This window comes from Rhipicephalus sanguineus, chromosome 3, assembly GCF_013339695.2.
Source record: "Rhipicephalus sanguineus isolate Rsan-2018 chromosome 3, BIME_Rsan_1.4, whole genome shotgun sequence".
NCBI classification, from domain to species: domain Eukaryota; kingdom Metazoa; phylum Arthropoda; class Arachnida; order Ixodida; family Ixodidae; genus Rhipicephalus; species Rhipicephalus sanguineus.
The window spans coordinates 33,834,512-33,896,894 of record NC_051178.1 but is presented as its reverse complement, the minus strand read 5'-3'; the positions used below and the strand labels follow the sequence as shown (position 1 = coordinate 33,896,894).

The window sequence follows — 62,383 nt, the reverse complement described above, 5'->3', positions numbered from 1 at the left end:
AGGAGTAAGCGCACCGTGCGAGAGCAGAACAACCCGAGTGCGGCGTTTTCGAGCGTGTGCTGCTGCTTCTACGCAGTGGCCAGGCTTGGCCGGCTTAGCTGTGGCTACTTGAAGTATAAGACGTGTTGAAAGTGCTTTCAACGTTTTTTTGTTCAATTATTTAATGCACAGTATAATATTTAAAGAATGCAACTTTGCGTGAAACGTATTTTCGTTGAGAGTTTAACACGGCGTACTCGGAGAGTTCAGCTGTAGCGTGCCGCCGCAGCGACATCGTCTCAAGATCTCAACATGTTGCCGCCTCGCGATAAGCCACGCGAGCAACGCACGGTTCATGTTCCTGGGACGTTCAAACCACGAAAAAAGACGCGCTGACAAAGAACGAGTGCTGATAACACCCCAAGGTAATGCTCGATGAAAGCTTCAGCGCAAAAAATGCTGCGTATATCCACCGAGGATTGAATACTAGAAGCTACCGCCTACGTCACTGAAATGCTAGACTTCACCACGAACCGACGGTTAACGGTGCCTTCGTTTATTGCAAATATGTCGAGAGCACCGTCGAGCAGCATGACGCAAAATTGACGTCGGCGGAATTACCAGATGGCGCCCTAACTTTTCCGGTTTGCTCAATAGCCAATCAGCGCACACCAAAGGCGATACTTTTGCGATTGTTGCCTTTTGGGAATACGGGCCCAGTCCAGCTGTGTCCGCGTGCCGTACCTCGTATATGGCTGTGTGTAGTGATTCACTCTTTATTTCTGTTATAGCACGTGATGTATCACCTGCACAACATATATAGGCAATCAGAAAAACAAGAACATCGTGCAATTTCTTTGGTTCGGCCGTGCGTCTACCGGAGTTTGGTGCCGCTGGTAGATGCTACAAAAACAGGTAGGTCTGTTGGAAACAGAACTAGCAGTGAGCGCAAAAGCACAGCGTGATCAAATGTACGCTGCAGAATGAGTGAATGACAGTGCCATCACCTTGGGACGCTGGTGCTGAGGATTGCTTTCTAGGAGCACATGAGCCAGTACCTGCAGACTTGGGAAATGTAGTTGCGTGAAGTAGCTGCTACATGCAGTGACCCCACTGAAACAACCTGGTAAATGCACAATATTTTCATCATGAGAATTTTCGAATTTTTCACCAAGTCCAATATAGCCTTGAATCGCAAATGCTTTTGGTTCATGGCCAGTGAGGACAATACTCATTGTACAATTTTAAAAGTTGCGAACGTGTCAGCCTACGCTGAGCTGGTGGCTTTCTTGGTTGGAGTAGCCTCCTGTGGCTGAATATGGATGGTGTTGCATTAGTCTTCAACTTAATTCCGAATTTGTTTAGTGTAAGTGACTCAAACTGATTTCTTCAAGGTGATCCTAGACACAAAAAACAAGTTTGATGGAAATCCTATCACACCAGCAATATACCATAAGCGTGGGAGAACGTTTTAAACATAAATGAAAATTTATTGTTTTGACCTACTGCACGATCTGCTGCAACTACCGCGGCGTTTTGAAACTTATGCGCTAAATGTGTGAGGCGACAATTCACGGCGACACACCGGCCGATGAGCCGCGGTCCGCTGAACACTGAAGCTCGTCGAGCCGCTCATGTTCCTAATTTGCAGAAATTTCTGACTGTCACCCAGAAGTGAGAGAAAATCCTATGCATTGGTTCTAACATCGGAAACCCTGGGAAAACGCGAGACGGCAGAACTCATAAAGAAAAAAGTTAATCCCACTGAATTGGGGCGCCCAGAGGCCACAATGGAGGGAAGACACGGCATAATTCTAACAACGGCATCGAAAGAATCATCTGGAAAACTAGAGAACCACCTTCTGGTAAGGACAGAATTTCATCAAATCAGGGTCAATAAACCAAAGGAGAACAGGTTCAACGTTAAAGTAGTTGGTGTCGACGAAGAACTGGCGAATGACACACTCCCACAACGCTTAATAGAGCAAAACCACCTCACATGTAGCCCCGACGACATTCTGGTAAAAAAACAAAAAAAAAAACATGGAAGAGTAGGCAGGGATCAACAGTGGCTCTTGCTCTAAACAAGACAGGATACAACGCACTCAAGGGAAGGAACCAAATCAACATCGGCTGGACTAGATGCCAAATATTCGACCACATCATCCTTCCTCGTTGTTCCAGATGCGCACAAAACGGACACACCCGTTTTGACTGTCAGGAGCCCCTGCGCTGTACCAATTGTGGTCAAAGGGGACAGAGGCAGGACGAATGTAGTGATGACCCCTCTGCAGAGTGTGTGAGAGAGAGAGGGCCAGCCGGGCGACAGAACCCACTCAATGATGTTTTGGCAGTGTCCTGTCTACCAGGACAGCCTGAAAATCGAGAAGAGGAAAATCCTTAGCCCGACTGGTCTGAACGCACCCAGTACCAAGTTATTTTACTTTTATTCTCCCCAAAGCTAATCTACATCAGTTTTCTGTATAATAGAAACATGGCAAACAAGTCGAACGGAAAAGCCTCTCTAACCTCACTTCAAATAATTCAGGTGAATTTGGCACACTGTATGAAAGCGAACGAAGCATTAAACATACAACAGCATATAACACAACATGATATTTCAATATTACAAGAACCCTACCATTATAAACATAGAGTTATAGGATTCCCCATAAAACACGAAATAATTGCAAGTGCCTCACCAAAAAAAGCCATTATTATTCACAATCAAGACATTCAAGTTTTTCCCATGTACATATCTCACACAATTATAATGGCAAAAATGAAATGGAAAAATAACAGTTTCACGATAATAAACACATGCACCACCAAAAGAAGAAATAGAGATAACTCTTAACACCATTGAATCATTAATGAAAATCGATGATCCAACAATAGTAGCAGGTGATTTCAACTCATCTAACACAACATGGGGCGGGCCACAGAATAATGCCAGAGGAGAAGTATTACTCGAATTCATCACTACTAAGGATCTAAAGTTAATGAACTCACCCGACAGCCCCGAACTTTTGAAACAGTAAATGACAAAAGTTGGATTGATATTACCCTGACAACTTCTCAACTTTCCAATTTTTTAACTGATTGGAAAGTTCTGGATGAAATAAATCGTAGCGACCACAAATATTTATCGTATGACTTATTTGAACAAGAAAAAAAATAAAAAACTAACGAGGAATGGAGAGTTCAAAATATTGGAAATATTAAAATCAGACCCTTGGTTCATCGAAACTTCAAACGAAGATATCACTTCTGTATAACGGTTAAATCACGTTATAACGCACTTCTATCGGAAAATCGATAAACTGAAAGGAACATTTTCAAAATACGTAAACAACACTCATACTACCTCTAACAAATGGTGGACTCCACAGCTGGAAATAGAACGGAAAAAAGCAAGGGCACACAGAAGGCGATATGATAACGCTCGTGCAGAAATAAGAGAACACTACAGAGACATATACCTTAAAAATCTGGCAAAGTGTAAGGAAAATTAAAAAAAAAGCACGGAATTTCTCTTGGAAAGAATTTTGCGGAAGCATATCGAAAAACAATCCTTTTTCTTTACCATACAAAATTGCAGCAGATAAAATCAAAACAAAAAAATCACAGCATATCCACGGAGTGAATGATGATGAGTGGGCGAAGCTGCGGAGGTTCATCGGTAAACCGTGAATCTTCCTTGAATTCTGCCCAGTACATCATCACCGACGTGAGATCGGGCGCGTTTATACTAAAGGTTCGATGAGTTATGACGACTTGCAGCTCACTTTAATTTTACATGTACGCTGTGAATTTTCATTGTTTAGAAAACCATTGCTTTAGAAAACATCTGGCGTCTTTCGTTAAGCAGCTGGCGTATTTTCGTTTTGCTTTAGAAACATCTGGCGTTCTTTCGTTTTGCTTTTACAAAACATCTGGCATCTTTCGTTGGTTTATTTCATCAATCAACGGCGTTTTGAACAAAATTTTTATTGTTTAATCACGCACAGGAGAAATCTCACCAGGCACTACCTTGGAGGTAAACAATGGCTGCTAATGGGAATGAGAGACAGAAGAAGTCGGCTTTTAGCTAACACTTACACTTCTACTTCTACTAACGTTTCCTACTGGAACATGCCAATGGCTGCTAATGGGGAATGAGAGACAGAAGAATTCGGCTTTTAGTTAACGCGCACGCTGCGAATTTTTTATTGTTCAACAACGCACAGGAAAAATCTCCCACCGGCACCACCTTGGAGGTCAAAGCGTAAGACTGGTTACGCACTACGACTACTACGACTACGACTACGAGGGACGAACGTGTGCCGCATGGATCTATTCAAAAGGAACATGGAACTCAAACATTAACACTCAGTGAAACGATCGGACTAATCATAACCACCTTGTTTCCCACAGGCGAAAATAAACACAATCACCGAATCTCAATGAGCACAAAGAAGATTCAGTTAATGCAACTAACGATGATCTACCATTTACAGAACTCGAAGTGGATTCCGTAATACATAACCTTAAGAAAAATGTTACCCCCGGCCCAGATAACTTAACTACTTTTATTCAAGTACTATACACTTATCATAAACAATTCTTTATAAAAAAATTCGGCAGATCCCACGTACCGTGGGAGTCGATGTTATGCGAAGCATGCGGTGGGTAGGTGACTGTGGCGTAACTTTTTTTACTGAGTGACACGTTACAAAATGACGCTAAAGATTTGTATATATCTTATACGCACACATATACATGTTGAAGAGCTGCATATATGTTATATAAGCAGTTGTTTACGGTTGGGTAACGCTGCCAATGACAACGGGGGTATTACCAACACCAGAAGCGGTAAGCTGACATGTAGTGCTTATACGTGTCCCGAGAACGCACGCGCGTTTCACGAACCCGTGTGCTTTAGACCAATAGCTATAATTCTATTTTCGGAAAAATATTAGAAAAACTATTAAACGATCGTATATATCACCACTTATGTACAAACAATCATCTTCCACCTAACCAATTTGGTTTTACCCACAACACCTCAACTACTCAAGCATTATTAAACATAAAAGAATCAATCGCTCAGGCCAGCAGCGAAACTTTTACAATAATCTCACTGGACGTCAAAAATGCCTTTAATCAAATTAAGCAATCTAATATCAACGAATATCTTAACAAAACAGAATGCCCAAACAACCTCACAAATCTTGTGAATGACTTGCTTTCAAACAGAACAATAATTTACGATTTCGATCAATTGAAAATTACTATTCCATTATTGAAAGGGTCACCTCAAGGATCACCCTTAGCCCATTATTATGGAATCTAACAATAGCTAACCTATTGACAACTGCATTTCCATCAAAGTCTACAATACAAGCATTTGCCGACGACATAATCTTGATGATAAGAGCACCTGCTCTGAAGAAGATAGAGGAAGTTTCAAGAAGTTCTCTGGAAATAGTAAATGAATGATCGAAAAGAAACGAGGTGGGAGTTCAACTTATCGAAATCGCAATTCATGATTATAGGTAATCAATACCAAAAACGACCACCAACGATTGAATTTAACAATAAAAACATTAAATATTCAAAAGAACTTCATATACTCGGCATAATTTTTGATAAAAACTTATCATTTTTACCTCACTTAGAATATATCACAGGTAAAGTAAATAAGCTCACAATAAGCCTTAGTAAGCTCACGGGAAACGGGAAAAGACTGGGAAATGTCACCAAAACAGCGTGTATATATATATATATATATATATATATATATATATATATATATATATATATATATATATATATATATATATGCGAGCCACAGAGCGTATGATTACATATGCAGCCGCCGCTGCATGGTACAGATCACACACACACACATCGAAAGCTTCAAGCCAGTCAAAGGATCCCACATCCCACGTATACACATAACTAAAGCACTTAGAACTACCCCCAATAAACTCTTGCCGATGATAGCAAAAATTCCACCAGTGAAACTCACTACTGAAAAAGATAAAAATGTGTAACATCCTTTATGGCCGAGACAAATTTAATTGCGAAGGGAAAACATTTCCGAAGAATGAAATAGCAAATAAAATCGATATCAAACTAATCCATTCAGCGGAAAGAATAGTAATTCTCTAAACAAAAAACGTACATAAATCTATAAATAACCAAATATTCACTGATGGATCTAAATCGGAAAAAGATGTCGGAGCAGCTTTCGTCTATCTAAACCAACTAAATAAGATAATCAATCAAGAACTATTCTTACTTCCGCCCTATAGCTCAAACTTTGAAGCAGAAGCATTGGCAATAATCAAAGTCCTAGAGTACATTAATAAATTACCAGGAAATGAACAAATTCAAATTAACTCGGATAGCCAATCACATATAAAAGGCTTAAATAACCCAAACAGTGTTAACCCATTCGTTCAGAAAATAAAAACGTTAATCAAACTCACCTCCGAAAAACATGAGATGCACATAACTCACGTTAAAGGTCACACAGGACTTGCAGGAAATGAACTGGCAGACAACTAGCAAAACGGGCAGTGAAAATTGGACAACCGACGTCAATCCCTATAACGAAATCGTTCATTAAAGCCCAACTACAAAAAGAGGTTTATGATAAAAGGAATGAAATATGGTCCACAGACACGGACAAAATCGTACTTCACAACTGGATTAGAAGCATTTATCAAATACCTGAACATTTTCCTACAAACTACTACCTTTAGGAAGCACTTACAGAACATGGGAGATTTCCATTTTATTTTAAAAAATTCAACATAACCGAATATTCTAGATGCAAGTGCGGCACAGATTCCAACCCTTTTGACCATTATATGACAACATGCGCAAAAACATAATCTTACCGCAAATAAATTCAAAAAAACATACTCGAACCTTTTGAGATCAAAACCTGAAATTATTAGGAATCGTGAGACAACCAAGATTCTTGAAAAAATGGCAAAACATATAAACGAGAATATAACATATTAACTCAAATCTTGGTTTGTCGCCGACGGGGCTACATGGCCAAACGAGGTGGGGTAACTCCCCGCCCCTAGGCGGCGCCAAGCTCAAATTAAAACAATACATCCTTAGACATTATAATCCATACAGAATAATAATAATAATAATAACAATTAAAAAAAGAGAATAAGGAAGAGAAGGAAAAACCGTGATAAAAGGAAGAGACAAAGGGAGAAGGAGAAAGGCATACAAGAAAGGAAAAAAAAGGAAAAAGAGAACAACGAAAAAAGAAATAGGAGAAAAAGGAAAGGAGTAACCAGCAACATACCAAAACTGATCCCCAACCTAGACACACATTGTACTTACTTTTTCTTCTTTTTTTAGCTTCTTTTTCAGTTGAGTAGAACTCGGAAAGTCCATCCGAATCAACCAGAATCATCAACGTACCCCAGGCAAGGAACCATACCTCAAGACAAGGTCAAGAGAAGAAATTTGTTAATCAACAGGAAAGAAGCCTATTTACTGTTACTGTTACATTTTACAATATCCAGTTTTAAAATAAAAGCCGCTGATTTTGCCCCCGTTCCCCTGGCTCGGTTTTCGCAGGTGGTAGATTCCCCCCCCCCCCTTCCTCACCTTTCCTCCTCTTCCTCTTTTTCTTTTCCTCTCTTTTTATTAAACAAAATTTTCTTTTGGTGCTAAACCTACTCATTTTTCTTTTTAATTGGATCAAGCCCGTTATACCTAGTGGCACGGGCTGGGGCCTTTTTCTTTTCCGTTTTTCTTTTATTTCCGCACCATATTACATGTCACCAAGAAGTGGTTCGGCAAATTGGACAATGTGAAGGAGAAGCTGCACGTTAATACACGGCTTTCGAAATATTCTGTGCGCTAGGTTGTGTTTTGTTTGTTTGTTCTCTGCTATTGAAGTTTCATCCCGACGCTCGCTCCATCTTCGCCCATCCATCCGCACATTACAGCGCAAGCCTGGTAGAATGTGTGGAACACAACCTATAGTGTTGCGGTGCCCGGCACTAGTTCATTTAGATTTCATAATAATTGGTGTGCTTTTACGTGCCAACATCACGATATATACTGCCGCTTCCTAGCCACAAAATTTACTTGCTCGAGCAAGCGACTGTCTTGGTGCGTGACAAATGACACAAAATTTCGCGGGACATTGAGGAAGTAGTACACCACAATAGAGCGAACTTGGGCATGTTGGTGTAGCATAGTGAAACACACTAGCATAGTGTAGCATAGTGAAAAGGCGGTGTCATTGTTCCTAAAAGAAAACTTAAACAAGCTGCCATGTAATGATCCTTTTGCCCTTTAGAATTCCGAAGAGGTTGTATGTTTTTTAGAGAACCAGGCTTTAGGCAACATCAGTGCGTTCTCTATTGATGCGAAAGATTCATAATATTCACTTCCACAGGCTGGTTTACTGCGTAGCGTTGAGGCGGCAATTGACGAGTACGAATGCGTAGCTTTCCAAAATGAGCTGACACGCGCAATGCATACACTGGGCGTTGACGTTCGCGTCTGCCGAAATTTGGGACGCTACGTGCCGCGGTAAGAGGTGAAATTTCAAACTGAATGTCGCTTGTCCTTCTTCACGTGGGCGCGCGTCCCAAGATGGAGGGGATGACGTGCAACAATGAATGGCCTTACGTAGTTATCGATGCTCTGACGTCGCCCACAGTAGCACGTGACACTTCGAGACATATTCGAGGCGACATGTGAAATTTGTGTAACCTGTTGCTTGAATTAAAGTTGAGAGAAATAATCAAATACCAAAGGGAATGTGTGTGCGTTTTTTAGATGCGAAGTATCTTAAAGGGGCCCTCCAACACTATTCAACCCCCCATTTTTACTTGCGGGTTGCGTAGACTGATGGCTGGGATAATTTAGCATAAGTTTAAGCACCGATATCAAATTATTTAGTATTTTAATCACGCGTTGAAGTCGCTACATCGCTGCTGACCGCATCAGCGCGTAGTGGCGCTTGCCAGAACTATTGCGGGCGGAAATGACGAAGATGGGCGCTGGCCTATGATTGGATAAATGTAACGTTAGAAGTAATAACGGCGTTGCATCAAAGTTGAGATTACTATTGTGTTTCGTTTTTCTTTTCTGTGCTTTTTCAATGAACTCCAAATAGCCGCCGTCGCAACAAAAATATCACTACAACCACAAAGTACGACAGAGGCGCCGGTTGCCATTTTGCCTCTGGTTGCTCTGGCTTTCTTTTTCTTTTTTTTTTTTGCCTGCGCCGGTCGGATGTCCATATGAAACGCTTGCCCCTCTTCCTTCTTTTTGCGTCTGTACGTTTGCGAGCTGCCTCTTTCCGCATGTGCGGTAGGCTCATGATTGTTGTTGAAACGGTGCAAGTAATCCTCTTCGTTGAATTGTTGTCGCTGCACACTTGTAACTCGTCGGGCTGCTCACCGAACAACCCGCGTAGGGGCGACCGTGTTTAACCTAGAGTTACTGTATATGCTACCTAAAGGTAGCATATACAGTAACTCTAGTTTAACCGCCCATGCCGCTCCACAAATTCCCTTCTCAGAATGAGAAGAGGGAATGACACGGAATGTCGTTGTAAGGAACAGCAGACAAAGCCTCCCCAGCCTCGCTACGAAGCAGTAGCGCCCGCTCAAGTTCTGACAAGTCAGGAGGAACCACGTTTGTTACTATGGCAGCGACGTCAACAACGTTGGAAAGGAGAAGCAACAATGGTGTGCGAGCTTCCCCTACGTAAGAGCTTTCAGCCCATTTCATTGGAGCGCCATCCGACGTCACAGCAGAGAGTGAAATGTGGTCACGTGACCCCGCGAAATTCGAGTTGAGGGCAGGCATTTTTTTTCTTGTATTTTGAATTTTCTAAATTGAATAACTTCGTACTGCCTGCCGCTATCGCTGCCGTTCTTGCTGCACTAGTTCGTCCGTACTTCAGTCTACGCAATCCACGAGTAAAAAATGGGGGGTTGAAGAGTGTTAGCGGGCCCCTTTAAGGCCGAGCTCAATCCGGTGGTGGTGGTGTGCGGCGTGACCACCCTTATTGCGCATGCGCATACCCTCTCCACATACCCCCTCTCCACTCCCCCTCCCCTCTCCACTTTCCCTCTTTCCAATTTCTCTCTCCCCTCCCCCTTTCCAGTCTTCCTCCGAAACGCGGGCTAGACATGCCGAAATTCTCTCCTGCGCAACGCCGCTATGAGCTCGAGCGCATGCGCGTCCCCTCCCCCTCTCTCTCCTCTCCTACGCTGCCCCCCTCTCGCCCGCCTGTCGACCGCGTTCCCCGCTCGCCCTGTGAGAATTAACGACCAGGCTAGATGGAAGATACGACGCGCGTAGCGTCCCTCTTCGCGTTCCACGACGCGAGGTCGGTAGCATGCCCAACGAACGCCAACGGAACGCGATCGTGCAAGTGCTCCGGCTTCGCATCGCCTCATGGTCCCCTTTACCGGGAGGTGGTGTAATTTTTTTTCTTCGAGTCTGCTAAGTATCGAGGGGTAAACAAATATGTAGCTAGCGTGGTGGATGAAACAGGTAGGGAACTCGCTGCCGCTTCGACACATGCAAATGACGCAACTACCGCAGAAGAACTTGGCATTGCGTTAGCAATAAGTACAAGTTCTTCTTCAGTAACCATAGTGACGGATTCGCAAGAAGCATGTCGAAGATTTCAAAAAGGATCAATAAGTAAATCAACCCTTCAAATCCTCCTAAAGTGCGACTTCGAAGATGCAAGTATCCTCTGGACACCGGGGCACGAATCCCTAGCGGGGAACCGAGCGGCACATGCCGCAGCCCGAGAGCATGCACACCGGGCTACTCCGCAGCGATATTCGAACTCCGAAAACGAAGAGGAGCCAATACCAAGAAAGTACTCCGACATACTCGCGCACTACAGGAAGCAACGATGCCACTATCCAGCGGCTCATAAAAGGCTTACTAGAGAGGAAGCAGTGACTTGGAGAAGGCTACAGGCGGGTACCTACCCGCACGGTACACTACTCCACGCAATGTACCCAGGCAACTTTAACAGGCACTGTACATACTGCCCGGCCACTGCCAACACCCTGTACCACATGGTATGGGGATGTCGCAACAACCCAAGTATCCCGCCCATAGATGAACTGAACGTGGACGAAAATCCGGAAGACCAGTGGGAGGCGCTGCTGACGTCCGCGAAACCCTGAGGACCAGCTCCGGTTGGTGGACAGGGCTCGAGCGTCAGCTGCAAGCCATGGCTACCTGGAATGAGGAAGTCACCCACCTCTGGGCGAAGAGCACGCGCGCCTGGTCCCTCAATAAAGTTTAATTCTCTCTCTCGAGTCGCAACGAAATGCGTGAAGTGCTTCCGTTTCGCATGACTGTTCTCGCCGTTCCAGTGTCGTACACGCGTAAGCCCTGACAACGAAAAAGTAATTTTCTACCGCGTTCCAGCGCTCATTTGTCCCCTCGCGTCTACCTCAATGCTCATGCGGCACTGGCTTATGATGCCACCACACCTGGTAACAACATTCTGTGGCAGCAAAGCCAGAGTTACGTTTAAGTAACGTTTGCAGTAACGTTTAATTTTTTTGGAAAGTGACAGAATATTCTGTATTGCGAAGAAACGTAGGAGACAGTTTTATTGAAGGGGTCGGTTTTAATGAAAATCCTCTAAGTAAAGACAACAAACCATTTCCTAAATTTCGGTAGGTACAGGGTCGGTATTGTTGTTTGTTCACTTTGAGAAGCAATAACTTTCTGGAGACGCTCACGTTATTTTGTCAGGGGACACGACTTGGGCATGACCGGTCGGGAGCGGGCGTCTCACTTTTGTAATTCCGAGCGAAGGAAGCGCTCTCTATATCAGTGGTGGCCAAGAACGTTGCTTTTGCGCAGTGAAAAGCACGCTGTCAACCGCATAATAGACATGAACGCGTCTTTTGCGCAGGCGAAGCTTTTAGTAATTTTATCATCGCAAAGCGCTCTGTTCACAAAGCGTCAGAAACACCATCCGCGCCGTAGACGCTGACGGGCCCGAGGTTACAACACGCGATCTTCAACGTGATTGTACCACGCAGCAACAGTGGCAACCAAAATACTGACCATGTATCGAACGCAATTTATGAAATTGGTCATTTCTTTTAATCTCCCAATCGCAGTTTTGATTTCAAGCAGCTGGTCTTGCTGGCGACTGCCAGGAGTGTCAGGTGAGGTGCGTCGTCCCTGACAGCCAGTTCCAGCGGTGTGTCGCGGTAATGATTCGTGATGTGGGCCAGACTCTCCAAACGGCGCGCAATGATGGTTCTATACCGCAGAAGCAGGCAGTGCACCTCAGGGAACGGCTACACAACGCAATGCTCGCGCACGTCATGCACACGTGACACACGCGCATGAAGTGCTGATGAGTGTGCGTCATGTGATATCCTCCGGCTCCGATACGGAAAAGGATAGGGAAGGAATTTGGCTTGCGAAGGCTAGACGGGCCGAGTGGCGAGGGTTTCAAGGCTCGCCTCCTCGCATCATGGTTTCGCACCACTTCAAGCTACTGGTTAGCCGAGCTTATAATGAACCAACTTGAAAAATTCGTGATACAACGCTCTTTATTGGGCACGCAACTACTTCCAGTGTTTTCTTCGTTCAGCGAACTGGGAGCGCAGAAAAAAACACAAAGGACGAAGCGAGGAACCACATAAGACGAGCGCTCACTAACAACTGATTCATTTTCCACATCGGAAGGACACATTTACACACAAATTACGCATGTCAAAAAAGATTATGACGACGGCATGAACAGCATGCGAAGCGTGTGATCAAGGCACATGTCTAAGGGTTATCTAGGTAGCTAAATTCACAGTCATGCAGTGACAGGGAAGGATGACTTATACATTGATCCGTATTCCTGGAAATGTGATATGCTTCAGATATTTCGCGCGTAGTTTGATGAGGGTGCCGGAACAACACAATTGTATTCTCAAACAGAGGTTGGCACTTGCACGTAAAGCAATGTGACGCTGAATGGGAGTAAGGTGTATTCTTCAACGAGCTTTTGTGTTCTCTGAGACGCATGTTCACACATCGGCCGGTTTGGCCAATGTACATACGTCCACAAGAAAGGGGTATCTTATATACCACTCCGGTGTTGCACTTAACAGACTTGTTTACATGCTTCTGGAGGCATCTTCTACCTTAAGATGCATTCTGTGCCCTCCTGTGCACCATTGAACATATACTGCCCAATTTATTGGGTGCAGAGAAAACAACGCGCACGCCAAACCTGTTTCCCACATTTTTTAACCCATGGGCCATTTTATGAATGTAGGGGATTACCACCGCACGCTTCTTTTTTTCTTCCCTGTTGCCTGACGAAGTACATGTGCGTCTTTCATTATTTTTGACCGTACGCAAGAGCTTTTCACAGACTGAGGCTATTACGTAGGAAGGGTATCCAGCACCTATTAGCCGTTCTAACTGTGCTACGAAACCACTTTGCATGGTATGAAGGCAACATTTTTCGAGGGCTGAACGTAAGCACGACATTACGATTCCGCGTTAACGAGCTTGGAATGACCAGAAGAGTAGTCTAGAACGGGTTTTGCAGAACGAGGATTATATCTCTAGCAAACATGCTTATCACCGAAAAACAGGGAAAGGTCTAGGAAACTGCAATTTGTTATCTTTGGGAACCTCTGAGGGTAAACCGGAGGCCCATGCCTTCATTCTCGAAGCATGCCTTGACACTTTCAACGTCCACTGCTGAACACTTTTTGATGATGATTAGATAATCGTCAACATAACGGAATACTTTTGTGCTTGGCTGAAGTTTAGTGCCTAGGGCTGCATCCACCTTACCAAGAAAAATTTGGCTTAAAACAAGGGCCACACTTGAACCTATACAAACACCTGATTTTTGCATGTACAGGTTCCCAAGCCATACGACGAAGGTGGACTTCAAATAGAACGTCAAAATTTCTAAAAAGACTGAGTCGACACTCCTGTGCTATTCCTGAACGATATCTCATCATTGTCTTCCACAATGCACTGCTCTACGCTGTTTAACAGTTGATCATGCGGCAAAGAATAATATAAGTCGACTACATCAAGACTAAAAGCTGTAACACCGGAACATTCACATTTGTTGAGGTATTCAACCACGATACCAGAGTTTTTTTACGTGAAAAGGGTCATTTACGCGCAACGCAGAAAGATGTTTTTGCAGATACTGAGATACAGCCAAATGCCACGTATCCCTTTCTGAAAACAATCGCGCGCAGCGGCATTTCCGGTTTGTGTTTTAATGGAGTATAAAATTTCTAGCTCTACACCTTTCGACTTTTCTACTGAAGAACCAAGCTTTCCTAGGTTAAGCCTTTTTAGCAGCGATATCGTTCTAGTCTTTACTTCCTTGCTTTTCACAGAAAGTGGTTTGAAATTTCTTTCTATGGCTTCCTCGGCCTTCTTAAAAAAATGTTGTTCATTATTGATGACGAAGAACCCTTCCTTGTCAGAAATGAGTACCCTTAGCTGATTGTTCAAACAAACTTAACAACTGGTTGAACGCTCAATTTTCTACTCAAATGGCTAACACTGCTCGAAACTGCTTGAACACATTCTGTTACACACCTATAACGTTCTTCCTCCTTGGCCAGCTTGGAGACAGTCTTTGCTGTGGCAATCTTTTCTTCAGGTCGAAGGGTAGGTTCCACGGAGAACTTCGGGCCTTTTCGCAGAACTTGCTGAATTTCTTCTGGCACAGACACATCACTTAGGTTCAAGAAACGTCCCTCGAGTGAAGCTTGGTTTTTTCCTGACAGGTAGTTGTGGTCTGATGCAATTCCACAAGGTTTCCGTGACAGATATCGAAGTTTGCACCAGTCGCGATACGAACAGCATTCCGAACGAAGGACTCGGCACATCCTCTTGGTATGACCAAACGACGGACTAATCATCCAAAAAGCATTTGTACATCTGCCGGACATGTTCCTTGACGAAGGTGCCACGATGCTACTCTTGCCCGACATGTAGCGACAGCAATCCACGATGCCAAAATGGCAGGGTCTTGAAAAGAGGGACTAAAACAGTTGAAAGAGCCCTGTGTAATAGAAATACATTGCAGGAGGATCGAAAGGTGGGCCAGTTGGTAATTCATGTTCTTCGTTCAGCGAACTGGGAGCGCAGAAAAAAACACAAAGGACGAAGCGAGGAACCACATAAGACGAGCGCTCACTAACAACTGATTTATTTTCCACATCGGAAGGACACATTTACACACAAATTGCGCATGTCAAAAAGATTATGACGACGGCATGGACAGCATGCGAAGCGTGTGATCAAGGCACATGTCTAAGGGTTATCTAGGTAGCTAAATTCACAGTCGTGCAGTGACAGGGAAGGATGACTTATACATTGATCCGTATTCCTGGAAATGTGATATGCTTCAGATATTTCGCGCGTAGTTTGATGAGGGTGCCGGAACAACACAATTGTATTCTCAAACAGAGGTTGGCACTTGCACGTAAAGCAATGTGACGCTAAATGGGAGTAAGGTGTATTCTTCAACGAGCTTTTGTGTTCTCTGGGACGCACGTTCACACATCGGCCGGTTTGGCCGATGTGTGAACGTGCGTTAAAACTAATTAAGAAGTTTAAAATGAACGGCACCCAGTCACCCCGAAATCGCGCCATCGAGGGTGGGGGCTTTGCGGTTATCCCGTATCAGTATAAGGTAGCTCATAACTTGAAGAATGTAGCTCAACGCTACGGCGTGAACGTTGTGTTTTCGGCGCCTCAGAAAATGTCGCGATTGTGTGCCAGGGTAATGAATGCCATTGATAAAACACCTAATTACAGCCCACAAGAAAGGGGTATCTTATATACCACTCCGGTGTTGCACTTAACAAACTTGCTCACATGCTTCTGGATGCATCTTCTGTGCCCTCCTGTGCACCATTGAACATATACTGCCCAATTTATTGGGTGCAGAGAAAACAACGCGCACGCCAAACAGGTTTCCCATATTTTTAACCCATGGGCCAACTGCCCACCTTTCGATCCTCCTGTACTTCCAGTGTCTAACTGAAATTTGCTATGGAGCCTGGTGAGGGGCCCTTTAAAGACTTCACGTGTTTCTGACAGTGGCGTATACAGCCCGTGGCACACGGGCCCAGTGGCACGGGCCCGGTGGCACACCGATCTCGTGACCCCCCCCCCCTCTCTCCGCCCCGCCGAAATTTTTCCCCCTATGGTATACAGAGCACAAGTGACACTTGACCACACTTACCTGCCCGGACACCATGTCGGATCAAGTACGTGCCCTTCCCCTCGACCACACCGTGCCCCTGACACAAATTCCTGCCTACGCCACGTGGTTTCTGAGAGCTCCACTACTAGCCGCAGGGCGTTTTTAATATGACACAATTACGTTATATAGCGCGGAGAAATCCTAGTTCCTTGTTTTTAAAGACTTCACGTGTTCCTCACGGCAAAAGAGCGACACCGCATGGCTCCCGCCTTCAAGACACTTCTGAGAGCTCCATTTCTAGCCGCAGTGCACTTTTATACGGCACATTTAGGGTTATATGACACAGAAAGCCTTGGTTCCTTATTGTTTTTAAAGACTTACGTGTTTTAGAGCCCATTTCAAGCCGCAGGATTTGTATAACATAGAGAAATCGTAGTAGCTCGTTTTTCTACACTTGCCTAGCCGGAGCCGATTCGCGTGGTACCTCATGAGCCGTGCTACGCATGCGCGGGTATCAGTGATGTCACACAGCTGGCTCACCACTCTCCGCGCTCTCCGCCACCGCACTCTCTCCGCAACCACGATCTCACGCGCTTTCCGCCACCGCCGCGCGCGACTCGCCGCTGCTGGTCTGCGCATTCGGAGAGTAGTGACGTCGTAGCCATGGCAGACAGACTGGCGCCAGCGCGCGCGCAGCTATCGCTTGCGCTGTGCAGTCGCCGTCTGACACTGCACAGGAGCCGATTGAAAGCGCCTCTGACTGGCGTTTGCAGGTGGGTAACGCCATGAGAAGGAGAGCGCAAATGCCGCTCAACGGCGCGGAAGAGCCGAGAAGCTTATCTCATGGGATCCCGAAGTAGTTGCCTGGCAATTAGCAGTTCCGCGTACGAAGAATGAACAGAAGAAGGCTAATAATCCTAGACAACCTGGAAAGCTAAGAATAATCAGCTGAACCTTTGCTAACGCTAGGTATATGCTGGTATAGCCGAGCTAAGCCACTGCAAATTTTGCTTAGACTTCACGTGTTTCTGAGAGCTCCATTTCTAGCCGCAGGGCGTTTTTAATATGACACAGTTACGTTAGACACACTGCAAATCATTTTTATTGCAAGTCCCTACGTCAGAATAAAGTGCATCGTACGAAAGGAGCTAGTCGAAGAGGTTGAAAGGAAAATAGAAAAAATGACATCGTTCGCTATCGTGAATTAGAGCACCAAGTCGGGCTAGTTGGTTAAGATTCATTATGACGACTAAAACTGCGCTAAAAACACAAAGACAAAGACGAGGAAAACAGGACTCGCGCAGACTCACAACTGAACGTTTAATGTTTGAAGGATGACATATATACACAGTTAACACTTGATGAATAAGATCATTGGACACAGATATGTCTACGTCACAAAGTGGCACCTAAATATTTCTCATCTAGGCATTCAAGTTAGTTAAGAATGGAATTGCTCTATCTTGCATTGATGCTGCGGTGCGGAAGTCTTGCGCGCATGCAGTGACGGAAGTGTGCAAATGCAGTTGAGCAGGCTAACTAAATCTGGTTATCCATTATCTATGATTGCAGCAACCTGCGAAAACTAATTAAGAAGTTTAAAATGAACGGCACCCAGTCACCCGAAATCGCGCCATCGAGGGTGGGGGCTTTGCGGTTATCCCGTATCAGTATAAGGTAGCTCATAACTTGAAGAATGTAGCTCAACGCTACGGTGTGAACGTTGTGTTTTCGGCGCCTCAGAAAATGTCGCGATTGTGTGCCAGGGTAATGAATGCCATTGATAAAACACCTAATTACAGCCCATTTGTTTGCAGCATTGAACATAGGTCCAGGTTTGTCCCATGCGCCTGCGCAGTAGTTTATGAATTTCCTTTTTCTGTGGGCAGGTGTATGTGGGACAAACGGGGAGGTGTATAAATATTCGGCTGAAAGAGCATCTTAGGAATTGTTCTACAGATGGCTACTTGCACGTGTCCAAGCATTGTAGGGAGTGTAAAGTAGCCAGCAAGGAGTTGTGCCAACCGCTTGTGAATAAAACCAAGATTTTGTTTCGTCACAAGGACCGGTGCACACGCGAGTTGTTCGAGGCTTTCAAGATTAGCAATACACGGGGGTGTATAAGTGAACCTTCCGTATCTCTTGCCGATTGTGAGCTGAAATATTTAGGTGCCACTTTGTGACGTAGACATATCTGTGTCCAATAATCTTATTTTATCAAATGTTAACTGTGTATATATGTCATCCTTCAAACATAAAACATTCAGTTGTGAGTCTGCGCGAGTCCTGTTTTCCTGGTCTTTGTCTCTGCGTTTTAGCGCAGTTTTAGTCGTCATAATGAAGCTATCGAGAATGTTGTTATTCTTGCTAGGGCCTCGTTGACTGAATAGACGTGTCCTCGCGTTCGCGAAACTGTCGCAGTAGAATCTGCTCGAGGCTGTGGCCTTGAGTCTCCGGAAGGAAGTAGTTGACAAGCATTGCGCCGACGAAAGTGAGAGAGCTGAAGAACCAGCCCATGCCGGAGTAGTGGTACGTTTCGCGCAAGACGCCGAACAGCCAGGTGACGACAAGAGCGCAGATCCAGTTGAACGCAGTGGCAGCGCCCAGGTAGAAGCCGCGGTTCCGGCACGGCACCAGCTCGGCACTCAGAATCCACACCACGGGACCAAGGCCAATCGAGTAGCCTGCAACGTCACGCGCATGACGCACGAACATGGCATTGCGCAAACGACACGATGCATGGAGGGATGAAAACTGTTATGAGGAAACCGACTAAAATATATATGTCAACTTTTTGCTGGCATTCCACTAGGACAAAAGCGCGGAATAGTGAAGAATTTAACACATGAGCACCGATCATCATCAGCGTATTTCTTGGCCAGTCTAAGTGAACGTTTGCCAGATAACCAGATAATAGTGAAGAATTTAATACCTGAGCACCGATCATCATCAGCGTATTTCTTGGCCAGTCTAAGTGAACGTTTGCCAGATAACCAGATAATATAGTGGAAAAGTGTTCGGCGCTTATACCACGCACAGATGGCTGACCAGAGAACCTCGTAGGTATAACAGCACCTATAGATATTCCTCCGCCAGGAGCCTTTGTTGATGTACACCGAAAGTTTATCTCCAAGGCTTGGACGATGTTCCCTAAAGATCGTTGAATGACCGCATACCCATGGTACGGTTTTCAGATAGAAAACCTGAATGACAATGTGGATGTGAGTGCTGCGCGAACGAGTCATACGGAAGGCGCATACACACACGCAGCGATAGTAAACTACAGTGTTATTTTCAAAACCAGACCGATCATGCTTCACACGCACGTAGTGGAAGCAGCAAGACGAACACGAGCGAGGAAAAGATAGCAAAACCAGCTAGATTTATCCAACGACATTCGCGCTTCAACGTATTATTTGCACTTGCGAAGTAAACACAAATGTTCGGCAAGTGACGCTGCCGACGGCTTACTTATGTCCAATCATGGTACCCCAATTCACCAAGTCTGTGTGAATTAGCATGACCACCCGTCCCGCGACTCGCGGCTGCTGTCTTGCGCCTTGCAAGATATACGAAAATATTAAAAAGTCCCGCATTCCACACTTCATTATCACAATTCGACAGTGCCTTGAGTTCTGAACCCTGTTTGAGGATGTGTTAGCTGTAAGCGCTCCAAGCTTCCGTAAAAGTCAGCTAGCCGCGCTGTTCACGACGGCGACGAATGCTTCCGACGCCAGCCGTAGAAATACGACTTCAAGAAAGTTAGACAAGAAATGTGACTTCAAGAAATTAAAACAAGCGGGGTAGAGTGCAAACTATGTCACAGCAGTTCTTTGAGTGACTGTTTTTTTTATTTTGATATATTAGTAACTTTGTTTCATGTTGGAGCATATTAAGGTGATGTAAAATAGTTTTTTTTTACACAGATATGTATTTGAACGTTAAGTTGTGTCAGTTACTCTAGAGGTGACAAAGTATTGCACCGAAATTTAAGCAATAAATTATTGTAGATAAGTTCTCATCGTGTTGTGTCGACACAACACAACCCCCCCCCCCCCCCGTCCCCTGTGTACGAGAATCCCACATTTAGTAGGAAGATGGTCACCCTAGTCTGAATGCTCAGCTTCTACGGTGCGGGTGATCTGTTAATTACATCTGTCTAGAGCGAGAATGACGTGATAAATAAAACCACGCATCCGCGAATAGCGGCAAATAAACGGTGGAGGCAGCAACTTCACTCACTGTGCGCTCTTTAATAGCTCGTTTTATATGAGCTCGTATTGCCAGGTTAACGCTACCTGCAGCAGAGCGAACTGTGACAAACATTGGATATGCTTTGCATTTACGAACTTACTCCTATAGGCTACTTTTTAAAACTCGCCTTCAACTGCTATTCACTGGCCTGACTTTATAAAAGCGCCCAACCTGGCTGCTTGGGCGCTGAAAATACAGCCCTTATGTTATGGCGGTGTGCCACTTTTTTATGTGCCAGAATGAACGTAGAGCATGGGTTCTCAAACTAGGTTCCGTGAAGGACATCTTAGGGTGCCGCGAGCGGCCAGAACGAGTGCAACCCGCTCCCATTTTACCCCCATTAGTAACTAATTTATTTATTTGGGCAAGCAAACTTGTATTGCATTTTGCACTTAGCGAAGCCATCGCACGACGCATCCGCGCATCGGGTACCTGCTAAAGTCCCTGGATATTTTTGGGAAAGTACCGTCTTTCTTTTAACCGAGCCGCCACGTGACCACCCCTCTCCGCCTTCCACCTCCCGCTTCACGGGCCGTCGCCCAGGAATCGCGCGCGAGCCTTCTTTTTTTTTCTTATGTTTTGATTTTTCGCCGAACCCGGCCCTCGCCACTGTCCTATCAAGAATGCCATGTCACACTGATAACGAACGTGCTGTGCGTGACTTGGAATTATACCGGGCGAACAGCGATAGCGAAAGGAGGAGCACGCGGGATATAGATGTGTGGCAGAAATACTCCCCAAATACTCAGTTTTTCCCAGAACGATATTGCGACGTGTCGTGTATCAGTAGAATTTCGGCACCCGTGGGCTCTGACACTCGAAGGTGTGCTATTTATTCATGGGGCGTTCGTCATGCCAGGATGCTGCGCGTATCAGTGCTCCAGCCTGCGGGAAAATGGCTTCACGTTGTTCAACATCCCGCGAGGAAAAATGAATGTCGCACGCAGAAAAAAGTGGTTTCTCAACATCGACCGAAAGGACCTCGTCCCGACCGAGAATACCTCTGTGAGGTACTGTGTATTTATTTCTACTTCAACTACTGTGTATACTTGAAGCTTTTTGCAACTTCATGAAAGCGCGGAAAATCTCGCTTATTTCGCTTGCCATTTGATGGCGTCGCCCTGTGCATTGTAGTAAAGATTGCTGTTCAGCTTCGTAATCTTAGTGTGGATTTCTTGAGAGAACGTTTGCAACTCTGACGCTTGTTTTCTCGTTAACTAACAGGCTTTTGGCATGGAGGAGAATAACAAAGGTGATTTTTTATGTAACAAGAAGAAGAAGAGTCATGAAGGCGCAAACCCCCGATAGTTTGTGTCAAGCGTGGAGGCGTGGCAAATATATAAGTTGCACAATAGAGGATAATAATATATAATATTAGTAGGTGTTCTAGTGTAATTCTAGTAGTAGAATATTTAATATTAAAAATAAGTGTAAGTAAATTGACCATGTAATAATTACTGCAACTGAAGATGAGCGAGAGAAGTGACTCTGATTAGGAATGAATAAGTAAAGTTCGGAATAATTATCAATGACTTAGCCAGCAAGAATGAATAAGATTGCTTCCTCCAAAGAGAAAATTACTGAGAATGCCCAGGCGTAATTGAGAATGGCTAAAAAGGATTAGGCACAATTAGGAAAGTAAGTAAATGTGTCGACAAAACTGTGATTGTGACAGAGAATGACCTAGTTAAACTAGAGAATAAATCAGAATAGTAGGGACGGATGATTTACCGACAAAGGTGTTGGGTCTCTCCATAGTGTCGTCCCGGATCCCCGTGCGCCATCTAACCTCACCGACGGGCGGCGCCACCAACGCCAAGCCTACGTCACCTCCGTCGCGCGAACACAGCGCCAGCCTCTCGTCGGCGGCGAACCTGCTCGAGACCGCCATGCGGCGCAAGCGACCCTACAGGGTGATTGCACCCCCACAGTTGTAACTTTTTTAGAAAAACAGATATGAAACGATCTCCCTCTGCCTCGAAACATCGTGGGATATAAATGTCCTAACCTATTGATAGATATTGCGGGAAACATAGGCGCACCTGTCACTTTTTTCGCTTAAATTGTATCGCTGGCCACACGTGCGCCTAATGATATGTTTATTATCGCAGCTGCATTTTGCTACGGATCAGTTGGAGCCGCTGATACTGAAACGTTACGGGAAGAAGTTGAAGCCTAATGCGGTTCCGACCATTTTTCCTCACCGAAGAGCACCTATCATAGGAAGCCTCTGTGAAAAAGATGCCACTCCCAAACATAAGTGAGTAACCTGTCTTGAATTTTTTGTAGAATGAACACAAAAGCCTATTTAAACTATTGCTCTCGTATAGATCATGAAAATATCCAGCTGTGTAATAATTACCGCTACGATTTTGAAGGTGAGTTTTTTTTCACGTTGCCCATGCATTATTATTTTTTTCTTGCAGTACACTTAGCCGCGCTCTGTGTCACGCTGTATGCCTGCGAAGTCACCCTCTAATGCTCTTCTGAGCCATAGCGTTTCCGCACATACCTAAACAAGTACTGCAGGCTTTCAGGAGTCTGGTTTTGTATTCAGTGCCAATGGAAGAAGGCACCTCCAGTCATGATAACTGGTGAACAGTGCATCACTGAAGGTAAGTTGAACTTCAGCACACCACATGCATGCGCAATGCTCAGTGCATAGATTTCAGGACCCCTTGGATTTTGCATTTCGTGCCAATCGAAGAAGACACCTGCATTATGATACTAGTGCCGAGCAGTGCACCTCTGGCGGTGATATTGCGTCGGAGCGCCGCCTGTCTTGCACTGCTTGATATCATACTTTTCAGGCAGGTATCCTTGACCACCACACATTTCAATGCGGGTAGCATTATGCCTTCAACGCATTCTTTCGTGTCTTCTGAACTTGCTCGTAAGAGGCCTTGCACTTCTGCGCAAGCTGGCCTAATGTTCATGGTGGTTACTACCCATTGGTAGCTTGCCACTTAAAATGCTTGCAGTGGTACAGATACAGCGGATCACGAGCTCGTCATTTAAGCAGTGCGTGCCTTCCTTTTTGCAGTCGCCACCATAGAAGAGCCAAGGTTCAAGAATCAGGGGAGCGGCCACCCTATCCTGGAGTGAATATTACGTTTCTAATATATATTTGTTGAAGTTTTCTGATACTTTCGTGCAGGTCCGCCAACAGCCACGCAACCAGCTGTAAGCAGCATGACGACTTCAGGGGCTTCGGCGTCGGACCTTGAACATGCGGGTGGTTGCTGCGCGTTTCTAATTTAATGTGAATAATATATATATATTATATATATATATATATATATATATTATATATATATATATAATATATATATATATATATATTATATATATATATATATATATGTATATATATATATGCTTTTTTAACAGCACCCCACGCCCTGTTCGATCGCATATCCGAGCTGGGCGCCTTCAAGACAATCAAAGAGAAAGCTAGCTGTTGCCAAGAGGAGATACTGAAAGACGCAGGAAGCTTCACCAGGCAGGGCCAGCAGCAGCGTTTATTCCGCGATGTCTGCCTCGGCTCAGAACAGCAACCAACCAACCCAATGGCGATGATGATGGTATGTACAAGTGAGAACGATAAAGTACGATAAATGTGCTTACACATTTCTCTCCCCGTCTCGAAGCGGCCAGCCTGGTCGCAACTCAAAGATCAGCTGAACGAGTAATGAAAGGCTCATGCGTGACACGTTAACAATTTCTGTGCTGCTACGACGGTGGTCAGTGACGGACTGAAGCGGGGTGACGAGATAGTTCACTGGGGAAGTTCGTCGTAGAACGGTGTATGGGCCACGTACCGGTGAAGAAATTTCTCGCAGAGCCCTGACGTTCGAGTCGGGGTCATAGTAAGACCTTATCTCCGGAATGAAATGTCACGTCGCGTCTTTTGCTATCGCAGCGACGTTTTCGTTCTTCTTGCGTGGCTTCCGTGTTGCGCCGAGCAATTTCACGGCATTGCGCGACTCGAGCTGCGAACTCTTCTGGTAGAGGAGTACTGGACGGAGCTGGACCAAAGAAGAATGCCGTGTCGAAGACTTGATGATGGATCGTCCATACACAAGGAAGAAAGGCTGTAGCCGGTAGATATTTGTGTCGCGGTATTATATGCGAAGGTGACAAATGGCAAAATATTGTCCCAGTTTTTGTGATCCGGACGTAGGTACATGGAGATCATGTCGAGAGCGTTCGTGAAAGCGCTCAGTAAGACCGTTCGTCTGTGGTGGTACGTAGAAGTGGTTTTATGCGTCGTTCTACAGGCCCGTAGGACTTCCTCGAGGACGTGCGAAATGAAGGCTTTGCCCCGGTCCACTGAGAAGAACGCGAGAGCTCCATGGCGCAAGACGATGGACTGCAGAAAAAGTCGGCGACTTCTGTAGCATACCGGCCGAAGACGCAGTCTCGGCGTATCTTGTCAATGATCGACTGCAGTGACGATCCAACGGTGACCGTTAGACGTCAACGGCAAGGACCGTGAGGTGATCGACAGGTGTCGTGAGGCAGGCGGGATGTCGGAGCTCTCAGGAGGCGATGCGGAGGACGTGAGAGTGAAAGTGGGATCGGGACAGCGCGTCGGCATCATGATGACATTTGCCAGACTTATATGTGATGGTAAAGTCATACTCTTGCAAGCGCAGGACCCAGCGCCCTAGACGTCCTGACATATTCTTCATCGAGGACAACCAACACAGTGCGTGATGGTCTGTGACGATAGTGAAGTGCCGACCGTAGAGGTACGGGCGGAATTTCTGTATCGACCAGACAATAGCCAGGCATTCCTGCTCCGTGATCGTGTAGTTCCTCTCCGCTGTCGACAGAGTCCGGCTGGCGTATGCCACAACCTGCTCTTTAGAGGCGGCATCACGCTGCAAAAGTACTGCTCCAATACCTTGCGCACTTGCGTCAGTGTGGAGGATAGTAGGCGCGCTCTCGTCAAAGTGGCGAAGCACTGGTCCGGAAGTCAGGCGTTCTTTAAGGACTTCAAATGCGATCTCGCAGTCGTCGGACCAAGCGAAAGGAGCACCAGCGACTAATAGCTTATTTAGGGGAGCCGCTATAGTCGCGAAGTTGCGTATAAAGCGGCGAAAGTATGACGCCAGGCCAAGAAAACTGCGCAACGTCTTTTGGGTGGAAGGCCGAGGAAACTGCAATACAGCGGCTATCTTGTCGGGATCTGGCCGGACTCCGTCTTTGGAAACGACGTGACCGAGGACTTTTATACTTTTGCTGGCAAACATGCACTTTTTGGTATTTATCTGAAGGCCAGCGTTTGAAAGGCACTGAAGTACTCGTCTAATCGTTGAAGGTGTTGGGCAAAGGTAGATGAAAACACAACAATATCATCTAAATAACAGAGGCAGGTCTTCCATTTTAGGCCACGAAGAACAGTATCTATCATGCGCTCAAATGTTGCCGGAGCGTTGCACAGGCCAAATGGCATTACGTTAAATTCGTAGAGCCCATCCGGCGTAGCAAAGGCGGTTTTTCTCTGTCAGCCTCATTCATAGGGATTTGCCAATACCCCGATCGTAGGTCAAGGCTGGAAAATACTGCGCTCCTTGTAGTGTGTCCAAGGCGTCATCTATTCGAGGCATAGGATATACATCCTTGCGCGTGATCTTATTTAGCGCTCGATAATCAACGCAGAAACGAACGGAGCCATCTTTTTTCTTCACTAAGACGACCGGAGAAGCCCAGGAACTGGAAGATGGCCGTATTATCTTGCGTGATAGCATATCATCAACTTGTTCTTCAATGACTTTTCTTTCCGATTGTGAGACACGATAAGGCCGACGGCGTATAACACCAGAACCATCCGTTTCAATGCGGTGTACGGCCACGGGAGTCTGACTCAGTGTCGTGGCACAGCTATCGAAGCAGGCCTTATGCTTAGCTAAAAGCGCCAATAACGCTGTGGATTGTGCAGAGGTTAGATCGGAGCCGATTACTGCTCGGAAAGGGGAAGAACTCGCACCTGACGTGGGTACTGACGATGAAGACGGGCAAAGTGCTGCAATGGAGGTCAGTGGAGATGCGTCTATCGTCGCTACAGTCATCCCCTTGGGCAACATCATAGATTCTGCAGTTGTGTTGCAAATGGGCAGAAGCGCGCGGCCATGGGACAACCGGAGGAGACAGGAGGCGACGAGAATTCCACGAGAGGTGCAGCGAGGAGCAGGGGCAACTAGGGCGTCACCATCGGCTACTTGGCTAGATGCAACAGCTACCACGTGTTCATGACCAGGGCGCAAAACACAGTCTTCAGCGACAGCCAAGTTGAAGATCAATGAAGGCGGGGCTGACATAGATGCATCCGATGTATCCGTGATGTGAACGACGTGTTCTTTACATGATATGACAGCGGAGGCAGAATGTAGGAAGTCCCAACCCAGGATAAGTTCATGAACGCACGTGCGTAGCACAATCATCGATGTGGTGACGTATGCCGTCGATGAAAACGCGAGCCGTACACTGTCCATCAGGTTGGATGAGTACGTTATTTGCGCCACGCAACACAGGTCCCACATAAGGTGTTCTGACTTTACGGAGCCGCGAGCACAAGTCACTACGTATAACAGAAGTAGCGGCACCGGTATCAACAAGCGCTTGCACAGGAACACCTTCAATAGTCACTGACAACAGGTTAGCCGGGGAAACGGGAGGCATTTTTGATGATCGACGGGACGCAGTTTTCCCTCCAAAAACTGCAATCCTTAGTTTTCCGAATGTTGTTCAAGAGTGCGGGAGAGGGGGCGAAGCGGCGATGCCGAGCGGCGGTAGGGTGATGGAGAGCGTCGTCTGGAGGAGCGGTAGTCCTGATGTTGACGCGGGGACGCTGGAGGAGACGGAGACCGGTACTGCGTGAATGGGTAGGAGTCTGGACCATAATGATCGGGTCTTCGAAACCGGTCCCGCTCGAACTCAGCATAGCCTCGTCGTTCATCCTGCTGGCGGCGACGGCAGTAACGAGATATGTGGCCTCGGATACCGCAGTAAAAACAAACAGGACGGGACGGACGCCACTGAGGAGACGAGGGTGGAGCAGGTACCGCACCTCGCACAGAAGCCAAATGGCCACAAGTAATGTCAGCAGGCCCAGATGTGACCGCAGCAGGCGGAATTGCAGCTATATCGGCATATGTGGGCATCAGTGTTTGAGCAACTGATGCTGTCGGTGTCGTCAGGGAGGCCACATCAGCGTATGTGGGCAGCGGGCGTGCTGGTGGAGCGACCGGCGCTGTCGGTGTTGTCATGGCCGCCAACTCCTGCTTCACAAGATTCCGCAGGTCGAACGGTGCGGGTGGAGTTGAGACGGCAGTGGACCGCTGCTGTTCCAGGTCTCGAAGTTCTTCACGGATGATGGCGCGGATAAGAGCTTTCAAATCAGAGGGAGGCATAAGGCGAGGATCGCTGTCTTGTTGAAGGCGGAGGGACTGCAATTGGTCAAGGCGTTGGCATGTGGAAATGATGTTTTCAACCGTAGTTGGATTGTTAACAGCCAAGGCGTTGAACGCAATCGTGCCAATTCCTTTAAGGATGTGGCGAACGCGCTCGGCTTCCGTCATATCGCTGTTCGCACGGCGACAGAGGGCCAAAACATCCTCGATATATGAAGTGTATGTCTCGTGTGCAAGTTGAACCCGCGTAGCCAGCTTCTGTTTGGCGGTTTCGGAACGACCTGACGAGCATCCGAAGATTTGTCGCAGCTTGGTGGCAAAGGTCAACCAATCGACGAAGTCAGTTTCGTGGTTGAAATACCACGTTTTGGCAACGCCGGTCAGGTAGAATGGGAGATAGCTCAATTTCTCCGCTTCGGTCCACCGATTGGCTGAACCCACACGGTTGTAAAGGTCGAGCCAGTCCTCGACGTCGTCACCGCGGAGACCAGCGAATACGGGTGGTTCGCGCTGAGGGCTGGTGACAGTGGACGAAGGGAGGGCAGCCGCAGGCATCGGCGCGGTAGGGTTAGGGCTAGGTGTTGGTTCCGTTGTCTGCATAGCTGTGGGGGTGGCCGGGCGCAAGCGGCGACCGGATCGTAGCTCCAGGTGGGACACGAACGTAGGAGGACGTCGGGATCTTGACCCACCTCCACCACTCTGAAAGACGCAGGAAGACTTCACCAGGCAGGGCCAGCAGCAGCGTTTATTCCGCGATGTCTGCCTCGGCTCAAAGCAACCAACCAACCCAATGGCGATGATGATGGTTATGTACAAGTGAGAACGATAAGTACGATAAATGTGCTTACAATACCTTAAAACTGAACAAGAAAAGGAAGAGCTGCAGTCAAAATTAAACATCTCTTCATGACGACCAAATGAGGTCCCTAGAGCGGCTTTCACGCAGGGATGCGCTGGGAGGCCAACACCTGGTGCAAGCACTCAACTTCGTCTGTCCTGCGGGTCTCAAGGGTACTCTTTACTGCGAGATAGTGGTTTTTCGTTACCGGCTGAGCGTACACTCCAACGCCATCTAGAGAACTTCAAGTTTCGGCCTGGGCTTCTTCAAGACATACTCGAACCTCTAAGGGAGGAGGTACGCTTAAGAAGACTTTTGTACCTAAGAACAAAAACATTGCAGAAATGAATTGGGTGCTATGAATAGTAATAGTGCTAATCATTCTGTCAATTACAATATGAGCTTCGCACCCTCAAGATACTTTTTGTCATGCTACGTTACTTTCATTCATTTCAGAGTACGGATAATGCATAAATATTCGATTTGGTGATTAGCATTAACTTTTACCAACGTTAGCTGCTAGGCTCGTTAATCGTCCGTAATTTTGATGAATCAACACAAAGACCACATAGAGTAGACACAAGGAGGATATCAGCGTTTCCGTTCGTGCCCTTGTCCTAGCGTCTACGGCGTTGTGCTCTTTCCTCCGTTTCCCAAAATGATGTTAGCACTACTTATGTATGTATATATAGATGTGCGTATGGCGCATTTGTGTCTATTCTGAGGATTGCTTACGTTTTCTCCCTCTAGGTGAACCTCATGAAGCCTTGTGAACGCCACGCCACATTAATGATCGACGAAATGCACTTACACCAGGCTTGTTTACGATCATTCATGCCGGTGTGTTCTCGGCCCTCCTACACTGCCTCTAGCTGATGGTTCTCTCTGCCGGAAGATACCTTAGCTACTCACGGCTCAGTGTTCATGTTGGGTGGACTGTCTACCAGGTGGAAGCAAACTATTGCGTATCGTTTAACGGCAATTCATTCAGTGCTCTAGCTATGAAGGAAGGATCATTCACGTCATAACGGCCTGCGAGTCACTTGGGTTGAAAATTCATGCAGCGACTTCGACATGGGGGGTGGGAACCTGGCGCTCTGGAAACTTTTCGGTATTCACGTGGGAAGACACAGCAGGCCACACACAAGTTGTGTTCACCCCTGTGGGCCTGAACGGAAACTGTGGTTTTTTGCTGATGCGCCACATTTGCTCAAGAGTTTGAGAAATCACTTGACTAAAGGTCAGCTGATTTATCTTCCCGATGATGTAGTCCAGACAAATGACTTACCGACAAATGTTGTAAATCTTGAATTTATAAAGATTCTTGTCCAACGTGACGCTAAATCTGAGCTGAAACTAGCCCCCTCACCTAAATTCGGCATGTTTAGATCCTAGTCACTATGACAAAATGAAAGTCAGCATGGCCTACTGTTTATTTCACAACGACACATCAGCTGGTTTGCACCTTTTCGTAGAGAAGGGACTCATATCAAAGAATGCGCTTTCGACGCCTTGGTTTGTCGCAGCGATCTTTCGCTGGTTTCGCTTACTTACATCAAGGACTACCAAGCTCGCATTTGGCAGCGCAGTTGAAGGAGCCTATGAAGACAGTGTATCATTTCTGAATGAGACAGTGGAGTTGTTTTCTAAAATTTCTGTTGGTGTGCAGACAAAACCGGTGTGGAAGCCTGTTCTAACAGGCATAATTTTGTCGACGCTCTCTGCTCTCGAAGTGCAAGAGATGCTACTCAGTAAATACGAGTTCCAATATGTTTTAGTGAGTAGGTTTAGTCAAGATGGACTTGAGAACTTGTTTTCAACTTTGCGTGCGAAAAACCCCATTCCACGCCTCTATGAATTCAAGTCAGCCTTAGGAGCGCGACATTAGCGCAATTTCTAAAGCCGAGTACCCATAGTATAGTTTGCTCAGACGACGAAGGCTTCTTGCTCGTAGGCTTCAATGCCGGAAATGAAGAGGGTGCAGGGGCAGTGTTACTGCTCCTTCTGATATCCTAGACTTGAGCACGGAAGGCGAGCAGTCTCTAGTCTACCTAGCAAGGTACATTGTATCGAAAATAACAAAGAGACTTCACTGCGAACACTGCAAGGCTTCTGTAGCCTTTAGTGCTGCTAGCTGCAGGCTAATTCAGATGAAGAACTTTTCTACGTCGCACCTTTCGCTCACCAGCCCTGCCGCAGGTGTGATCGAAGTCACAAAAGTCGCAGAGAATTTTTTCCGTGCAAACAAAGACGCGCTGCGATCCAACCAAGTGAGCTTATCCGAAGTTGAAGCGATGATCCTTCAAAATTTTCCTCCTTCTTGCCATAGCATATTGCCAGAATCGTTCGTATGTTCTTGAGAGTACGAATGCAGATTTCAGTCCGTAGATGCTTCTCAGGTCGCACTTAACGCAGTACAGAGCAAGTGCGGAAGCGAGAGTATTGGTATGCGTGCCGCGGTATCCGGACTGCGGTAGACTATTTGAATCCTCTCTAATGATGCTGATGTGCACGGTTGTAAGGCAGCGTGTTTCCTTAAGCTAGGGTTCTGAAAGTCTCTTTTGCAGCTGCGTTTCACCAAGCATTTTACATTTCACTTTGTTTATGTCATCTTTTGCTTCTCTGTATGTTTCTCGCACGAAGCTTCAGGAGGCACCTGAAATAAAAACTGCGCCTGAGCAGTCTCAATTATTTTATTGCTGTTAAGTAATCGATTGCTCATGGCCCTTACCCTGAATGGTAATTTCTTTTGTCAGCGCTGGATATTCCTACTAGTACAACAAACTAGCAAAGTATTAAACTTTGCAGCTCTCTCGATCTGCCGGTGCTGTCAGTGTTTTCTGGTCCTACTAGCTGTTTTCCATGTCAATTGCAAGAGAAATGGCACTTGGGTAAATCAGTAAGACAATAGTTTGAAAAAATAAACCACATAATCCGCAAAAGAGAATCAGAAAGTTGTAATCGGATATTCAAACATTTGCTAATATATTTATGCATCCTTTTAAACCAATGACGGCCTTCGCTGCACCGTCGCGACATCACAACGCTGGCGCTCTTGTCACATCAAGTGTCATGGAAGGAGTCAGTGAAATGCCAGAGAAAGACGCTGCTGCTGACGCCGCCGACACCGAGACTGAAATTTCCTGCGAAATGAGGCCTTTAAAGCTGTCTCGGTAAAAAAAAACTTCAACGCGGGCGTGCCCGCGGGCGCCTTCCAACGCATACACTCTAAGAAAAATCGAGTATTTGGGGAGTTTCTTTGCCACACAACTACAATCGCCGTCTACCTCGCATACTTCCTTCGCGTTACTACCGCGGTTCCGGCACTCCGCGGTCACCAACGTTGCGCGCGTTATCAGCGTGACATAGCATTCTTGATACGAAGGTGGCGCGAGCTGGGTTATAGGCCGGCGCCCGCACGGTGGCCATTTGGGAGAGGATATAGATAAGCTTTGGACCCTTGGGAGGAGGGTTGGGCACTTTGGAGAGGATATGGAGGAGAGTGTCGCTACTTTCTATATTCAGGGACTTTAGTACCTGCGGGTAGCGAGAGACCCACGTGGTAGCAACAATAAAGGTCGTCGTCTAGTGCGCGCCATGAAACTTTGACGATTTGCGAACGCATGGTGACATAACGAACGAAGCGCTGGTAATGCATGCTCGTGAGCGTTCTACATTCATGCTCTGGAGTTCGCTACAACGGTGTTGGCATTCGATATGAAAGAATAGAGAATAGCCAACGCGGGCAGTGTTAACACTGTGCTTGTGCGCGTCGTGATACGATTCAACTCCTCCTCCCCCTCTCATATTGGTTGTCTTTATGCCCAAGAAAAGCTATAGGGCTTCCGCGGCACTCTGGAAAAGCCGTTGGGGTTCCCCAAGGTCAGATAGTTTGAGAACCCTTGGCGTAGAGGATTACGGCGACGCCTTTCTTATCTGAAGTAGCGCTGTTTTCAAGGATTGGCCCGATCTTATGTGCATTTTCTTGCGACAGTTATACTATAAAGAAAGCCACTCATACGGGTTGAAAACAAGAAACAAACAAGAAACCCGACAGACAGAAAAGCAGGCACAAGGACAGATGCTATGTCTACATATAAGTACATTTAATAAGTTGTATGGTTGCGTTCTTGTCAGGTTATGCTTCCTTAAAGCAATTAGTGGTCTTTTAAATCTCTCGTTCCACTGTCGCACCAAGGAATTAAGGACACTGTGGCTTGCTGGGCTAGTTGGTATACTGCATCATCGTAGAAAGCATCGCAAAAGCGGAGACAACGAAAATGCGTACCCTGCGCTGTCTACGTACACGTGGTCTTTATTCTTGTCTCTGTTTTTGGGTTGCGTTCTACGATGACCTGTTAGTTACTTGTATGAACCAGCTGATAAATCTTTTGCTTATTTTGAAGTTGTCATTCATAACATGAGTGGGTTTGGGGGCACTGACCAGTGCGGACGCCTCCGCATCGGCTCTGACTCCTTTGTTCTTTTCGATCTTTTATGGTGTTTTCAATCCAGTTTCTGCTCTGATTTTGCATAAGGTACCCGCATGTGGTTACCCGATTTCTGGACTTGGGTGCGTATTTGCCATTTTTTCGACCGTTTTTCTGATCGGAACGCCGCGGAAGAGGGCTAGCCCTAACATTAGGCTTAGCTGCTTCGCCGCCGTTAGTTAGGCCTGGCGACGAGTTGATCGCCGCTTTACCGAGAAGATGCAAGTCGAAGTGGAAGGCGAAATGATTGAAGAAGAGGAACTCAGCGATGCGGACTGGAATTTCGTGCGCGGCAAATCTTCACAGCAAACCAGCGGGCGCGAACCCGACGAAGGTTCTAGAAGCTTTGGTGGTGGTTCTGGCGCGCCTTCCCCCCGCAGCCGTTCAACGCTGAAAAAACTGGTTATTGCGTCCTCTCGCATGCCCGACTTGCCGGGAGATCACCGACGGATAGTCATACGACCGCGGAATGGTTTGGATCGAAGAAAAGCAGGACACTGCAAGGTTGCAGAGGCAAACATGGCCGCTGCGAAGTAGGCCCGTAGCCAGGATTTTTTTTCGCGGGGGGAGGGGCACTTGCTGAAAACCTTGACTGGTTGAAAAACACCTATTTCATTATTTTTGGTAAAAACACCTACTTCACCAAAATTTTTTTTTGGGGGGGGGTGCCCGGCCCTAGGACACCCCCCCCCCAAAAAAAATTTTGGTGAAGTAGGTGTTTTTACCAAAAAATGAATAGGTGTTTTTTCAACCAGTCAAGGTTTTCAGCAAGTGCCCCTCCCCCCGCGAAAAAAATCCTGGCTACGGGCCTACTTCGCAGCGGCCATGTTTGCCTCTGCAACCTTGCAGTGTCCTGCTTTTCTTCGATCCAAACCATCCGCGGTCGTATGACTATCCGTCGGTGATCTCCCGGCAAGTCGGGCATGCGAGAGGACGCAATAACCAGTTTTTCAGCGTTGAACGGCTGCGGGGGAAGGCGCGCCAGAACCACCACCAAAGCTTCTAGAACCTTCGTCGGGTTCGCGCCCGCTGGTTCTTTGCTGTGAAGATTTGCCGCGCACGAAATTCCAGTCCGCATCGCTGAGTTCCTCTTCTTCAATCATTTCGCCTTCCACTTCGACTTGCATCTTCTCGGTAAAGCGGCGATCAACTCGTCGCCAGGCCTAACTAACGGCGGCGAAGCAGCTAAGCCTAATGTTAGGGCTAGCCCTCTTCCGCGGCGTTCCGATCAGAAAAACGGTCGAAAAAATGGCAAATACGCACCCAAGTCCAGAAATCGGGTAACCACATGCGGGTACCTTATGCAAAAATTCAGAGCAGAAACTGGATTGAAAACCATAAAAGATCGAAAAGAACAAAGGAGTCAGAGCCGATGCGGAGGCGTCCGCACTGGTCATGCCCCAAACCCACTCATGTTATGATGACAACTTCAAATAAGCAAAATGATTTATCAGCTGGTTCATACAGTAATAACAGTCATCGTAGAACGCAACCCAAAAACAGAGACAAGAATAAAGACCACGTGTACGTAGACAGCGCAGGGTACGCATTTTCGTTGTCTCCGCTTTTTGCGATGCTTTCTACGATGATGCAGTATACCAACTAGCCCAGCAAGCCACAGTGTCCTTAATTCCTTGGTGCGACAGTGGACGAGAGATTTTTAAAAGACCACTAATTGCTTTAAGGAAGCATACCTGACAAGAACGCAACCATACAACTTATTAAATGTACTTATATGTAGACATAGCATCGTCCTTGTGCCTGCTTTTCTGTCTGTCGGGTTTCTTGTTTTGTTTTCTTGTTTTTCAACTCCCCGTATGAGTGGCTTTCTTTTATAGTATAACTGTCGCAAGAAAATGCACATAAGATCGGGCCAATCCTTGAAAACAGCGCTACTTCAGATAAGAAAGGCGTCGCCGTAATCCTCTACGCCAAGGGTTCTCAAACTATCTGACCTTGGGGAACCCCAACGGCTTTTCCAGAGTGCCGCGGAAGCCCTATAGCTTTTTCTTGGGCATAAAGACAACCAATATGAGAGGGGGAGGAGGAGTTGATATCGTATCACGACGCGCACAAGCACAGTGTTAACACTGCCCGCGTTGGCCTATTCTCTATTCTTTCATATCGAATGCCAACACCGTTGTAGCGAACTCCAGAGCATGAATGTAGAACGCTCACGAGCATGCATTACCAGCGCTTCGTTCGTTATGTCACCATGCGTTCGCAAATCGTCAAAGTTTCATGGCGCGCACTACGACGACCCTTTATTGTTGCTACCACGTGGGTCTCTCGCTACCCGCAGGTACTAAAGTCCCGAATATAGAAAGTAGCGACACTCTCCTCCATATCCTCTCCAAAGTGCCCCCCTCCTCTCCCAAGGGTCCAAAGCTTATCTATATCCTCTCCCAAATGGCCACCGTGCGGGCGCCGGCCTATAACCCAGCTCGCGCCACCTTCGTATCAAGAATGCTATGTCACGCTGATAACGCGCGCAACGTTGGTGACCGCGGAGTGCCGGAACCGCGGTAGTAACGCGAAGGAAGTATGCGAGGTAGACGGCGATTGTAGTTGTGTGGCAAAGAAACTCCCCAAATACTCGATTTTTTCTTAGAGTGTATGCTTGGAAGGCGCCCGCGGGCACGCCCGCGTTGAAGTTTTTTTTTTACCGAGACAGCTTTAAAGGCCTCATTTCGCAGAAATTTCAGTCTCGGTGTCGGCGGCGTCAGCAGCAGCGTCTTTCTCTGGCATTTCACTGACTCCCTTCCATGACACTTGATGTGACAAGAGCGCCAGCGTTGTGATGTCGCGACGGTGCAGCGAAGGCCGTCATTGGTTTAAAAGGATGCATATAAATATATTAGCAAATGTTTGAATATCCGATTACAACTTTCTGATTCTCTTTTGCGGATTATGTGGTTTATTTTTTCAAACTATTGTCTTACTGATTTACCCAAGTGCCATTTCTCTTGCAATTGACATGGAAAACAGCTAGTAGGACCAGAAAACACTGACAGCACCGGCAGATCGAGAGAGCTGCAAAGTTTAATACTTTGCTAGTTTGTTGTACTAGTAAAGAATATCCAGCGCTGACAAAGAAATTAGCATTCAGGGTAAGGGCCATGAGCAATCAATTACTTAACAGCAATAAAATAATTCAGACTGCTCAGGTGCAGTTTTTATTTCAGGTGCCTCCTGAAGCTTCGTGCGAGAAACATACAGAGAAGCAAAAGATGACATAAACAAAGTGAAATGTAAAATGCTTGGTGAAACGCAGCTGCAAAAGAGACTTTCAGAACCCTAGCTTAAGGAAACACGCTGCCTTACAACCGTGCACATCAGCATCATTAGAGAGGATTCAAATAGTCTACCGCAGTCCGGATACCGGCACGCATACCAATACTCTCGCTTCCGCACTTGCTCTGTACTGCGTTAAGTGCGACCTGAGAAGCATCTGTACGGACTGAAATCTGCATTCGTACTCTCAAGAACATACGAACGACTTCTGGCAATATGCTATGGCAAAAGGGAAAAATGTTTTGAAGGATCATCGCTTCAACTTCGGATAAGCTCACTTGGTTGGATCGCAGCGCGTCTTTGTTTGCACGGAAAAAATTCTCTGCGACTTTTGTGACTTCGATCACACCTGCGGCAGGGCTGGTGAGCGAAAGGTGCGACGTAGAAAAGTTCTTCATCTGAATTAGCCTGCAGCTAGCAGCACTAAAGGCTACAGAAGCCTTGCAGTGTTCGCAGTGAAGTCTCTTTGTTATTTTCGATACAATGTACCTTGCTAGGTAGACTAGAGACTGCTCGCCTTCCGTGCTCAAGTCTAGGATATCAGAAGGAGCAGTAACACTGCCCCTGCACCCTCTTCATTTCCGGCATTGAAGCCTACGAGCAAGAAGCCTTCGTCGTCTGAGCAACTATACTATGGGTACTCGGCTTTAGAAATTGCGCTAATGTCGCGCTCCTAAGGCTGACTTGAATTCATAGAGGCGTGGAATGGGGTTTTTCGCACGCAAAGTTGAAAACAAGTTCTCAAGTCCATCTTGACTAAACCTACTCACTAAAACATATTGGAACTCGTATTTACTGAGTAGCATCTCTTGCACTTCGAGAGCAGAGAGCGTCGACAAAATTATGCCTGTTAGAACAGGCTTCCACACCGGTTTTGTCTGCACACCAACAGAAATTTTAGAAAACAACTCCACTGTCTCATTCAGAAATGATACACTGTCTTCATAGGCTCCTTCAACTGCGCTGCCAAATGCGAGCTTGGTAGTCCTTGATGTAAGTAAGCGAAACCAGCGAAAGATCGCTGCGACAAACCAAGGCGTCGAAAGCGCATTCTTTGATATGAGTCCCTTCTCTACGAAAAGGTGCAAACCAGCTGATGTGTCGTTGTGAAATAAACAGTAGGCCATGCTGACTTTCATTTTGTCATAGTGACTAGGATCTAAACATGCCGAATTTAGGTGAGGGGCTAGTTTCAGCTCAGATTTAGCGTCACGTTGGACAAGAATCTTTATAAATTCAAGATTTACAACATTTGTCGGTAAGTCATTTGTCTGGACTACATCATCGGGAAGATAAATCAGCTGACCTTTAGTCAAGTGATTTCTCAAACTCTTGAGCAAATGTGGCGCATCAGCAAAAAACCACAGTTTCCGTTCAGGCCCACAGGGGTGAACACAACTTGTGTGTGGCCTGCTGTGTCTTCCACGTGAATACCGAAAAGTTTCCAGAGCGCCAGGTTCCCACCCCCCATGTCTGAAGTCGCTGCATGAATTTTCAACCCAAGTGACTCGCAGGCCGTTATGACGTGAATGATCTCTTCCTTCATAGCTAGAGCACTGAATGAATTGCCCGTTAAACGATACGCAATAGTTTGCTTCCACCTGGTAGACAGTCCACCCAACATGAACACTGAGCCGTGAGTAGCTAAGGTATCTTCCGGCAGAGAACCATCAGCTAGAGGCAGTGTAGAGGGCCGAGAAACACCGGCATGAATGATCGTAAACAAGCCCTGGTGTAAGTTGCATTTCGTCGATCATTAATGTGGCGTGGCGTTCACAAGGCTTCATGAGGTTCACCTAGAGGGAGAAAACGTAAGCAATCCTCAGAATAGACACAAAATGCGCCATACGCACATCTATATATACATACATAAGTAGTGCTAACATCATTTTTGGGAAACGGAGGAAAGAGCACAACGCCGTAGACGCTAGGACAAGGGCACGAACGGAAACGCTGATATCCTCCTTGTGTCTACTCTATGTGGTCTTTGTGTTGATTCATCAAAATTACGGACGATTAACGAGCCTAGCAGCTAACGTTGGTAAAAGTTAATGCTAATCACCAAATCAGAAATATTATGCATTATCCGTACTCTGAAATGAATGAAAGTAACGTAGCATGACAAAAAGTATCTTGAGGGTGCAGAAGCTCATATTGTAATTGACAGAATGATTAGCACTATTACCTATTCATAGCACCCAATTCATTTCTGCAATGTTTTTGTTCTTAGGTATACAAAAGTCTTCTTAAGCGTACCTCCTCCCTTAGAGGTTCGAGTATGTCTTGAAGAAGCCCAGGCCGAAACTTGAAGTTCTCTAGATGGCGTTGGAGTGTACGCTCAGCCGGTAACGAAAAACCACTATCTCGCAGTAAAGAGTACCCTTGAGACCCGCAGGACAGACGAAGCTTGAGTGCTTGCACCAGTGTGTTGGCCTCCCAGCGCATCCCCTGCGTTGAAAGCCGCTCTAGGGACCTCATTTGGTCGTCACTGAAGAGATGTTTAATTTTTGACTGCAGCTCTTCCTTTTCTTGTTCAGTTTTAAGGTATTGTAAGCACATTTATCGTACTTTATCGTTCTCACTTGTACATAACCATCATCATCGCCATTGGGTTGGTTGGTTGCTGTTCTGAGCCGAGGCAGACATCGCGGAATAAACGCTGCTGCTGGCCCTGCCTGGTGAAGTCTTCCTGCGTCTTTCAGAGTGGTGGAGGTGGGTCAAGATCCCGACGTCCTCCTACGTTCGTGTCCCACCTGGAGCTACGATCCGGTCGCCGCTTGCGCCCGGCCACCCCCACAGCAGACAACGGAACCAACACCTAGCCCTAACCCTACCGCGCCGATGCCTGCGGCTGCCCTCCCTTCGTCCACTGTCACCAGCCCTCAGCGCGAACCACCCGTATTCGCTGGTCTCCGCGGTGACGACGTCGAGGACTGGCTCGACCTTTACAACCGTGTGGGTTCAGCCAATCGGTGGACCGAAGCGGAGAAATTGAGCTATCTCCCATTCTACCTGACCGGCGTTGCCAAAACGTGGTATTTCAACCACGAAACTGACTTCGTCGATTGGTTGACCTTTGCCACCAAGCTGCGACAAATCTTCGGATGCTCGTCAGGTCGTTCCGAAACCGCCAAACAGAAGCTGGCTACGCGGGTTCAACTTGCACACGAGACATACACTTCATATATCGAGGATGTTTTGGCCCTCTGTCGCCGTGCGAACAGCGATATGACGGAAGCCGAGCGCGTTCGCCACATCCTTAAAGGAATTGGCACGATTGCGTTCAACGCCTTGGCTGTTAACAATCCAACTACGGTTGAAAACATCATTTCCACATGCCAACGCCTTGACCAATTGCAGTCCCTCCGCCTTCAACAAGACAGCGATCCTCGCCTTATGCCTCCCTCTGATTTGAAAGCTCTTATCCGCGCCATCATCCGTGAAGAACTTCGAGACCTGGAACAGCAGCGGTCCACTGCCGTCTCAACTCCACCCGCACCGTTCGACCTGCGGAATCTTGTGAAGCAGGAGTTGGCGGCCATGACAACACCGACAGCGCCGGTCGCTCCACCAGCACGCCCGCTGCCCACATACGCTGATGTGGCCTCCCTGACGACACCGACAGCATCAGTTGCTCAAACACTGATGCCCACATATGCCGATATAGCTGCAATTCCGCCTGCTGCGGTCACATCTGGGCCTGCTGACATTACTTGTGGCCATTTGGCTTCTGTGCGAGGTGCGGTACCTGCTCCACCCTCGTCTCCTCAGTGGCGTCCGTCCCGTCCTGTTTGTTTTTACTGCGGTATCCGAGGCCACATATCTCGTTACTGCCGTCGCCGCCAGCAGGATGAACGACGAGGCTATGCTGAGTTCGAGCGGGACCGGTTTCGAAGACCCGATCATTATGGTCCAGACTCCTACCCATTCACGCAGTACCGGTCTCCGTCTCCTCCAGCGTCCCCGCGTCAACATCAGGACTACCGCTCCTCCAGACGACGCTCTCCATCACCCTACCGCCGCTCGGCATCGCCGCTTCGCCCCTCTCCCGCACTCTTGAACAACATTCGGAAAACTAAGGATTGCAGTTTTTGGAGGGAAAACTGCGTCCCGTCGATCATCAAAAATGCCTCCCGTTTCCCCGGCTAACCTGTTGTCAGTGACTATTGAAGGTGTTCCTGTGCAAGCGCTTGTTGATACCGGTGCCGCTACTTCTGTTATACGTAGTGACTTGTGCTCGCGGCTCCGTAAAGTCAGAACACCTTATGTGGGACCTGTGTTGCGTGGCGCAAATAACGTACTCATCCAACCTGATGGACAGTGTACGGCTCGCGTTTTCATCGACGGCATACGTCACCACATCGAGATGATTGTGCTACGCACGTGCGTTCATGAACTTATCCTGGGTTGGGACTTCCTACATTCTGCCTCCGCTGTCATATCATGTAAAGAACACGTCGTTCACATCACGGATACATCGGATGCATCTATGTCAGCCCCGCCTTCATTGATCTTCAACTTGGCTGTCGCTGAAGACTGTGTTTTGCGCCCTGGTCATGAACACGTGGTAGCTGTTGCATCTAGCCAAGTAGCCGATGGTGACGCCCTAGTTGCCCCTGCTCCTCGCTGCACCTCTCGTGGAATTCTCGTCGCCCCTGTCTCCTCCGGTTGTCCCATGGCCGCGCGCTTCTGCCCATTTGCAACACAACTGCAGAATCTATGATGTTGCCCAAGGGGATGACTGTAGCGACGATAGACGCATCTCCACTGACCTCCATTGCAGCACTTTGCCCGTCTTCATCGTCAGTACCCACGTCAGGTGCGAGTTCTTCCCCTTTCCGAGCAGTAATCGGCTCCGATCTAACCTCTGCACAATCCACAGCGTTATTGGCGCTTTTAGCTAAGCATAAGGCCTGCTTCGATAGCTGTGCCACGACACTGAGTCAGACTCCCGTGGCCGTACACCGCATTGAAACGGATGGTTCTGGTGTTATACGCCGTCGGCCTTATCGTGTCTCACAATCGGAAAGAAAAGTCATTGAAGAACAAGTTGATGATATGCTATCACGCAAGATAATACGGCCATCTTCCAGTTCCTGGGCTTCTCCGGTCGTCTTAGTGAAGAAAAAAGATGGCTCCGTTCGTTTCTGCGTTGATTATCGAGCGCTAAATAAGATCACGCGCAAGGATGTATATCCTATGCCTCGAATAGATGACGCCCTGGACACACTACAAGGAGCGCAGTATTTTTCCAGCCTTGACCTACGATCGGGGTATTGGCAAATCCCTATGAATGAGGCTGACAGAGAAAAAGCGCCTTTGCTACGCCGGATGGGCTCTACGAATTTAACGTAATGCCATTTGGCCTGTGCAACGCTCCGGCAACATTTGAGCGCATGATAGATACTGTTCTTCGTGGCCTAAAATGGAAGACCTGCCTCTGCTATTTAGATGATATTGTTGTGTTTTCATCTACCTTCGCCCAACACCTTCAACGATTAGACGAAGTACTTCAGTGTCTTTCAAACGCTGGCCTTCAGATAAATACCAAAAAGTGCATGTTTGCCAGCAAAAGTATAAAAGTCCTCGGTCACGTCGTTTCCAAAGACGGAGTCCGGCCAGATCCCGACAAGATAGCCGCTGTATTGCAGTTTCCTCGGCCTTCCACCCAAAAGACGTTGCGCAGTTTTCTTGGCCTGGCGTCATACTTTCGCCGCTTTATACGCAACTTCGCGACTATAGCGGCTCCCCTAAATAAGCTATTAGTCGCTGGTGCTCCTTTCGCTTGGTCCGACGACTGCGAGATCGCATTTGAAGTCCTTAAAGAACGCCTGACTTCCGGACCAGTGCTTCGCCACTTTGACGAGAGCGCGCCTACTATCCTCCACACTGACGCAAGTGCGCAAGGTATTGGAGCAGTACTTTTGCAGCGTGATGCCGCCTCTAAAGAGCAGGTTGTGGCATACGCCAGCCGGACTCTGTCGACAGCGGAGAGGAACTACACGATCACGGAGCAGGAATGCCTGGCTATTGTCTGGTCGATACAGAAATTCCGCCCGTACCTCTACGGTCGGCACTTCACTATCGTCACAGACCATCACGCACTGTGTTGGTTGTCCTCGATGAAGAATATGTCAGGACGTCTAGGGCGCTGGGTCCTGCGCTTGCAAGAGTATGACTTTACCATCACATATAAGTCTGGCAAATGTCATCATGATGCCGACGCGCTGTCCCGATGCCCACTTTCACTCTCTCCTCCGCATCGCCTCCTGAGAGCTCCGACATCCCGCCTGCCTCACGACACCTGTCGATCACCTCACTGGTCCCTTGCCGTTGACGTCTAACGGTCACCGTTGGATCGTCACTGCAGTCGATCATTTGACAAGATACGCCGAGACTGCGTCTCTTCGGTCCGGTACTGCTACAGAAGTCGCCGACTTTTTCTTGCAGTCCATCGTCTTGCGCCATGGAGCTCCTCGCGTTCTTCTCAGTGACCGGGGCAAAGCCTTCATTTCGCACGTCCTCGAGGAAGTCCTACGGGCCTGTAGAACGACGCATAAAACCACTTCTACGTACCACCCACAGACGAACGGTCTTACTGAGCGCTTTCACCGAACGCTCTCTGACATGATCTCCATGTACCTACGTCCGGATCACAAAAACTGGGACAATATTTTGCCATTTGTCACCTTCGCATATAATACCGCGACACAAATATCTACCGGCTACAGCCCTTTCTTCCTTGTGTATGGACGATCTGCATCATCAGTCTTCGACACGGCATTCTTCTTTGGTCCAGCTCCGTCCAGTACTCCTCCCAGAAGAGTTCGCAGCTCGAGTCGCGCAATGCCGTGAAATTGCTCGGCGCAACACGGAAGCCACGCAAGAAGAACGAAAACGTCGCTGCGATAGCAAAAGACGCGACGTGACATTTCATTCCGGAGATAAGGTCTTACTATGGACCCCGACTCGAACGTCAGGGCTCTGCGAGAAATTTCTTCACCGGTACGTTGGCCCATACACCGTTCTACGACGAACTTCCCCAGTGAACTATCTCGTCACCCCGCTTCAGTCCGTCACTGACCACCGTCGTAGCAGCACAGAAATTGTTAACGTGTCACGCATGAAGCCTTTCATTACTCGTTCAGCTGATCTTTGAGTTGCGACCAGGCTGGCCGCTTCGAAGACGGGAGAAATTAGTGTAAGCACATTTATCGTACTTTATCGTTCTCACTTGTACATAACCATCATCATCGCCATTGGGTTGGTTGGTTGCTGTTCTGAGCCGAGGCAGACATCGCGGAATAAACGCTGCTGCTGGCCTGCCTGGTGAAGTCTTCCTGCGTCTTTCAGTATCTCCTCTTGGCAACAGCTAGCTTTCTCTTTGATTCGTCTTGAAGGCGCTCCAGCTCGGATATGCGATCGAACAGGGCGTGGGGCTGTTAAAAAAGCATATATATATACATATATATATAATATATATATAATATATATATATATATATATATATATATTATATATATATATATATATATATATATATATATATATATATATATTCCATTTAAATTAGAAACGCGCAGCAACACACCCCATGTTCAAGGTCCGACGCCGAAGCCCCTGAAGTCGTCATGCTGCTTACAGCTGGTTGCGTGGCTGTTGGCGGACCTGCACGAAAGTATCAGAAACTTCAACAAATATATATTAGGAAACGTAATATTCACCTCCAGGATAGGGTGGCCGCTCCCCTGATCTTGAACCTTGGGCTCTTCTATGGTGGCGACTGCAAAAAGGAAGGCACGCACTGCTTAAATGACGAGCTCGTGATCCGCTGTATCTGTACCACTGCAAGCATTTTAAGTGGCAAGCTACCAATGGGTAGACCACCATGAACATTACGGCCATGCTTGCGCAGAAGTGCAAGGCCTCTTACGAGCAAGTTCAGAAGACACGAAAAATGCGTTGAAGGCATAATGCTACCCGCATTGAAATGTGTGGTGGTCAAGATACCTGCCTGAAAAGTATGATATCAAGCAGTGCAAAGACATGCGGCGCTCCGACGCAATACTCACCGCCAGAGGTGCACTGCTCGGCACTAGTATCATTAATGCAGGTGTCTCTTCGATTGGCACTGAAATGCAAAATCCAAGGGGTCCTGAAATCTTATGCACTGAGCATTGCGCATGCATGTGGTGTGCTGAAGTTCAACTTACCTTCAGTGATGCACTGTTCACCACTGTTATCATGACTTGAGGTGCCTTCTTCCATTGGCACTGAAATACAAAACCCAGACTCCTGAAAGCCTGCAGTACTTGTTTAGGTATGTGCGGAAACGCTATGGCTCAGAAGAGCATTAGAGGGTGACTTCGCAGGCATTACAGCTGTGACACAGAGCGCGGCTAAGTGTACTGCAAGAAAAAATAATGCATGGGCAACGTGAAAAAACCTCACCCTTCAAAATCGTAGCGGTTAATTATTACACAGCTGGATATTTACTCATGATCTATACCGAGAGCAAATAGTTTAAATAGTGCTTTGTGTTCATTCTACAAAAAATTCAAGACATGTTACTCACCACTTATGTTTGGGAGTGGCATCTTTTTCACAAGAGGCTTCCTATGATTAGGTGCTCTTCGGTGAGGAAAAATGGTCGGAACCGCATTAGGCTTCAACTTCTTCCCGTAACGTTTCAGTATCAGCGGCTCCAACTGATCCGTAGCAAAATGCAGCTGCGATAATAAACAATATCATTAGGCGCACGTGTGGCCAGCGATACAATTTAAGCGAAAAAAGTGACCAGGTGATCGCCTTGTTTCCCGCCATATCTATCATAAGCGTTGACATTATATTCCACGATTTTCGAGGCAGGGAGATCGTTTTCATATCTGTTTTTCTAAAAAGTTACACTGTGGGGGTGCATCACCCCTGTAGGGTCGCTTGCGCCGCATGGCGCGTCTCGCGCAGGTTCGCCGCCGACGAGAGGATGGCGCTGTGTTCGCGCGACGGAGGTGACGTAGGCTTGGCGTTGGTGGCGCCGCCCGTCGGTGAGGTTAGATGGCGCACGGGGATCCGGGACGACACTATGGAGAGACCAACCTTTGTCGGTAAATCATCCGTCCCTACTATTCTGATTTATTCTCTAGTTTAACTAGGTCATTCTCTGTCACAATCACGTTTTGTCGACACATTTACTTACTTTCCTAATTGTGCCTAATCCTTTTTAGCCATTCTCAATTACGCCTGGGCATTCTCAGTAATTTTCTCTTTGGAGGAAGCAATCTTATTCATTCTTGCTGGCTAAGTCATTGATAATTATTCCGAACTTTACTTATTCATTCCTAATCAGAGTCACTTCTCTCGTCTATCTTCAGTTGCAGTAATTATTACATGGTCAATTTACTTACACTTATTTTAATATTAAATATTCTACTACTAGAATTACACTAGAACACCTACTAATATTATATATTATCCTCATTGTGCAACTTATATATTTGCCACGCCTCCACGCTTGACACAAACTATCGGGGGTTTGCGCCTTCATGACTCTTCTTCTTCTTGTTACATAAAAAATCACCTTTGTTATTCTCCTCCATGCCAAAAGCCTGTTAGTTAACGAGAAAACAAGCGTCAGAGTTGCAAACGTTCTCTCAAGAAATCCACACTAATATTACGAAGCTGAACAGCAATCTTTACTACAATGCACAGGGCGACGCCATCAAATGGCAAGCGAAATAAGCGAGATTTTCCGCGCTTTCATGAAGTTGCAAAAAGCTTCAAGTATACACAGTAGTTGAAGTAGAAATAAATACACAGTACCTCACAGAGGTATTCTCGGTCGGGACGAGGTCCTTTCGGTCGATGTTGAGAAACCACTTTTTTCTGCGTGCGACATTCATTTTCCTCGCGGGATGTTGAACAACGTGAAGCCATTTTCCCGCAGGCTGGAGCACTGATACGCGCAGCATCCTGGCATGACGAACGCCCCATGAATAAATAGCACACCTTCGAGTGTCAGAGCCCACGGGTGCCGAAATTCTACTGATACACGACACGTCGCAATATCGTTCTGGGAAAAACTGAGTATTTGGGGAGTATTTCTGCCACACATCTATATCCCGCGTGCTCCTCCTTTCGCTATCGCTGTTCGCCCGGTATAATTCAGTCACGCACAGCACGTTCGTTATCAGTGTGACTGGCATTCTTGATAGGACAGTGGCGAGGGCCGGGTTCGGCGAAAAATCAAAACATAAATAAGAAAAAAAAAGAAAGGCTCGCGCGCGATTCCTGGGCGACGGCCCGTGAAGCGGGAGGTGGAAAGGGGAGAGGAGGGTGGTCAGCGTGGCGGCTCGGTTAAAAGAAAGACGGTACTTTCCCAAAAATATCCAGGGACTTTAGCAGGTACCCGATGCGCGGATGCGTCGTGCGATGGCTTCGCTAAGTGCAAAATGCAATACAAGTTTGCTTGCCCAAATAAATAAATTAGTTACTAATGGGGGTAAAATGGGAGCGGGTTGCACTCGTTCTGGCCGCTCGCGGCACCCTAAGATGTCCTTCACGGAACCTAGTTTGAGAACCCATGCTCTACGTTCATTCTGGCACAACATAAAAAAGTGGCACACCGCCATAACATAAGGCTGTATTTTCAGCGCCCAAGCAGCCAGGTTGGGCGCTTTTATAAAGTCAGGCCAGTGAATAGCAGTTGAAGGCGAGTTTTAAAAAGTAGCCTATAGGAGTAAGTTCGTAGAATGCAAAGCATATCCAATGTTTGTCACAGTTCGCTCTGCTGCAGGTAGCGTTAACCTGGCAATACGAGCTCATAATAAAACGAGCTATTAAAGAGCGCACAGTGAGTGAAGTTGCTGCCTCCACCGTTTATTTGCCGCTATTCGCGGATGCGTGGTTTTATTTATCACGTCATTCTCGCTCTAGACAGATGTAATTAACAGATCACCCGCACCGTAGAAGCTGAGCATTCAGACTAGGGTGACCATCTTCCTAAATGTGGGATTCTCGTACACAGGGAGACGGGGGGGGGGGGGGGGTTGTGTTGTGTCGACACAACACGATGAGAACTTATCTACAATAATTTATTGCTTAAATTTCGGTGCAATACTTTGTCACCTCTAGAGTAACTGACACAACTTAACGTTCAAATACATATCTGTGTAAAAAAAAACTATTTATACATCACCTTAATATGCTCCAACATGAAACAAAGTTACTAATATATCAAAATAAAAAAAACAGTCACTCAAAGAACTGCTGTGACATAGTTTGCACTCTACCCCGCTTGTTTTAATTTCTTGAAGTCACATTTCTTGTCTAACTTTCTTGAAGTCGTATTTCTACGGCTGGCGTCGGAAGCATTCGTCGCCGTCGTGAACAGCGCGGCTAGCTGACTTTTACGGAAGCTTGGAGCGCTTACAGCTAACACATCCTCAAACAGGGTGGTCAGAACTCAAGGCACTGTCGAATTGTGATAATGAAGTGTGGAATGCGGGACTTTTTAATATTTTCGTATATCTTGCAAGGCGCAAGACAGCAGCCGCGAGTCGCGGGACGGGTGGTCATGCTAATTCACACAGACTTGGTGAATTGGGGTACCATGATTGGACATAAGTAAGCCGTCGGCAGCGTCACTTGCCGAACATTTGTGTTTACTTCGCAAGTGCAAATAATACGTTGAAGCGCGAATGTCGTTGGATAAATACTAGCTGGTTTTGCTATCTTTTCCTCGCTCGTGTTCGTCTTGCTGCTTCCACTACGTGCGTGTGAAGCATGATCGGTCTGGTTTTGAAAATAACACTGTAGTTTATACTATCGCTGCGTGTGTGTATGCGCCTTCCGTATGACTCGTTCGCGCAGCACTCACATCCACATTGTCATTCAGGTTTTCTATCTGAAAACCGTACCATGGGTATGCGGTCATTCAACGATCTTTAGGGAACATCGTCCAAGCCTTGGAGATAAACTTTCGGTGTACATCAACAAAGGCTCCTGGCGGAGGAATATCTATAGGTGCTGTTATACCTACGAGGTTCTCTGGTCAGCCATCTGTGCGTGGTATAAGCGCCGAACACTTTTCCACTATATTATCTGGTTATCTGGCAAACGTTCACTTAGACTGGCCAAGAAATACGCTGATGATGATCGGTGCTCAGGTATTAAATTCTTCACTATTATCTGGTTATCTGGCAAACGTTCACTTAGACTGGCCAAGAAATACGCTGATGATGATCGGTGCTCATGTGTTAAATTCTTCACTATTCCGCGCTTTTGTCCTAGTGGAATGCCAGCAAAAAGTTGACATTATATTTTAGTCGGTTTCCTCATAACAGTTTTCATCCCTCCATGCATCGTGTCGTTTGCGCAATGCCATGTTCGTGCGTCATGCGCGTGACGTTGCAGCTACTCGATTGGCCTTGGTCCCGTGGTGTGAATTCTGAGTGCCCGAGCTGGTGCCGTGCCGGAACCGACGGCTTCTACCTGGGCCGCTGCCACTGCGTTCAACTGGATCTGCGCTCTGTCGTCACCTGGCTGTTCGGCGTCTTGCGCGAAACGTACCACTACTCCGGCATGGGCTGGTTCTTCAGCTCTCTCACTTCGGTCGGCGCAATGCTTTCAACTACTTCCTTCCGAGACTCAAGGCCACAGCCTCGAGCAGATTCTACTGCGGACAGTTTCGCGAACGCGAGGACACGTCTATTCAGTCAACGAGGCCCTAGCAAGAATAACAACATTCTCGATAGCCTCATTATGACGACTAAAACTGCGCTAAAAACACAAAGACAAAGACGAGGAAAACAGGACTCGCGCAGACTCACAACTGAACGTTTAATGTTTGAAGGATGACATATATACACAGTTAACACTTGATGAAATAAGATCATTGGACACAGATATGTCTACGTCACAAAGTGGCACCTAAATATTTCAGCTCACAATCAGCAAGGAGATACGGAAGGTTCACTTATACCCCCCGTGTAATGTTAATCTTGAAAGCCTCGAACAACTCGCGTGTGCACCGGTCCTTGTGACGAAACAAAATCTTGGTTTTATTGACAAGCGGTTGGCACAACTCGTTGCTGCCTACTTTACACTCCCTACAGTGTTTGGACACGTGCGAATAGCCATCTGTAGAACAATTCCTAAGATGCTCTTTCAGCCGAATATTTATACACCTCCCCGTTTGTCCACATACACCTGCCCACAAGAAAAAGGAAATTCATAAACTACTGCGCAGGCGCATGGGACAAACCTGGACCTATGTTCAATGCTGCAAACAAATGGGCTGTAATTAGGTGTTTATCAATGGCATTCATTACCCTGGCACACAATCGCGACATTTTCTGAGGCGCCCGAAAACACAACGTTCACACCGTAGCGTTGAGCTACATTCTTCAGTTATGAGCTACCTTATACTGATACGGGATAACCGCAAAGCCACCACCCTCGATGGCGCGATTTCGGGGTGACTGGGTTGCCGTTCATTTTAAACTTCTTAATTAGTTTTCGCAGGTTGCTGCAATCATAGATAATGGATAACCAGATTTAGTTAGCCTGCTCAACTGCATTTGCACACTTTCCGTCACTGCATGCGCGCAAGACTTCCGCACCGCAGCATCAATGCAAGATAGAGCAATTCCATTTCTTAACTAACTTGAATGCCTAGATGAGAATATTTAGGTGCCACTGTTGACGTAGACATAATCTGTGTCCAATGATCTTATTTCCTCAGTGTTAACTGTGTATATATGTCATCCTTCAAACATTAAACGTTCAGTTGTGAGTCTGCTGCGAGTCTGTTTTCCTCGTCTTTGTCCTTTTGTGTTTTTAGCGCAGTTTTAGTCGTCATATGAATCTTAACAACTAGCCCGACTTGGTGCTCTAATTCACGATAGCGAACGATGTCATTTTTTCTATTTCCTTTCAACCTCTTCGACTAGCTCCTTTCGTACGATGCACTTTATTCTGACGTAGGGACTTGCAATAAAAATGATTTGCAGTGTTGTTATAACGTAACTGTGTCATATTAAAAACGCCCTGCGGCTAGAAATGGAGCTCTCAGAAACACGTGAAGTCTAAGCAAAATTTGCAGTGGCTTAGCTCGGCTATACCAGCATATACCTAGCGTTAGCAAAGGTTCAGCTGATTATTCTTAGCTTTCCAGGTGTCTAGGATTATTAGCCTTCTTCTGTTCATTCTCGTACGCTGAACTGCTAATTGCCAGGCACTACTTCGGGATCCCATGAGATAAGCTTCTCGGGCTCTTCCGCGCCGTTGAGCGGCATTTGCGCTCTCCTTCTTCATGGCGTTTACCCACCTGCAAACGCCAGTCAGAGGCGCTTTCAATCGGCTCCTGTGCAGTGTCAGACGGCGACTGCACAGCGCAAGCGAATAGCTGCGCGGCGCGCTGGCGCCAGTACTGTCTGCCATGGCTACGACGTCACTACTCTCGAATGCGCAGACCAGCAGCGGGCGAGTCGCGCGCGGCGGTGGCGGAAAGCGCGTGAGATCGTGGTTGCGGAGAGAGTGCGGTGGCGGAGAGGCGCGGAGAGTGGTGAGCCGCTGTGTGACATCACTGATACCCGCGCATGCGTAGCACGGCTCATGAGGTACCACGCGAAATCGGCTCCGGCTAGGCAAGTGTAGAAAAACGAGCTACTAAGATTTCTCTATGTTATACAACATCCTGCGGCTTGAAATGGGGCTCTATAAAACACGTAACGTCTTTAAAAACAATAAGGAACCAAGGCTTTCTGTGTCATATAACCTAAATGTGCCGTATTAAAAGTGCACTGCGGCTAGAAATGGAGCTCTCAGAAGTTTGTCTTGAAGGCGGGAGCCATGCGGTGTCGCTCTTTTGCCGTGAGGAACACGTGAAGTCTTTAAAAACAAGGAACTAGGATTTCTCCGCGCTATATTAACGTAATTGTGTCATATTAAAAACGCCCTGCGGCTAGTAGTGGAGCTCTCAGAAAACACGTGGCGTAGGCAGGAATTTGTGTCAGGGGCACGGTGTGGTCGAGGGGAAGGGCACGTACTTGATCCGACCTGGTGTCCGGGCAGGTAAGTGTGGTCAAGTGTCACTTTGTGCTCTGTTACCATAGGGGGAAAATTTCGGCGGGGCGGAGAGAGGGGGGGGGGGTCACGAGATCGGTGTGCCACCGGGCCCGTGCCACTGGGCCCGTGTGCCACCGGGCTGTATACGCCACTGTCAGAAACACGTGAAGTCTTTAAAGGGCCCCTCACCAGGCTCCATAGCAAATTTCAGTTAGACACTGGAAGTACAGGAGGATCGAAAGGTGGGCAGTTGGCCCATGGGTTAAAAATATGGGAAACCTGTTTGGCGTGCGCGTTGTTTTCTCTGCACCCAATAAATTGGGCAGTATATGTTCAATGGTGCACAGGAGGGCACAGAAGATGCATCCAGAAGCATGTGAGCAAGTTTGTTAAGTGCAACACCGGAGTGGTATATAAGATACCCCTTTTGTGGGCTGTAATTAGGTGTTTTATCAATGGCATTCATTACCCTGGCACACAATCGCGACATTTTCTGAGGCGCCGAAAACACAACGTTCACGCCGTAGCGTTGAGCTACATTCTTCAAGTTATGAGCTACCTTATACTGATACGGGATAACCGCAAAGCCCCCACCCTCGATGGCGCGATTTCGGGGTGACTGGGTGCCGTTCATTTTAAACTTCTTAATTAGTTTTTAACGCACGTTCACACATCGGCCAAACCGGCCGATGTGTGAACGTGCGTCCCAGAAACAAAAGCTCGTTGAAGAATACACCTTACTCCCATTTAGCGTCACATTGCTTTACGTGCAAGTGCCAACCTCTGTTTGAGAATACAATTGTGTTGTTCCGGCACCCTCATCAAACTACGCGCGAAATATCTGAAGCATATCACATTTCCAGGAATACGGATCAATGTATAAGTCATCCTTCCCTGTCACTGCACGACTGTGAATTTAGCTACCTAGATAACCCTTAGACATGTGCCTTGATCACACGCTTCGCATGCTGTCCATGCCGTCGTCATAATCTTTTTTGACATGCGCAATTTGTGTGTAAATGTGTCCTTCCGATGTGGAAAATAAATCAGTTGTTAGTGAGCGCTCGTCTTATGTGGTTCCTCGCTTCGTCCTTTGTGTTTTTTTCTGCGCTCCCAGTTCGCTGAACGAAGAACATGAATTACCAACTGGCCCACCTTTCGATCCTCCTGCAATGTATTTCTATTACACAGGGCTCTTTCAACTGTTTTAGTCCCTCTTTTCAAGACCCTGCCATTTTGGCATCGTGGATTGCTGTCGCTACATGTCGGGCAAGAGTAGCATCGTGGCACCTTCGTCAAGGAACATGTCCGGCAGATGTACAAATGCTTTTTGGATTGATTAGTCCGTCGTTTGGTCATACCAAGAGGATGTGCCGAGTCCTTCGTTCGGAATGCTGTTCGTATCGCGACTGGTGCAAAACTTCGATATCTGTCACGGAAACCTTGTGGAATTGCATCAGACCACAACTACCTGTCAGGAAAAAACAAGCTTCACTCGAGGGACGTTTCTTGAACCTAAGTGATGTGTCTGTGCCAGAAGAAATTCAGCAAGTTCTGCGAAAAGGCCCGAAGTTCTCCGTGGAACCTACCCTTCGACCTGAAGAAAAGATTGCCACAGCAAAGACTGTCTCCAAGCTGGCCAAGGAGGAAGAACGTTATAGGTGTGTAACAGAATGTGTTCAAGCAGTTTCGAGCAGTGTTAGCCATTTGAGTAGAAAATTGAGCGTTCAACCAGTTGTTAAGTTTTTGTTTGAACAATCAGCTAAGGGTACTCATTTCTGACAAGGAAGGGTTCTTCGTCATCAATAATGAACAACATTTTTTAAGAAGGCCGAGGAAGCCATAGAAAGAAATTTCAAACCACTTTCTGTGAAAAGCAAGGAAGTAAAGACTGGAACGATATCGCTGCTAAAAAGGCTTAACCTAGGAAAGCTTGGTTCTTCAGTAGAAAAGTCGAAAGGTGTAGAGCTAGAAATTTTATACTCCATTAAAACACAAACCGGAAATGCCGCTGCGCGCGATTGTTTCAGAAAGGGATACGTGGCATTTGGCTGTATCTCAGTATCTGCAAAAACATCTTTCTGCGTTGCGCGTAAATGACCCTTTTCACGTAAAAAAACTCTGGTATCGTGGTTGAATACCTCAACAAATGTGAATGTTCCGGTGTTACAGCTTTTAGTCTTGATGTAGTCGACTTATATTATTCTTTGCCGCATGATCAACTGTTAAACAGCGTAGAGCAGTGCATTGTGGAAGACAATGATGAGATATCGTTCAGGAATAGCACAGGAGTGTCGACTCAGTCTTTTTAGAAATTTTGACGTTCTATTTGAAGTCCACCTTCGTCGTATGGCTTGGGAACCTGTACATGCAAAAATCAGGGTTTGTATAGGTTCAAGTGTGGCCCTTGTTTAAGCCAAATTTTTCTTGGTAAGGTGGATGCAGCCCTAGGCACTAAACTTCAGCCAAGCACAAAAGTATTCCGTTATGTTGACGATTATCTAATCATCATCAAAAAGTGTTCAGCAGTGGACGTTGAAAGTGTCAAGGCATGCTTCGAGAATGAAGGCATGGGCCTCCGGTTTACCTCAGAGGTTCCCAAAGATAACAAATTGCAGTTCCTAGACCTTTCCCTGTTTTTCGGTGATAAGCATGTTTGCTAGAGATATAATCCTCGTTCTGCAAAACCCGTTCTAGACTACTTTCTGGTCATTCCAAGCTCGTTAAACGCGGAATCGTAATGTCGTGCTTACGTTCAGCCCTCGAAAAATGTTGCCTTCATACCATGCAAAGTGGTTTCGTAGCACAGTTAGAACGGCTAATAGGTGCTGGATACCCTTCCTACGTAATAGCCTCAGTCTGTGAAAAGCTCTTGCGTACGGTCAAAAATAATGAAAGACGCACATGTACTTCGTCAGGCAACAGGGAAGAAAAAAAGAAGCGTGCGGTGGTAATCCCCTACATTCATAAAATGGCCCATGGGTTAAAAAATGTGGGAAACAGGTTTGGCGTGCGCGTTGTTTTCTCTGCACCCAATAAATTGGGCAGTATATGTTCAATGGTGCACAGGAGGGCACAGAATGCATCTTAAGGTAGAAGATGCCTCCAGAAGCATGTAAACAAGTCTGTTAAGTGCAACACCGGAGTGGTATATAAGATACCCCTTTCTTGTGGACGTATGTACATTGGCCAAACCGGCCGATGTGTGAACATGCGTCTCAGAGAACACAAAAGCTCGTTGAAGAATACACCTTACTCCCATTCAGCGTCACATTGCTTTACGTGCAAGTGCCAACCTCTGTTTGAGAATACAATTGTGTTGTTCCGGCACCCTCATCAAACTACGCGCGAAATATCTGAAGCATATCACATTTCCAGGAATACGGATCAAGTATAAGTCATCCTTCCCTGTCACTGCATGACTGTGAATTTAGCTACCTAGATAACCCTTAGACATGTGCCTTGATCACACGCTTCGCATGCTGTTCATGCCGTCGTCATAATCTTTTTTGACATGCGTAATTTGTGTGTAAATGTGTCCTTCCGATGTGGAAAATGAATCAGTTGTTAGTGAGCGCTCGTCTTATGTGGTTCCTCGCTTCGTCCTTTGTGTTTTTTTCTGCGCTCCCAGTTCGCTGAACGAAGAAAACACTGGAAGTAGTTGCGTGCCCAATAAAGAGCGTTGTATCACGAATTTTTCAAGTTGGTTCATTATAAGCTCGGCTAACCAGTAGCTTGAAGTGGTGCGAAACCATGATGCGAGGAGGCGAGCCTTGAAACCCTCGCCACTCGGCCCGTCTAGCCTTCGCAAGCCAAATTCCTTCCCTATCCTTTTCCGTATCGGAGCCGGAGGATATCACATGACGCACACTCATCGCACTTCATGCGCGTGTGTCACGTGTGCATGACGTGCGCGAGCATTGCGTTGTGTAGCCGTTCCCTGAGGTGCACTGCCTGCTTCTGCGGTATAGAACCATCATTGCGCGCCGTTTGGAGAGTCTGGCCCACATCACGAATCATTACCGCGACACACCGCTGGAACTGGCTGTCAGGGACGACGCACCTCACCTGACACTCCTGGCAGTCGCCAGCAAGACCAGCTGCTTGAAATCAAAACTGCGATTGGGAGATTAAAAGAAATGACCAATTTCATAAATTGCGTTCGATACATGGTCAGTATTTTGGTTGCCACTGTTGCTGCGTGGTACAATCACGTTGAAGATCGCGTGTTGTAACCTCGGGCCCGTCAGCGTCTACGGCGCGGATGGTGTTCTGACGCTTTGTGAACAGAGCGCTTTGCGATGATAAAATTACTAAAAGCTTCGCCTGCGCAAAAGACGCGTTCATGTCTATTATGCGGTTGACAGCGTGCTTTTCACTGCGCAAAAGCAACGTTCTTGGCCACCACTGATATAGAGAGCGCTTCCTTCGCTCGGAATTACAAAAGTGAGACGCCCGCTCCCGACCGGTCATGCCCAAGTCGTGTCCCCTGACAAAATAACGTGAGCGTCTCCAGAAAGTTATTGCTTCTCAAAGTGAACAAACAACAATACCGACCCTGTACCTACCGAAATTTAGGAAATGGTTTGTTGTCTTTACTTAGAGGATTTTCATTAAAACCGACCCCTTCAATAAAACTGTCTCCTACGTTTCTTCGCAATACAGAATATTCTGTCACTTTCCAAAAAAATTAAACGTTACTGCAAACGTTACTTAAACGTAACTCTGGCTTTGCTGCCACAGAATGTTGTTACCAGGTGTGGTGGCATCATAAGCCAGTGCCGCATGAGCATTGAGGTAGACGCGAGGGGACAAATGAGCGCTGGAACGCGGTAGAAAATTACTTTTTCGTTGTCAGGGCTTACGCGTGTACGACACTGGAACGGCGAGAACAGTCATGCGAAACGGAAGCACTTCACGCATTTCGTTGCGACTCGAGAGAGAGAATTAAACTTTATTGAGGGACCAGGCGCGCGTGCTCTTCGCCCAGAGGTGGGTGACTTCCTCATTCCAGGTAGCCATGGCTTGCAGCTGACGCTCGAGCCCTGTCCACCAACCGGAGCTGGTCCTCAGGGTTCGCGGACGTCAGCAGCGCCTCCCACTGGTCTTCCGGATTTTCGTCCACGTTCAGTTCATCTATGGGCGGGATACTTGGGTTGTTGCGACATCCCCATACCATGTGGTACAGGGTGTTGGCAGTGGCCGGGCAGTATGTACAGTGCCTGTTAAAGTTGCCTGGGTACATTGCGTGGAGTAGTGTACCGTGCGGGTAGGTACCCGCCTGTAGCCTTCTCCAAGTCACTGCTTCCTCTCTAGTAAGCCTTTTATGAGCCGCTGGATAGTGGCATCGTTGCTTCCTGTAGTGCGCGAGTATGTCGGAGTACTTTCTTGGTATTGGCTCCTCTTCGTTTTCGGAGTTCGAATATCGCTGCGGAGTAGCCCGGTGTGCATGCTCTCGGGCTGCGGCATGTGCCGCTCGGTTCCCCGCTAGGGATTCGTGCCCCGGTGTCCAGAGGATACTTGCATCTTCGAAGTCGCACTTTAGGAGGATTTGAAGGGTTGATTTACTTATTGATCCTTTTTGAAATCTTCGACATGCTTCTTGCGAATCCGTCACTATGGTTACTGAAGAAGAACTTGTACTTATTGCTAACGCAATGCCAAGTTCTTCTGCGGTAGTTGCGTCATTTGCATGTGTCGAAGCGGCAGCGAGTTCCCTACCTGTTTCATCCACCACGCTAGCTACATATTTGTTTACCCCTCGATACTTAGCAGACTCGAAGAAAAAAAATTACACCACCTCCCGGTAAAGGGGACCATGAGGCGATGCGAAGCCGGAGCACTTGCACGATCGCGTTCCGTTGGCGTTCGTTGGGCATGCTACCGACCTCGCGTCGTGGAACGCGAAGAGGGACGCTACGCGCGTCGTATCTTCCATCTAGCCTGGTCGTTAATTCTCACAGGGCGAGCGGGGAACGCGGTCGACAGGCGGGCGAGAGGGGGGCAGCGTAGGAGAGGAGAAGAGGGGGAGGGGACGCGCATGCGCTCGAGCTCATAGCGGCGTTGCGCAGGAGAGAATTTCGGCATGTCTAGCCCGCGTTTCGGAGGAAGACTGGAAAGGGGGAGGGGAGAGAGAAATTGGAAAGAGGGAAAGTGGAGAGGGGAGGGGGAGTGGAGAGGGGGTATGTGGAGAGGGTATGCGCATGCGCAATAAGGGTGGTCACGCCGCACACCACCACCACCGGATTGAGCTCGGCCTTAAAGGGGCCCGCTAACACTCTTCAACCCCCCATTTTTACTCGTGGATTGCGTAGACTGAAGTACGGACGAACTAGTGCAGCAAGAACGGCAGCGATAGCGGCAGGCAGTACGAAGTTATTCAATTTAGAAAATTCAAAATACAAGAAAAAAAATGCCTGCCTCAACTCGAATTTCGCGGGGTCACGTGACCACATTTCACTCTCTGCTGTGACGTCGGATGGCGCTCCAATGAAATGGGCTGAAAGCTCTTACGTAGGGGAAGCTCGCACACCATTGTTGCTTCTCCTTTCCAACGTTGTTGACGTCGCTGCCATAGTAACAAACGTGGTTCCTCCTGACTTGTCAGAACTTGAGCGGGCGCTACTGCTTCGTAGCGAGGCTGGGGAGGCTTTGTCTGCTGTTCCTTACAACGACATTCCGTGTCATTCCCTCTTCTCATTCTGAGAAGGGAATTTGTGGAGCGGCATGGGCGGTTAAACTAGAGTTACTGTATATGCTACCTTTAGGTAGCATATACAGTAACTCTAGGTTAAACACGGTCGCCCCTACGCGGGTTGTTCGGTGAGCAGCCCGACGAGTTACAAGTGTGCAGCGACAACAATTCAACGAAGAGGATTACTTGCACCGTTTCAACAACAATCATGAGCCTACCGCACATGCGGAAAGAGGCAGCTCGCAAACGTACAGACGCAAAAAGAAGGAAGAGGGGCAAGCGTTTCATATGGACATCCGACCGGCGCAGGCAAAAAAAAAAAAGAAAAAGAAAGCCAGAGCAACCAGAGGCAAAATGGCAACCGGCGCCTCTGTCGTACTTTGTGGTTGTAGTGATATTTTTGTTGCGACGGCGGCTATTTGGAGTTCATTGAAAAAGCACAGAAAAGAAAAACGAAACACAATAGTAATCTCAACTTTGATGCAACGCCGTTATTACTTCTAACGTTACATTTATCCAATCATAGGCCAGCGCCCATCTTCGTCATTTCCGCCCGCAATAGTTCTGGCAAGCGCCACTACGCGCTGATGCGGTCAGCAGCGATGTAGCGACTTCAACGCGTGATTAAAATACTAAATAATTTGATATCGGTGCTTAAACTTATGCTAAAATTATCCCAGCCATCAGTCTACGCAACCCGCAAGTAAAAAATGGGGGGTTGAATAGTGTTGGAGGGCCCCTTAAGATACTTCGCATCTAAAAAACGCACACACATTCCCTTGGTATTTGATTATTTCTCTCAACTTTAATTCAAGCAACAGGTTACACAAATTTCACATGTCGCCTCGAATATGTCTCGAAGTGTCACGTGCTACTGTGGGCGACGTCAGAGCATCGATAACTACGTAAGGCCATTCATTGTTGCACGTCATCCCCTCCATCTTGGGACGCGCGCCCACGTGAAGAAGGACAGCGACATTCAGTTTGAAATTTCACCTCTTACCGCGGCACGTAGCGTCCCAAATTTCGGCAGACGCGAACGTCAACGCCCAGTGTATGCATTGCGCGTGTCAGCTCATTTTGGAAAGCTACGCATTCGTACTCGTCAATTGCCGCCTCAACGCTACGCAGTAAACCAGCCTGTGGAAGTGAATATTATGAATCTTTCGCATCAATAGAGAACGCACTGATGTTGCCTAAAGCCTGGTTCTCTAAAAAACATACAACCTTCGGAATTCTAAAGGGCAAAAGGATCATTACATGGCAGCTTGTTTAAGTTTCTTTTAGGAACAATGACACCGCCTTTTCACTATGCTACACTATGCTAGTGTGTTTCACTATGCTACACCAACATGCCCAAGTTCGCTATTGTGGTGTACTACTTCCTCAATGTCCGCGAAATTTTGTGTCATTTGTCACGCACCAAGACAGTCGCTTGCTCGAGCAAGTAAATTTTGTGGCTAGGAAGCGGCAGTATATATCGTGATGTTGGCACGTAAAAGCACACCAATTATTATGAAATCTAAATGAACTAGTGCCGGGCACCGCAACACTATAGGTTGTGTTCCACACATTCTACCAGGCTTGCGCTGTAATGTGCGGATGGATGGGCGAAGATGGAGCGAGCGTCGGGATGAAACTTCAATAGCAAGAGAACAAACAAACAAAACACAACCTAGCGCACAGAATATTTCGAAAGCCGTGTATTAACGTGCAGCTTCTCCTTCACATTGTCCAATTTGCCGAACCACTTCTTGGTGACATGTAATATGGTGCGGAAATAAAAGAAAAACGGAAAAGAAAAAGGCCCCAGCCCGTGCCACTAGGTATAACGGGCTTGATCCAATTAAAAAGAAAAATGAGTAGTTTAGCACCAAAAGAAAATTTGTTTAATAAAAAGAGAGGAAAAGAAAAGAGGAAGAGGAGGAAAGGTGAGGAAGGGGGGGGGGGGAATCTACCACCTGCGAAAACCGAGCCAGGGGAAGGGGGCAAAATCAGCGGCTTTTATTTTAAAACTGGATATTGTAAAATGTAACAGTAACAGTAAATAGGCTTTTTCCTGTTGATTAACAAATTCTTCTCTTGACCTTGTCTGAGGTATGGTTCCTTGCCTGGGGTACGTTGATGATTCTGGTTGATTCGGATGGACTTTCCGAGTTCTACTCAACTGAAAAAGAAGCTAAAAAAAGAAGAAAAAGTAAGTACAATGTGTGTCTAGGTTGGGGATCAGTTTTGGTATGTGCTGGTTACTCCTTTCCTTTTTCTCCTATTTCTTTTTTCGTTGTTCTCTTTTTCCTTTTTTTCCTTTCTTGTATGCCTTCTCCTTCTCCCTTTGTCTTTCCTTTTATCACGGTTTTTCCTTCTTCCTTATTCTCTTTTTTAATTGTTATTATTATTATATTATTCTGTATGGATAATGTCTAAGGATGTATTGTTTTAATTTGAGCTTGGCGCCGCCTAGGGGCGGGGAGTTACCCCACCTCGTTTGGCCATGTAGCCCCGTCGGCGACAACCAAGATTTGAGTTAATATGTTATATTCTCGTTATATGTTTTGCCATTTTTTCAAGAATCTTGGTTGTCTCACGATTCCTAATAATTTCAGGTTTTGATCTCAAAAGGTTCGAGTATGTTTTTTGAATTTATTTGCGGTAAGATTATGTTTTGCGCATGTTGTCATATAATGGTCAAAAGGGTTGGAATCGTGCCGCACTTGCATCTAGAATATTCGGTTATGTTGAATTTTTTAAAATAAAATGGAAATCTCCCATGTTCTGTAAGTGCTTATAAAGGTAGTAGTTTGTAGGAAAATGTTCAGGTATTTGATAAATGCTTCTAATCCAGTTGTGAAGTACGATTTTGTCCGTGTCTGTGGACCATATTTCATTCCTTTTATCATAAACCTCTTTTTGTAGTTGGGCTTTAATGAACGATTTCGTTATAGGGATTGACGTCGGTTGTCCAATTTCACTGCCCGTTTTGCTAGTTGTCTGCCAGTTCATTCCTGCAAGTCCTGTGTGACCTTTAACGTGAGTTATGTGCATCTCATGTTTTCGGAGGTGAGTTGATTAACGTTTTATTTTCTGAACGAATGGGTTAACACTGTTGGGTTATTTAAGCCTTTTATATGTGATTGGCTATCCGAGTTAATTTGAATTTGTTCATTTCCTGGTAATTTATTAATGTACTCTAGGACTTTGATTATTGCCAATGCTTCTGCTTCAAAGTTTGAGCTATAGGGCGGAAGTAAGAATAGTTCTTGTGATTATCTATTTAGTTGGTTTAGATAGACGAAAGCTGCTCCGACATCTTTTTCCGATTAGATCCATCAGTGAATATTTGGTTATTTATAGATTTATGTACGTTTTTTGTTTAGAGATTACTATTCTTTCCGCTGAATGGATTAGTTGATATCGATTTTATTTGCTATTCATTCTTCGGAAATGTTTTTCCCTTCGCAATTAAATTTGTCTCGGCCATAAAGGAGTTACACATTTTATCTTTTTCAGTAGTGAGTTCACTGGTGGAATTTTTGCTATCATCGGCAAGAGTTATTGGGGGTAGTTCTAAGTGCTTTAGTTATGTGTATACGTGGGATGGGGATCCTTTGACTGGCTTGAAGCTTTCGATGTGTGTGGTTTGATCTGTACCATGCAGCGGAGGCTGCATATGTAAATACGCTCTGTGGCGCATATATATATAGATATTTATAATATATTATATAATCTATATATATATATATATATATATAGATATACACGTTGTTTGGTGACATTCCCAGTCTTTTCCGTTCCCGTGAGCTTACTAAGGCTTATGTGAGTTATTTACTTACTGTGATATTTCTAAGTGAGGTAAAAATGATAAGTTTTATCAAAAAATTATGCCGAGTATTGAATTCTTTTGATATTTAATGTTTTTATGTTAAATTCAATCGTTGGGGTCTTTTGGTATTGATTACCTATACATGAATTGCGATTTCGATAAGGTTGAACTCCACACCTCGTTTTTCGATCATTCATTTACTATTTCCAGAGAACTTCTTAAACTTCCTCTATCTTCTCAGAGCAGGTGCTCTTATCATCAAGATTATGTCGTCGGCAAAATGCTTGTATTGTAGACTTTGA

General features: G+C 46.6%; 1 protein-coding gene across 1 annotated transcript; it reads right to left on the bottom strand.

Moving 5' to 3' along the window:
* Positions 1-18,574: 18,574 nt before the first annotated feature.
* On the bottom strand, positions 18,575-45,449 carry LOC119385377 (facilitated trehalose transporter Tret1). Its single transcript, XM_037652826.1, has 5 exons — positions 45,407-45,449; positions 44,715-44,774; positions 44,226-44,284; positions 22,256-22,367; positions 18,575-18,891 (listed from the first exon to the last, which is right to left on the bottom strand). Exons 1-5 carry the CDS (start codon positions 45,447-45,449, stop codon positions 18,575-18,577), a joined length of 591 nt encoding a protein of 196 aa, XP_037508754.1.
* Positions 45,450-62,383: the final 16,934 nt, after the last annotated feature.

What these genes read in the sequence shown, in the direction of transcription:
- LOC119385377 (XM_037652826.1), bottom strand. Translation starts at nt 45,449, where the DNA reads ATGCGGCGCAAGCGACCCTACAGGGGTGATGCACCCCCACAGT. An exon ending in TGAACAGTGCATCACTGAAG is followed by an intron (nt 44,285 to 44,714) that starts GTAAGTTGAACT and finishes TCCTTTTTGCAG; the next exon opens with TCGCCACCATAGAAGAGCCC. An exon ending in GCGGCCACCCTATCCTGGAG is followed by an intron (nt 22,368 to 44,225) that starts GTGAATATTACG and finishes ATCACCCTGTAG; the next exon opens with GGTCGCTTGCGCCGCATGGC.